Below are 55,396 nucleotides of genomic sequence, written 5' to 3'. Positions count from 1 at the left end.
TTGCCTACTGCAACTTGGTATTAGATATAGCTGAACTATTTTCTTGGTCATTTATCACGTGCGATTAGTCATCAAATGTGCTTGCTAGAAAAACCATTAATACCCATAAGCAGAATCCACCGCTCAAAGTTCAAGTTTTGTCTGTTTCTATCACCCCTAAACGTAAAACTAAGACTATGTGTGCTCAACCATGTAGAAACTTGGTCAATTATGAGCTAAATCTAGTAATGGTTTGCATCGGTACTAAAAGTACATGTATTTCTTCGTTTACAAATCATGCAACACAAGTCCTATTAGTACCTGGTGTACACCGTTAATACAAGACATGTTAGTGCCTCATAGGTATAATCAACAGATCAAACATGCTAACAATGTAGACTGGCCATTAAAAATCATCTGATCTGTTCAATCATATCAGATAAATCCTCATTGTATTTTGGTACAATTAGTCATTAAACAGTAATATCATATGGGGCATAAGGTGTCTCTCCTGTATTGAAATTGATTGGATATGTATAAACAAATCTTTTGCTATCATTTTCTCCCTGCCTTCTTCTTGTCAGGTTTTCGAAAGGATACCAATCAATAAAAAGGACAACTGTTTTGTCACGGTTTTTGATGAAGATTTCTCTACTTCATTTATAAGTTACCAACACATACACAGCTATCTTCCAGTATATGTCTATCTATCTATCTATCTATCTATCTATCTATCTATCTATCTATCTATCTATCTATCTATCTATCTATCTATCTGCAATGGAGTAATCAATCCTATCATCCATCCATCATTCCATCAATCCATTTGTTCGGTTTCTCTGTTTTGCAACTGACTTTAAGAAAGAACTTAAAGTGAACAAAGGAGGAAATGCATTTCTTAATGATAAAATTTAAATGAATTTTTGCATGATTTCACCAGCTGTTGTCAAATGCCAGGAAAATAAGATTGTACAATACACTAAGGCATAACCTTGCCTACTGCAACTTGGTATTAGATATAGCTGAACTATTTTCTTGGTCATTTATCACGTGCGATTAGTCATCAAATGTGCTTGCTAGAAAAACCATTAATACCCATAAGCAGAATCCACCGCTCAAAGTTCAAGTTTTGTCTGTTTCTATCACCCCTAAACGTAAAACTAAGACTATGTGTGCTCAACCATGTAGAAACTTGGTCAATTATGAGCTAAATCTAGTAATGGTTTGCATCGGTACTAAAAGTACATGTATTTCTTCGTTTACAAATCATGGAACAGAAGTCCTATTAGTACCTGGTGTACACCGTTAATACAAGACATGTTAGTGCCTCATAGGTATAATCAACAGATCAAACATGCTAACAATGTAGACTGGCCATTAAAAATCATCTGATCTGTTCAATCATATCAGATAAATCCTCATTGTATTTTGGTACAATTAGTCATTAAACAGTAATATCATATGGGGCATAAGGTGTCTCTCCTGTATTGAAATTGATTGGATATGTATAAACAAATCTTTTGCTATCATTTTCTCCCTGCATTCTTCTTGTCAGGTTTTCGAAAGGATACCAATCAATAAAAAGGACAACTGTTTTGTCACGGTTTTTGATGAAGATTTCTCTACTTCATTTATAAGTTACCAACACATACACAGCTATCTTCCAGTATCTGTCTATCTATCTATCTATCTATCTATCTATCTATCTATCTATCTATCTATCTATCTATCTATCTATCTATCTATCTATCTATCTATCTATCTATCTATCTATCTATCTATCTATCTATCTATCTATCTGCAATGGAGTAATCAATCCTATCATCCATCCATCATTCCATCAATCCATTTGTTCGGTTTCTCTGTTTTGCAACTGAGTTTAAGAAAGAACTTAAAGTGAACAAAGGAGGAAATGCATTTCTTAATGATAAAATTTAAATGAATTTTTGCATGATTTCACCAGCTGTTGTCAAATGCCAGGAAAATAAGATTGTACAATACACTAAGGCATAACCTTGCCTACTGCAACTTGGTATTAAATATAGCTGAACTATTTTCTTGGTCATTTATCACGTGCGATTAGTCATCAAATGTGCTTGCTAGAAAAACCATTAATACCCATAAGCAGAATCCACCGCTCAAAGTTCAAGTTTTGTCTGTTTCTATCACCCCTAAACGTAAAACTAAGACTATGTGTGCTCAACCATGTAGAAACTTGGTCAATAATGAGCTAAATCTAGTAATGGTTTGCATCGGTACTAAAAGTACATGTATTTCTTCGTTTACAAATCATGGAACAGAAGTCCTATTAGTACCTGGTGTACACCGTTAATACAAGACATGTTAGTGCCTCATAGGTATAATCAACAGATCAAACATGCTAACAATGTAGACTGGCCATTAAAAATCATCTGATCTGTTCAATCATATCAGACAAATCCTCATTGTATTTTGGTACAATTAGTCATTAAACAGTAATATCATATGGGGCATAAGGTGTCTCTCCTGTATTGAAATTGATGGGATATGTATAAACAAATCTTTTGCTATCATTTTCTCCCTGCCTTCTTCTTGTCAGGTTTGGGAAAGGATACCAATCAATAAAAAGGACAACTGTTTTGTCACGGTTTTTGATGAAGATTTCTCTACTTCATTTATAAGTTACCAACACATACACAGCTATCTTCCAGTATTTGTCTATCTATCTATCTATCTATCTATCTATCTATCTATCTATCTATCTATCTATCTATCTATCTATCTATCTATCTATCTATCTATCTATCCATCCATCTATCTATATATCTATCTATCTATCCATCTATCTATCTATCTATCTATCTATCTATCTATCTATCTATCTATCTATCTATCTATCTATCTATCTATCTATCTATCTATCTATCTATCTGTCTGCAATGGAGTAATCAATCCTATCATCCATCCATCATTCCATCAATCCATTTGTTCGGTTTCTCTGTTTTGCAACTGAGTTTAAGAAAGAACTTAAAGTGAACAAAGGATGAAAATGTATTTCTTAATGATAAAATTTAAATGAATTTTTGCATGATTTTACCAGCTGCTGTCAAATGCCAGGAAAATAAGATTGTACAATACACTAAATCATAACCTTTCTTACTGCAACTTGGTTTTAAATATAGCTGAACTATTTACTTGGTCATTTATCACGTGCGATTAGTTATGAAATGTGCCTGCTAGAAACACCGCTAGTACCCATAAGCAAAATCCACCGCTCAAAGTTCAAGTTTTGTTTGTTTCTATCACCCCTAAGCGTAAAATTAAGACTATGTGTGCTCAACCATGTAGAAACTTTGTCAATGCTGATCTAAATCTAGTAATGGTTTGCGTTGGTACTAAAAGTACATGTATTTCTTCGTTTACAAATCATGGAACAGAAGTCCTATTAGTACCTGGTGTGCGCCGTCAATACAAGACATGTTAGTGCCTCATAGGTATAATCAACAGATCAAACATGCTAACAATGTAGACTGGCCATTAAAAATCATCTGATCTGTTCAATCATATCAGACAAATCCTCATTGTATTTTGGTACAATTAGTCATTAAACAGTAATATCATATGGGACATAAGGTGTCTCTCCTGTATTGAAATTGATGGGATATGTATAAACAAATCTTTTGCTATCAATTGCTCCCTGCCTTTTTCTTGTCAGGTTTGGGTAAGAATACCAATCAATGAAAATGACAACTGTTTTTTCACGGTTTTTGATGAAAATTTCTCTAATTCATTTATAAGTTACCAACACATTAACAGCTATTTTCCAGTATCTATCTATCTATCTATCTATCTATCTATCTATCTATCTATCTATCTATCTATCTATCTATCTATCTATCTATCTATCTATCTATCTATCTGTCTGCAATGGAGTAATCAATCCTATCATCCATCCATCATTCCATCAATCCATTTGTTCGGTTTCTCTGTTTTGCAACTGACTTTAAGAAAGAACTTAAAGTGAACAAAGGAGGAAATGCATTTCTTAATGATAAAATTTAAATGAATTTTTGCATGATTTCACCAGCTGTTGTTAAATGCCAGGAAAATAAGATTGTACAATACACTTAGGCATAACCTTGCTTACTGCAACTTGGTTTTAAATATAGCTGAACTATTTTCTTGGTCATTTATCACGTGCGATTAGTCATCAAATGTGCCTGCTAGAAAAACCATTAATACCCATAAGCAGAATCCACCGCTCAAAGTTCAAGTTTTGTCTGTTTCTATTACAATTAATCGTAAAACTAAGACTATGTGTGCTCAACCATGTAGAAACTTTGTCAATAATGAGCTAAATCTAGTAATGGTTGGCATTGGTACTAAAAGTACATGTATTTCTTCGTTTACAAATCATGCAACAGAAGTCCTATTAGTACCTGGTGTACACCGTTAATACAAGACATGTTAGTGCCTCATAGGTCTAATCAACAGATCAAACATGCTAACAATGTAGACTGGCCATTAAAAATCATCTGATCTGTTCAATCATATCAGATAAATCATCATTGTATTTTGGTACAATTAGTCATTAAACAGTAATATCATATGGGGCATAAGGTGTCTCTCCTGTATTGAAATTGATGGGATATGTATAAACAAATCTTTTGCTATCATTTTCTCCCTGCCTTCTTCTTGTAAGGTTTGGGAAAGGAGACCAATCAATAAAAAGGACAACTGTTTTGTCACGGTTTTTGATGAAGATTTCTCTACTTCATTTATAAGTTACCAACACATACACAGCTATCTTCCAGTATCTATCTATCTATCTATCTATCTATCTATCTATCTATCTATTTATCTATTTATCTATCTATCTATCTATCTATCTATCTATCTATCTATATATCTATCTATCTATCTATCTATCTATCTATCTATCTATCTATCTATCTATCTATCTATCTATCTATCTGCAATGGAGTAATCAATCCTATCATCCATCCATCATTACATCAATCCATTTGTTCGGTTTCTCTGTTGTGCTACTGACTTTAAGAAAGAACTTAAAGTGAACAAATGTGCCTGCTATAAACACCATCACTACCCATAAGCAGAATCCACCCCTCAAAGTTCAAGTTTTGTTTGTTTCTATCACCCCTAAACCTAAAATTAAGATTGTGTGCTCAAGCATGTAGACACTTTGTCAATACTGATTTATATCTAGTAATGGTTTGCGTCGGAAGTAAAAGTACATGTATTTCTTCGTTTACAAATCATGGAACAGAAGTACTAATATTAGTGTGTGTACACCGTTATTACAAGATTTTTTAGAGTTTGGGAAAGGATACCAATCAATGAAAATGACAACTGTTTTGTCACGGTTTTTGATGAAGATTTCTCTACTATTATCAAATTTTACAAAGATTATATAACTCTGTCTTAGAATTAAAAAAATCACTCAAAAGTTTGATAAGATGTTAGAGTTTTATTCTAAATATGCAGTTAAATACATTTCATTGTCCCACATTTCATCACATAGAAATATCATATTAACATCTTTAAAATAGTATCTGAAAACTATATTTGAGGGAATTTTTATATCTCATACAACAAATTATATAATTACTTTTTAATAGTTTCTATATTTCATATTTTGATGTTCTTGTTTATTTCTAAAGTCATTTTCATTGATCCCAAAGACTACGATGATTAGTTTCTACGAAGATTTTCGTCATCAATACTATTCTTGTTGTCAATATATTCATTGTATAAAACCTACTGCTATGCTATGCAAAAAGTAATAAATATCTATTATTATTATTATTATTATTATTATTATCATAGTCATTGTAATGCTTACATATCATGTCTCACAAATCTTTGTTCTTATATAAAAAGTCTCAAAACCTTAGTTTTATTATATATCACACTTTTAATATAAAAAGTCAATGATGTAGATAGGAATGAAAACATCATAATTGGTCTTATGCCACCACACTATGACTCATAACCCTGTCTTACTGTGTGTGCACCTTATCATCCGTGTTTAGAGTCCTACATGTGAGATTTTAGAATAAAACACTACTTTTTTTGACATAAGAGTTTGTATACAGATTTGAATCGGTTACTATAGTTTCAAAATCCCATTCACTCACTCACTCACTCACTCACACACACACACACTCTCTCTCTCTCTCTCTCCTCTCTCTCTCTCTCTCTCTCTCTCTCTCTCTCTCTCTCTCGTGGATTTTTGTCGTAAATATTGAGTTGTGGAAGACTTTTGAATGATATAATCTACTTAATGCCAATTCCAAAAAAGATCGGTTTTACAATTGCCTTGCGTTGCAAATGGCATAACATGTAAGACAACAATTGCAAAGTAAAATTTATAATAATAAAGAGTGTATTTAAAAGCAGTTCTTTCATGACAAAGGAATGCATGGTTTTTGCCTCTTGTATACTTTATTGATCTCCTTGAGAAAAAGAGCTTTGTATTAAGGTAAATTATAATACTTGAATTAGATTAGCTTATATATATGACATGTTTGTTCCTTCGCAAAAAGTGTAAATGCCCTTAATAATTAATAAATATTTGACGGGTAATTTGTTATTCACCCAGTTGCCATAAAGTAAATATCGATAAATATCAGGAGAAGCTCGTGCTGGAATAATCCTGTTTTTCATAATTACGTTTTTCTTTTGAGTGATTCCAATAGCGAGTTTTGGATAGCGTACTCTCTCATTAAATGTAAAGTTGATAAAGCTTCGAAACATGTAATTGGATGATTTAATCAACTTATAAAATTAAGATAGGAGCACAAACAATTCGATAGAAGGATGAAGAATAACAAACAACAAGGACGGAAAGTGAAACAATTTTAAAGTATAGTCTAGTTTATTGTAAATGTTAAGCAATGACAGTTGATGATAAAAAATTTGGTTCATTGTGAATCGTTTTTCGTGTAGAATCCATAAATGGAATATTTTTGGATACTTTTGTAAACGTTTAAAAGTCTTTAAAAATGCAAGGATAACATTCCTTATATTTTCAAAGAAAACAAGTCATCAGTTTCTTAATATACACATGTTAATATATTTTGTTTGTATAAATAGAAATGTAAACCATTCGAAATATGAATAATCTTACAGGTGGTCGCCATATTGTTAACATTTTTTGTAACAAGGTAAAGAATGTCGTTCCGACTTACAGGATATATAGTTTTATAACCACGTATTGTATTTTTATTTGTTATACAAAAGCAAATTGTATTAAGACAAGTTTTTTTTTCAATTAAAACTTCATTGGAATATTATCAATAATTTAAACAATTTTTTTCATTTTTGTTCATGTTCACGTGATTTATACAGTGTATAAATGGAAAATTCCGGAAATGCTATGTCAAGGTCCTTTAAAAGCTATTCATCTCATTGGTTTCTGTCTGCTTGTGCGTCATTTATGTAGGCGTTTCTTCAGCTGCTATAAAAGAAATCGCGACGGTTTAGTTACGACACAAACATGATAGCTGTCGCTGAACTTGAACAAAATGAGAGAAAAATTATAAAATTATTTTATAATTTTGAGGAAGTGCCAGGCATTGACAGAGACGACGAGTTGCTATCCTTGGCCAGATACAAGGTAATCAAGAAAACATTTATTTGTAAAAACCTATTAAAAGTGTGGGTTTTTTTATCCTTCACTACATACAAATTTACTTATTGGTCTGTTATCATACTCAACGTAAACGAATATGATTTTTATAGGGTATAATGAATGGAAAGATACAAATTCCCTATGAGAAAGGAGAAAAGTTCCATACTCCAAAGATGTTATCATCCGTTATCGAGGGCTCCATTTCCAAATGGGATGGCAAAAGGAATATCTCGCCTTTTATGGAGGACCTACACAACAAAGTTATCATTGAGACGCTTATTATAATTTTTATAATTTTTGTAATAATTGTTGTGATTGCTGGAATGATCTATTATATACTAATTATTATAATAGTCATTATAATTTTTATAATTTTGATTATATAGTAAAAATAATATTAATTATAAATTTTATTTTCATTTATATAAGATATATGTCAAAATATATATAAAATATGTCATTTGGGTTGATTTTTATATAAAAAAAAAAGCTTTGTGTATACGAATTTAAGATAAATAAATTCTTGTTTCACCCCTTATCTTGCTTATTATTGTTGTTTGTTATGGATATCCTACTATCGTGATTTAAAAGAGGGAAGGTACCATTGTGTCAGTGTGCATATTATATGTATATATACAACATACGTCACTGATACAAAGTGAGAGTTTGTAATTGTGACCCATCAATGATATCTTTACATGGGTAGTAAAAGTACAAAAGGATAAATACAGTTATTTTATACAAAGAGTTTACACAAGATATAGAGAGATACAATCCTGTCCAAACATATACATGCATTGTATACTCCAGGAAATTCTTAACTATCTATATTCTTTATACAGTACCAAATGATTATTAAAAACTTATTTTAAAAATAAAATTTTGCGGTAAAGAAAAAAGTTGCAGACTGTTTTCTGTTCCCGAAGGTTTTAGCAAGCATTGCGCAATATTTTAAGTCACGTCAAATTAGTTTATGCACCGCTCAGCTTATATCTGTTTTTTTAAATACAAACACATTTCTATATCTATTTTTGCCAACAATGTTTGCTCAGTTTAGTGGGACTGAACTACAAATTCTTTGTATGTGTGAAATGTCATTTATTTCATAAAATGGAAAAGGACAATGGAAAATAAAATAAAATAAAAAATGAGAATACAAAATAAACACACATTAACTAATATACATGACCAACCAAAGATGAGAAATATCTCTTAACATCAATTCTCTGTAAATACCAAAATATTACTGCAGTGTCATGTGACACACCATCTGAGATTTTCATAAAACTTTCTTAGGTTATTGATACTTACAAAGTATGACATTACCCACAATCAAAATAACATCTATTACCTTGATTGTCATGGTAACCATCTTAATTTATTTTGGGCAAAAAACACACTAAAAGTCATAGAACAGTTATTTTTCATATTCAGGATATTTCACACATAATATAAATGGTACAAATATACATGTTAATGATGCAAGACATAAAAAGGATATCAATGTCCTTTTTTTTTTTTTTTATTAAATCTGGTGGCTCAAAAATATTTTTTACAATAAGTTTATCTTGAAACTCCTTAAAAAACACTGTTTCTTTTGAAGTAAATAGAACATTGATATTTAAGGAATGAAGCGGTTTATAAAAAAGCGTAAACTGTTTCAAACCATTTTATATCGTATAAAACAAATAAATATTGAATTCATTGCTTATAATTTAATTTTTTTAATCTTCATTGTAAATAAAAACGGTCATTTGACCTTTGAAATGACGTAAATTGTATAAAATTCAAACGTAACGTCAGGCGTATTGATACATTTTTGACGTTAGTCTTACTATGACGTAGGCAACATTCTTTATACGATATAAAATATTTTTTAGCCAATCAGAAAGCGCGTTACAACCAGAATTAAATTATATAATAATAAATAAATATTGAAAATATACTCCGAATAATGAAAATAAATTAAATGTACGCCACTAAGTGACAATTAATTAATGATGGATTGCTCAATATTTTAGCAACTTCAGCTGTTCATTATTTGTTCTTTTGGCATTGTATGTCTGACTGTTTTCCATGTCGTCTGTGTATTCAATGGACTGTTCTGGTCAATTTTTTAACTCTCTGAAAAGTTGAAAAAGTACAATATTTTATGTATGAATCATTTAATAAAACCATATACGTGTATGCATTTTCCATTGAATACAAAAATCAGACATATTAAAATGAGACTGAATGGATTTTTTTTTCAAATAAGAAACAAAAACCCTGGTGTTGTGATGTTTCCATGTTCAAAATTTCAAAGGTGATAAAGAAGAAATGACATTTAATTAAAATCTCAAGTAAAATTAATTAATGTTATTTTCATTTGGAATCTTAGTCTAAATCTGTATGAACTAATGAACAGCTGCAACTGAATTAGATGTAGAAAAACAGGGCTCAACATTAACTAAAATTTTAACCTGTTTTTCGGGCAAGTTGCTTCCCTGTCTGATTGTTATTATAACTTATATATATATTGAAAAGAAAGGACAATTATGAAATGTCTTGAATAAATTATAGAAATTTTGTGAGACTATACTGGTCTGCACATTTTTAATGTCAAGAAATATTTTATTAAAAATTATCTTTATTGTTTTGTTATCAAATACAGTGTATGTCAGCACTGGGTATTTGCCAGTATCAAACAACTTTTGAATATTAAAAAAAAATAATACACGTTTAAAAAATATTTTATTGTCGTATATGACATCACTTCAGAAAGAAAAATTCTACTCAATCTACTAGTGTGTATTAAAATATAGTGATACATGTATGACACTGACAAGTATATTAAGTACACTTTTCCTCGAACTTAACTATTATATAGCTTGGATATCAAGCTTATCTGAAATTTCAGATTTCTCTTATTTCTGATTAAAGGTTAGTATGATCGTCTTTCTGCTATGGGGAAACATTTTTTTCGTGATATTTTAGGAGGTCCATTATCTTATTATAAGTGTTTAATAAAAAAAAATTTGTCAATCAGACAATTAATACAGTGGGGAAACTTTTTTTTCGTGATATTTTAGGAGGTCCCTCATCATATTATAATTGTTTGAGAAAAAAGACTAGTCAATCAGACAAGTGTTTATGAAAATTGACTTGTCCAGGTACAAAATCAGCTGGGCACAGCAACTGGATTTCTTGTTGAATCCTGCATGATAGATAATATACTATCAGCTGATTTAAATATCTACATGTATGTGAAATCAGTATTTCATTAATTTTGTTTAATAAAATTATCAGCTCATATTTTCGGTTCTTTGTCCTCCATTTGACAGACTGTTGGGATGATAGGAGTCAAAGTCAATTTTTTTTCAGCGAGCACAGAATCCTACAATAGTTTATACATGTATTTGTAGGATATTTTTATTAAAAAAATGATATAAACATTCCTAAATTACCTTTGTTAGATCATTGTATCAACAGAATGGCATTACATTAAGACAATAACCATTATTCTTTTATACTTCAATACTGTTACTTACATGTACATAAATATTATATACTTTAAATGAAGTAGAATTTCAATAATTCCCTTTTTTATCACCCTTTGCTTAAATAAGATGGCTCAATATACTTTTAATTAAAAGATTCTAAAATCAGGAGAAAAACAACTTAAGTATGAAATATAAATTCATACAAAAAGAAGTACACTAATCAAAAACTATAAGGTGAAAAAAAAACAATTTTTAGGGAAAGTATATTCTATTGCTTAAAGTATTAATATACAGCTAGATTAAAATTAAAAAAATGAAACCACTGAGATATCGCATTGCAAATAATATGAAAGTACCTTGGTGATACTGTTAATAAATTTAGAGAGGGGTGTTTTGGGGAGCATTTTGTTTGCCTGGTGAATCTGATGCCTATATTTTGTAACTTTACTTTGTATATTTAGATCTGAGATTTATTTTTGAGAAAATCAACCAAGAGTGATTAAGCTAGAGTGGTTGTTTGACTTGGATGTGTATATACATACCTCTTCCTATTGGAATAAAGACTGCTATGGACTGCATGTTAACTCCATAAACTGCCTTTTAATGATCCTATTTTTACACTTGTTAATGTAGGAAACCTGGTTCTCAAAATAAGTAAATCCTACATAATGTGGATATAAATCTGGTATTTTAAGCATATATTTTAAGCATATATTCAAGAAAACTTGTGACAATTATTAATTAAACCACATCACTGACAGTAGTTCTGATTTTAACAATGGGTAAGAGATGTTAGTCGCATTGCATTCCTTTATAAGCATTGCAGGTTAGTAGCTCTTTAGCTTCATCAGTTGAGTGCTGGATTTGTTAGTCAGGTTGTCGAAACTCAAGTAGAGAAAGTATCTGACTGTTGCATGTGTACGAAACACTCAACACATGTTTACATGTTTAAATACAGCCCATGGTGGTAATTAAGCTGAAATTCGAAAGAGCATTGTTCATTTCAATTTCATCAATTCATTAGAGAGTTACTCTAAATTCACTAAAATTTAAATCACATGCTTTCTCCACCTCATTTGAGTCAACATTTTCCAACGTCTGCTTTTGCCAAGGTTTTGATGTCTTTTTTGTACTTTAATACAGAAAAGTCAATAAAGGGAAGTAACTTGAAGCTGAACTTTGTAGAAAAGGGAAAACTTTAAATAATTTTATATGAAATCCAAGAGATATACCCAATCACATTTTGGTTGTATATGTATTTCTTAGACCAAGGTCTCATCTTGATAAAAAGATGACGAATTAAGCTTTCAACTGCCTGCTGAAAATAAAATTGATAATATTCATAATGGCATAGTTATGTGTACATTTCACTGAAATCAATTTATGTGTACAAATACATTGATTACTCGCTTGTAAAATTAAATCAATGCCATGATCAAACCTTCATACATTTAGGGAGCATATTAGTTATTTATAAGATGGCACTCTACATTCCATTTTGGCATTGAGCAAAATGTTTCAATGTCTTTGCTATGGAAACTAAGCAAATACCATCAAAAATGTACCAAAAGAGGACCTTCATTTGGAACACTCTTTCAAGTCAGAGAGATTAAAATCAATTTTATGATAGTGCGTGGCCACATATTTTTGATCTTTACTGAGGATTGATGTTAAGATATGGCATATATATCGTAGAAATAACCTTCGATTTGCAATATTTAAAAAAGTAAGATGTTTGTGATGGCACGCTCATACACAACAACTTAGCTTATCATCAGATGGTCTGTTCGTCTTTCCAACTCTTGCAAATGCTTTTCACTTACTGTGGTCAAATATTAGAAACCCTTCGAGCTAATCTTTTAAGATGAACATGTTATACCTAGGAATAGAACGCAGAAGGGTTTCGGGACGAAAATCCCCATTCCCTCTGCAAGTGTAGTTGTAAATTAATGCAGTTCTTCTTTATATTTACATGTTTGAACACTTCACGGTTCTGATTTGGATTTTTAGATTGTTTTGTATTTAATTTTATGATACACAAGTGGATGATCTGGCAGTTGCAGATTACCGACCTATTTTTGCAAGTGTTTCTACCTGAAGAAAGGTATTGCTTAGACCAGGCGGAGCGGTAGCTTTTTATGCTCTTGGACTTACATATACCTGCCGTCCTGGGTACAGAGGAAAACGACCAATAGTCTAGAGATTGCCTATTTACATCATTCAGGTTAACATCTATGATACTAGGGATTGATAAATCTTGAAACTTTCTTTGCTACAGAGGATAGCTGTGTTATCTATCTGTTGTATGCAGAGCCATTATAACGTTACATTTTAAGGTTACCCTCCTTAAAAACAATTTTTGATAACGGTATTCAACTTATCTTGTATTAATTTCATAAAGTTTTATGTTGAAAAGATAAGGTATCAAAGAATAGCGAGTTGATATTGGGAGAAAATCACAGGATAAAGCTCTGCCACTAAGTTGACTGGAAGGTAACTGATAGTCATTGATATGTGACTGAAAGGCAGACCCATGCCAATCAGTCAACTTTTAGTTGACTGAATGGCAGAGCTGCATCCTGTGAATATTATCCATTTGAAGATTCCTACAGAAAAAAGCAATTTCTATTTACCTTATCAAAAAATCACTATGTCATTTAAAAATATTTCATCGGTAAATCAAAAATTTTTTTTTTTTTTTTTTACTTTTGTATTTCATAAAATGTATCAAATTGAATTTGTAGTATGCTTGGTCTTTCTTTTATGCTCATTATGTCCACAGAGATCAAAATTTGAAATTTGGAGTTCGAAAAGGGTAGTGTAAAATATTTTGAAAAGATGTCGATGTATACAGGGGAAGCATTTATTTGATAGAATTCAGTTCGTCATGTCAACAATTCTTTTATAAGATTTCCTTCTTTCATTTATATTCTTATTTAGATATAAAAAGTTGGCAATAAATTTTTCTTTTACTCGATAAATTTATACATAATTTTAATGTGGACTTGTATCGAGCAGTTAAAATTGATTGTAATTAAAAAGGAAAGAAACATAGCAAATCATGAGCTTTTACACCTCAGTTCAAGTCATTTTAGTCAAAATCTCAATTCTTATAGACTTTTTTAAATAAAATTATCATGAGGTTTTCAATCAGATATTGCAAAGGAATGTTTATCGCGCGATGTTCGATTAAAAGTTCAAAAACCTACAATATTACCAGATATGCAAGAAAAAAGATATTTTCCCTTTAATTTAAAATTTGATTAACCCTGATTTAGATTGTCTTTAGCAATGTGAGTTGAATTTCTTTTTAACTTCAATAACCAGTTTTACAATAGCACAAAGATTCTTGGTAGTATCATTTTGCTTCTAGTTCTACGCAGGAAATAAAACTGATTTAAGGAGAGAAATGTGGTGCTTATTGATTAAATTTAAATCAATCTTGGAATAATTCACTCAACTCTCCAGAGCCGGAAAAAAAATGTATACTAAACTAAGTCACAGACGTTGTCTTACCGCTACATATAACTACATTATTGCTGAGTAATTGCATCACGTTCAGTTAGTTATGAACGAGCAATGTGCGTGTAGAAATACTACCAATACCCGTTAGCAAAATCCACCACTCAAAGTTCCAGCTTTGTGTAGTTTTGTTTTGTAGTTTCTATCACCACTTCTTGTAAAATTTAAACGTTTTTCCTCAATAGCAAAATATATCATGTATTTGTGATTGTCGATACTCACATTACTTCTTATTTTACAAATCATGGAACATAAGTTCAAGTCAAACCGAGTGTACACCGTTCATACCAGAATTTGTTGTGCCTTATAAGTCAAATCTAGACTTGTCTTTTAAATTGTTTCAGATAAACCCTCAGTGTAGTTTGATACATCTAGTCATTGTAGAGTAGTATAATATGTGGCATAATGTTTTCTAAAGGTATTGAAATTGATTCCATTTGTATTAAAAGATCTTTTGCCATCATTTATTTTCTTCCCTCTTCTCGTTGAGTTTGGGGAAAAAACAATCGATGAAACAAAATGTTGAGTTTCTTCTATTCTACTATATAAAAATTATAGAGATTTTATATTGATATCAAAATCATATATTGCTATCCAAAAAGCCATAAAAAGGTCATTTCTATTAATGCCAAATTCTAAGGTAGTCGGTTATACGAAAACACGCGGCATGTTTCCTATTCATTGTGAAAATATGTTTATTGTAAAAATAAAACGAATACTATGCTACGCAAGGAGCTTTCAATATTCATTGATATTATTATCATAGTCGATGTGACTTAAATAGAATGAGTCATAAACCCTTTTCGCTACAGAAAATGTTGAATAAACCCTAGTCTTACATGTACTTTATATTTGTCTCTGCTATGCAAAGTCTATGAGTGACATATGAATGAAAATGTCATGGTTTGTGTGATGTCAACAGACTTTGATAAAAAACCTAATAAAAACTAGTAGACTAATTGTTCTCGAGCAATTAGAGGTCTTTCCTCCTCATTATTTTTTTATGTTTAAAATAAGATTGCTTCAATAGAATAAAGTATTTTTTCTGCGTTACTTTATAAAAAAAAAGTGTCAAACGATTAAGTTTGCAATTGTTTATTGCTTGACCTAGACCTTTGACCTTGGTGTCATGTTGATCTGACAAGGTAGACCCTTCAATACCAAGTGGTCCGATGTATCTATAATTATTGATTCAAAAGTTATTTGTGTATTTATTGAATCATCGAAACTTTCAGGGGCAATAACTGCTAGAAAGGGACTTTAGACCCTTTTGGTATGACAGATTGAAGGAGCGTCTAAGTGTACTGAATACATTAGTAAACGTTTCAAGTCTCTATCTCTGACGGTTAATGAGGAGTAGCGATAACAAGCATTTTGTACAATAGGGGCAGTAACTCTGTAATTGTTGCATGATAAGGGTCAGAGGGCTATATTTTAAAATGTCTTAGAATGTCCTACTACATCCATGAAAAAGTTTTTCTCTACAACCCTAAACAAAAGACATTTAAAAAGTCATTAATTAAGAGATTTCCAAATGACCTTTACCTTTGACCTTTATATCATTTTGTTCGGCCAAGGTATACGCTTCCATCCCAAGTGGTCCGAAGTCTCTATGACAAATAATAAAAAAGTTAGAAGTGATTTTATAGATATGTAAATACTTTCAGGGGCAATAACTACTAGAAGGGGGGCTCAGATCCTTTCGGTATGAATAGATTGAAGAGCCCTCTAAGTGTACTGAAGACATTGGTAAAAGTTCCAAGTTTCTATCTCTTATGGTTTCAGAGGAGTAGCGATAACAAGCTTTTCGTACAAAAGGGGCAATAACTCTGTAACTATTTAAAAGACGGAGCCAAGGGGATATATTTTAAAATGTCTTAAGATGTCCTATTACATTCATGAAAAAGTTTTTCTTTACTACACTAAACAAAAGAGATTTAAAAAGTCATTAATTAAGAGATTTTCAGATGACCTTGACCTTTGACCTTTATGTCATTTTGTTCGGCCAAGGTAGACGCTTCCATCCCAAGTGGTCCGAAGTCTCTATGACAAATAATAAAAAAGTTAGAAGTGATTTTATTGAAATTCAAATACTTTCAGGGCCAATAACTGATAGAAGGGGGTCTCGGATCCTTTCGGTATTGGTAGATTGAAGAGCCCTCTAAGTGTACTGAAGACATTGGTAAAAGTTCCAAGTCTCTATTTCTTATGGTTTCAGAGGAGTAGCGATAACAAGCTTTTCGTACACAAGGGCAATAACTTTGTAAGTTCTGGGAGTTTTCAAGCAAAGGGTCATTTGGTACCATAACTTTTCATGACCAATAACATTAAGAATAAATTGTTTCAATATCTCTTGAAATAAAAAAGCTGTCCCAAGGAAAATATAAAAGAAAACTTATAAGAATAATAAAAAACATAAAGAAAACAAAAGGTCTTTCACCTGAAAGGTGGAAAGACCTAACAAAAGGTCTTTCACCTGAAAGGTGAAAAGACCTAATAAAGTCTTACAGTGTTCGCCCTGATACCCTTTTATGGTGCACTATCTCGGATTTCAAAATAAACCACTGCTCTATTCTTAAAGATTCTTTAAAGTAAGTCTTGTTTTCTGATTTGAATCGGTTCATAAATTTTCAAAATATCTCCTCTTACAACTCTCACCTCTTTCCGTCTGTCCGTCCGTCCGTCCGTCCGTCCGTCCGTCCGTCCGTCCGTCCGTCCGTCCGTCCGTCCGTCCGTCTCTCTCTCTCTCTCTCTCTCTCTCTCTCTTTCACTCTCTGATTTTCTTTCTGTATCATTAGAGCTCAGTAAATCACATAAATAATTTTTTCCGCTCAATGGCATTTTTCAAGAAAGATTAGATTTTAACGTTGTCTTCGACTAGAAACAACCTTGATAAAGACTATACAAGTGCTTCATTTCTCTCTACTTCTCTTTCTTTTCTATCTATCTCTTGGATGTTTACAATAAATTGGGGACACATAAACAATTTTACTCTTTTTATCCAGAATACAGCTCACGAGTATCCCGACACCAATATGGAAAAACTGCGATGGCAACAGTCTGAGTCACACTGTGTTCAGGGGGTGACGCAGTGTATGTGTTCGAGAAAAATCAAGAAAAAGCACCGTGTTGTCGCCATGTACATATATGTAACCTCGTGGTCACCGTTTTACTCCGTGAATATCATTACCTGATTCGTTTATAGAGTATGTTCAGAAATAAACGAATTATGGCTAAACAAGGATTAAAATATGAATACCGTTTCTGAATGTAAAAAAAGTCAACTTAAGTTATACAGACCCAGAAAATTATCGGGCGTTCAATTGAAAGTTAAATTTTGATATCTTAAAATCCGTCGTAAATGGGTACATTTAAATTCATTTGTTCTTAAATGAATGAAAAAATACTAGGATGTTCTCTTCTCTAGAAGATGAAACTTCTGGATTTACATTTTTAATTTGATTAAAACAATGTGCACGATTTTTTTTATTTTAACTAAATAGAATCAACCAAATATATTCATGTTTGATATATGTGTATACATATCCAGGTATGACTGCTCGGTTAAATACACGGTTATATTTTGATAATAGCGTGATGATTTTTTGCTTACAACGCTACTCTTAACTATTTTAGTAATCATGAAATAATATAAAATGCCATAAGCTATCAACAAATGAGAGAGAGAGAGAGAGAGAGAGAGAGAGAGAGAGAGAGAGAGAGAGAGCCATGTCGAAGAAAGATTAGGTATTACAACTGTTTTCGACTAAAACTTACACCTTGTTAAGGACTAAATAAGTGCTTTATTTTTCTTTCATTCTCTTTCTATTTCATCTATCTTCTGATTGTTACTACTAAATTGGGGACACATAAACATTCTTTTATTCTATCCATCCACAGTATAGCTCACAAGTATCCCGGCATCAACCTTGAAAAAACAATCTGAGTCACACCGTGTACAGGATGGTGACGCAATGTATGTGTTCGAGACAATTCAAGAAAAAGCACCGTGTTGTCACCACTGAAACTCCGAGGTCACTGTGTCACTCCGTGAGGATCATTATCTGAGGATAATAAAATATGTTTAGACTAGAGTTTTACTAATAAACTGGGGACACATAAACATTTATTCTTTTTTTTTCCATCCACAGTATAGTATACATCAACCTTGAAAAAAATACAATAGAAACAGTCTGAGTCATACCGTGTACATGGGGGTGACGCAATATATGTGTTCTAGACAATTCAAGAAAAAGGACCGTGTTGTCTCAACTGAAACTCCGTGGTCCCTCTGTCACACCGTGAAGATCATCATCTGAGAGGATAATAGAGTATGTTTAGAAATAAACGATTTTTGGCTAATGAGGATTAAAATATATCTTTGTTCTTACATAAAACGTCCCCAAATCCTTAGTCTTACTTTATATCCGACGTTTGTTATGATAAGTCTATAAAGTAGATATGAATGAAAATTTCATGATCAGCTTATGCTAACAAACTATAATAGATAAACATAAGTCTTGCGCAATATTAGTGGTGTTTTTTTAGAGTCAGTAATCAGTTTTACAATAGTTCAAAGATGCTTGCAAGCATTATTTTGTTACTGGTTCAAGGCAGGAAATAAAACCAAACTAAGGAGAGAAATGTAGTGCTTATTGATGAAATTTATATCAAACTTGGTATAATTTACTAAGCTGTCAAGTGCCAGGAAGTCACAAACTTCTACTAAACCTTAACAAAGGAGAGAAATGTAGTGCTTATAAATGAAATTAAAATAACTTTTTGCATACTTTACATGATACGTTATTAGAGTATGTTTAGAATTAAACGAATTTTGGCTAAACAAGGATTAAAAAATATCCTTGTCTTCACATAGAATGTCTCAAAAACCTTAGTCTTTCTATAGATCCTTCTATTCTATTCTTTTATTCTGCTATGTATAGTTAACAAAGATTTTATATTTATTTCAAAATCAAATATTGCTACTCAAAGTTCATATTTAAGGTCATTTCCATTGAAACCGAATTGTATGGTGATCGGTAATTCGGAGAAACGCATCATGAATCCTATTCATGGTGTAAATATATTTAGGGTAAAGACATACCCTTAATACTATGCTATGCGAAGAGTTATAAATATTTATTGATAATATCATAGTCAATGTGACTAAAATATAATGACATCCTTGTCTCAACAGAAAATGTTTTATAAATCCTAGTCTAGTCTTACATGTACTACATACTCGACTTTTGCTATGCAAAGCCGATGAATGAGATATGAATGAAAATATGGTATGTGTGATGTCAACACACTTTGATTCAAAAACCACAGTCTTACTATGTTCGCCCTTTTATGCTGTCCTACATCTCAGGTTTCCAAATAAGACATTACTCTCTCTCTCTTTCTTTCTCCCTAAAAGATTTTCTTTTCCTAACATTTGAGTTCAGTACATGTATGTCACATAATTAATATTTTCCGCTGACTGCCATGTCGAAGAAAGATTAGATATTACAACTGTTTTTGACTAAAAATGACACCTTGATAATGACTAAATAAGTGCTTTATTTTCCATTCATTCTCTTTCTTTTTTATCTATCTCCTGAGTGTTACTAATAAATTGGGGACTCATAAACATTCATTTTATTCTATCCATCCACAGTATAGCTCACAAGTATCCCGGCATCAACCTTGAAAAAACAATCTGAGTCACACCGTGTACAGGATGGTGACGCAATGTATGTGTTCGAGACAATTCAAGAAAAAGCACCGTGTTGTCACCACTGAAACTCCGAGGTCACTGTGTCACTCCGTGAGGATCATTATCTGAGGATAATAAAATATGTTTAGACTAGAGTTTTACTAATAAACTGGGGACACATAAACATTTATTCTTTTTTTTTTTCATCCACAGTATAGTATACATCAACCTTGAAAAAAATACAATAGAAACAGTCTGAGTCATACCGTGTACATGGGGGTGACGCAATATATGTGTTCTAGACAATTCAAGAAAAAGGACCGTGTTGTCTCAACTGAAACTCCGTGGTCCCTCTGTCACACCGTGAAGATCATCATCTGAGAGGATAATAGAGTATGTTTAGAAATAAACGATTTTTGGCTAATGAGGATTAAAATATATCTTTGTTCTTACATAAAACGTCCCCAAATCCTTAGTCTTACTTTATATCCGACGTTTGTTATGATAAGTCTATAAAGTAGATATGAATGAAAATTTCATGATCAGCTTATGCTAACAAACTGTAATAGATAAACATAAGTCTTGCGCAATATTAGTGGTGTTTTTTTAGAGTCAGTAATCAGTTTTACAATAGTTCAAAGATGCTTGCAAGCATTATTTTGTTACTGGTTCAAGGCAGGAAATAAAACCAAACTAAGGAGAGAAATGTAGTGCTTATTGATGAAATTTATATCAACCTTGGTATAATTTACTAAGCTGTCAAGTGCCAGGAAGTCACAAACTTCTACTAAACCTAAACAAAGGAGAGAAATGTAGTGCTTATAAATGAAATTAAAATAACTTTTTGCATACTTTACATGATACGTTATTAGAGTATGTTTAGAATTAAACGAATTTTGGCTAAACAAGGATTAAAAAATATCCTTGTCTTCACATAGAATGTCTCAAAAACCTTAGTCTTACTATAGATCCTTCTATTCTATTCTTTTATTCTGCTATGTATAGTTAACAAAGATTTTATATTTATTTCAAAATCAAATATTGCTACTCAAAGTTCATATTTAAGGTCATTTCCATTGAAACCGAATTGTATGGTGATCGGTAATTCGGAGAAACGCATCATGAATCCTATTCATGGTGTAAATATATTTAGGGTAAAGACATACCCTTAATACTATGCTATGCGAAGAGTTATACATATTTATTGATAATATCATAGTCAATGTGACTAAAATATAATGACATCCTTGTCTCAACAGAAAATGTTTTATAAATCCTAGTCTAGTCTTACATGTACTACATACTCGACTTTTGCTATGCAAAGCCGATGAATGAGATATGAATGAAAATATGGTATGTGTGATGTCAACACACTTTGATTCAAAAACCACAGTCTTACTATGTTCGCCCTTTTATGCTGTCCTACATCTCAGGTTTCCAAATAAGACATTACTCTCTCTCTCTTTCTTTCTCTCTAAAAGATTTTCTTTTCCTAACATTTGAGTTCAGTATGTCACATAATTAATATTTTCCGCTGACTGCCATGTCGAAGAAAGATTAGATATTACAACTGTTTTTGACTAAAAATGACACCTTGATAATGACTAAATAAGTGCTTTATTTTCCATTCATTCTCTTTCTTTTTTATCTATCTCCTGAGTGTTACTAATAAATTGGGGACTCATAAACATTCATTTTATTCTATCCATCCACAGTATAGCTCACAAGTATCCCGGCATCAACCTTGAAAAAACAATCTGAGTCACACCGTGTACAGGATGGTGACGCAATGTATGTGTTCGAGACAATTCAAGAAAAAGCACCGTGTTGTCACCACTGAAACTCCGAGGTCACTGTGTCACTCCGTGAGGATCATTATCTGAGGATAATAAAATATGTTTAGACTAGAGTTTTACTAATAAACTGGGGACACATAAACATTTATTCTTTTTTTTTCCATCCACAGTATAGTATACATCAACCTTGAAAAAAATACAATAGAAACAGTCTGAGTCATACCGTGTACATGGGGGTGACGCAATATATGTGTTCTAGACAATTCAAGAAAAAGGACCGTGTTGTCTCAACTGAAACTCCGTGGTCCCTCTGTCACACCGTGAAGATCATCATCTGAGAGGATAATAGAGTATGTTTAGAAATAAACGATTTTTGGCTAATGAGGATTAAAATATATCTTTGTTCTTACATAAAACGTCCCCAAATCCTTAGTCTTACTTTATATCCGACGTTTGTTATGATAAGTCTATAAAGTAGATATGAATGAAAATTTCATGATCAGCTTATGCTAACAAACTGTAATAGATAAACATAAGTCTTGCGCAATATTAGTGGTGTTTTTTTAGAGTCAGTAATCAGTTTTACAATAGTTCAAAGATGCTTGCAAGCATTATTTTGTTACTGGTTCAAGGCAGGAAATAAAACCAAACTAAGGAGAGAAATGTAGTGCTTATTGATGAAATTTATATCAACCTTGGTATAATTTACTAAGCTGTCAAGTGCCAGGAAGTCACAAACTTCTACTAAACCTAAACAAAGGAGAGAAATGTAGTGCTTATAAATGAAATTAAAATAACTTTTTGCATACTTTACATGATACGTTATTAGAGTATGTTTAGAATTAAACGAATTTTGGCTAAACAAGGATTAAAAAATATCCTTGTCTTCACATAGAATGTCTCAAAAACCTTAGTCTTACTATAGATCCTTCTATTCTATTCTTTTATTCTGCTATGTATAGTTAACAAAGATTTTATATTTATTTCAAAATCAAATATTGCTACTCAAAGTTCATATTTAAGGTCATTTCCATTGAAACCGAATTGTATGGTGATCGGTAATTCGGAGAAACGCATCATGAATCCTATTCATGGTGTAAATATATTTAGGGTAAAGACATACCCTTAATACTATGCTATGCGAAGAGTTATACATATTTATTGATAATATCATAGTCAATGTGACTAAAATATAATGACATCCTTGTCTCAACAGAAAATGTTTTATAAATCCTAGTCTAGTCTTACATGTACTACATACTCGACTTTTGCTATGCAAAGCCGATGAATGAGATATGAATGAAAATATGGTATGTGTGATGTCAACACACTTTGATTCAAAAACCACAGTATTACTATGTTCGCCCTTTTATGCTGTCCTACATCTCAGGTTTCCAAATAAGACATTACTCTCTCTCTCTTTCTTTCTCTCTAAAAGATTTTCTTTTCCTAACATTTGAGTTCAGTATGTCACATAATTAATATTTTCCGCTGACTGCCATGTCGAAGAAAGATTAGATATTACAACTGTTTTTGACTAAAAATGACACCTTGATAATGACTAAATAAGTGCTTTATTTTCCATTCATTCTCTTTCTTTTTTATCTATCTCCTGAGTGTTACTAATAAATTGGGGACTCATAAACATTCATTTTATTCTATCCATCCACAGTATAGCTCACAAGTATCCCGGCATCAACCTTGAAAAACAGTCGGAGTCACACCGTGTACAGGGGAGTGACGGAATGTATGTGTTCGAGACAATTCAAGAAAAAGCACCGTGTTGTCGCCACCGAAACTCCGGGGTAACTGTGTCACTCCGTGAGGATCATTATCTGAGGATAATAGAGTATGTTTAGAAATAAACGATTTTTGGCTAATGAAGGATTAAAATATATCTTTGTTCTGACATAAAATGTCCCCAAAACCTTACTCTTGCTGTATATCCGACGTTTGTTATGATAAGTCTATAAAGTAGATATGAATGAAAATTTCACGATCAGTTTAATGCTAACAAACTGTAGTAGATTAACATACATCTTGCGCAATATGAATTGTGTTTCTTTTTAGAGTCATTATCAGTTTTACAATAGTCCAAAGATGCTTGCAAGCATTGTTTTGTTACTGGTTCAAGGCAGTAAATAAAACCAAACTAAGGAGAGAAATGTAGTGCTTATCGATGAAATTTATATCAACCTTGGTATAATTTACTAAGCTGTCAAGTGCCAGGAAGTCACAAACTTGTACTTAAACTAAACAAAGGAAAGAAATGTAGTGCTTATAAATGAAATTGAAATAAATTTTTGCATACTTTACCTGAGACGAGACGTTATTACATGTAGAGTATGTTTAGAATTAAACGAATTTTGGCTAAACAAGGATTAAAAAATATCCTTGTCTTCACATAGAATGTCTCAAAAACCTTAGTCTTACTATAGATCCTTCTAATCTATTCTTTTATTCTACTATGTATAGTTAACAAATATTTCATATTTATTTCAAAATCAAATATTGCTACTTAAAGTTCATATTTAAGGTCATTTCCATTGAAACCGAATCCTATGGTGATTGGTAATTCGGAGACACGCATCATGAATCCTATTCATGGTGTAAATATATTTAGTGTAAAGACATACCCTTAATACTATGCTATGCGAAGAGTTATAAATATTTATTGATAATAATATCATAGTCAATGTGACTAAAATATAATGACACCTTGTTTCAACAGAAAATGTTTTATAAACCCTATTTTTACATGTACTACATACTCGACTTTTGCTATGAAATGCCGATGAATGAGATATGAATGAAAATATGGTATGTGTGATTGTGATGTCAACACACTTTGATTCAAAAACCACAGTCTTACTGTGTTCGCCCTTTTATGCTGTCCTACATCTCAGGTTTCCAAATAAGACATTACTCTCTCTCTCTTTCTTTCTCTCTAAAAGATTTTCTTTTCCTAACATTTGAGTTCAGTATGTCACATAATTAATATTATCCGCTGACTGCCATGTCGAAGAAAGATTAGATATTACAACTGTTTTTGACTAAAAAGACACCTTGATAAAGACTAAATAAGTGCTTTATTTTCCATTCATTCTCTTTCTTTTTTATCTATCATCTGAGTGTTACTAATTAATTAGGGACTCATAAACATTTATTTTATTCTATCCATCCACAGTATAGCTCACAAGTATCCCGGCATCAACCTTAAAAAACAGTCTGAGTCACACCGTGTACAGGATGGTGACGCAATGTATGTGTGCGAGACAATTCAAGAAAAAGCACCCTGTTGTCGCCACCGAAACTCCGGGGTAACTGTGTCACTCCCTGAGGATCATTATCTGAGGATAATAGAGTATGTTTAGAAATAAACGATTTTTGGCTAATGAAGGATTAAAATATATCTTTGTTCTGACATAAAATGTCCCCAAAACCTTACTCTTGCTGTATATCCGACGTTTGTTATGATAAGTCTATAAAGTAGATATGAATGAAAATTTCATGATCAGTTTAATGCTAACAAACTGTAATAGATAAACATAAATCTTGCGCAATATGAGTTGTGTTTCTTTTTAGATCAGTAATCAGTTTTACAATAGTCCATAGATGCTTGCAAGCATTATTTTGTTACTGGTTCAAGGCAGGAAATAAAACCAAACTAAGGAGAGAAATGTAGTGCTTATCGATGAAATTTATATCAACCTTGGTATAATTTACTAAGCTGTCAAGTGCCAGGAAGTCACAAACTTCTACTAAACCTAAACAAAGGAGAGAAATGTACTGCTTATAAATGAAATTAAATTCACGTTTTGCTTACTTGTTTAGAATTAAACGAATTTTGGCTAAACAAGGATTAAAATATTTCTTTGTCTTCACATAAAATGTCTCAAAAACCTTAGTCTTACTATAGATCCTTCTATTCTAATCTTCTATTCTATTATGTATAGTTTGCAACGATTTCATATCTATTTCAAAATCAAATATTGCTACTCAAAGTTCATATTTAAGGTCTTTTCAGATGTAAAAATATATTGAATATTATAAGTGTAAAAGTTGAAGATATTGGACCCAAACGTTCATTTAATACCTTTGACAATGTTTACTTAATCCTGAATAATGTACAAATTCCATAGGAGAATATGTTGATGAAAAATGCACAGTTGAACAGGCTTAAAACTCACATAGTTAAACTTGTTAACACATGGGAGTTACTGCTTTTATGTGCTTGATAAATATATCCATCTAAATGAGATATCATAATGTTGTTGAAGAAAAAAGTATTATATGTGATTTTAGCACAAGTTGAAAATAATATCTATGTATTTGCTTGTCGAAAATAATTTACAGCAGTCTCTAAAACATTTATTGATTCATTTCCTCTGTCCTTTTTTCACCAAAATGATAATGGCCAGATTTAGTTTTGTACCATGCTTAATACTGAATCTGATTTTACACAAAAAAAATTTTTCACAAAAATTTATGTAACTGTATTCATATGTATATTCACAGTTGAAAAAAAATGCATTTAAACATGTTAAATATATATGGACCCATCTACATATATGTACAATACATACATGTACAAATTTATGTACCTATATTCACTTAATAAATACAGATATTAATTATTAATTAATATTATATTATAAGTGAAGGTTAGCAGAGAAGGCCATTTTACATCCAGAGGCCCTAGCAAGGCAAACTACTCTGCCATGATCTTGGTGAGGGTCACTATTGTAAACTGGTGCTTTGTGACTCTCAGTTATTCTTCTTCAATAACTGTTTGGTACTCTGCTGTTCGAAGACAGTCTACATTCGATTCAAGGTAAAGCATACATTTCTCATAATTCATCTTCAAGTACATTTAAGTATCTATAAATATTTTCGCATGAATCTCATGAAGATCTACTGAGGTCGTGAATCATAGTGCACATGAGCAGAGAGAGAGAGAGAGAGAGAGAGAGAGAGAGAGAGAGAGAGAGAGAGAGAGAGAGAGAGAGAGAGAGATCATTGCATATTTAGTCTTTAGATGTATTCATAGTACATAGGTAATAATTTGATTCTAAATGTTACAAATATGTGTCATAGCAGTGAAATGGAGAGCAAGATCTTGGACTACCAGACCCAGCAGTAAAAAGTCTTTCCTAGTCTTGCCACAGCCTACGCTTTATTCTTTGTCTCTAAAACCCTCTATGCTGAGATATCGAAGGGAAACTTTAAAAATCTTCCTGAGGTATAGTATTTTGTTAATGCATTGCTTTATTTACATGTATGGTGCTATACTTTTTAAAGTGATTTTGAATAATAAATCTAGTGATTCTTCTAGTAAAGTGAAGAATGTTTTTGCTTGATTGAGTTATGCCACCTAGTTTATTAGTTTAACAATAAAGCATGGTAAGGAAAATCTTTAAATGGCTGTGGTTATTTTGCAGATCCATTGTCAGTCGGCTGGCATGAAGGCCCTGTCAGCCGAGATGACGGTCGAGCTGTTGGAGATCAGCAAACAGGCCTGTGGGGGACAGAGTTACCTGGCCGCTTCAGCCTTGGGAGACGCAGTAGCATCGGCCAAGTCCCTGGTCACCGTGAAGGGGAGAACACTGTGCTCTACCTGTAGGTCGCCAGGTGTGTAATGTGAAAAAGAGGTGTTTTAAAAACACAGACTGTATAAATTATGTTATGGAAGGTATTTTGTACTAGTCTTAAAAATCTTAAAAGAAACGTAACACTGTAGAGCAATGAAGGGGTGGAGGATACTATGGAAAATAATTTAATTCTGGTTGTAAAACCTTTGTTGATTGGCAGAACAAGTTCATCTACAGTCGCAACAGCTGATACAGCCACCTTTAACCTGGGGCCACTCCCCATGAGTGTCCAGTTTCAATCCTGCCTGTTTAGTTTTTCACTATATTTTAACTCATTTAGGCGACCACCTGTTTAATGCTACTAACGGCCAGTGTTTTGAGTTCCTGTGCTTTTAAATTGCCTGTTTTCAATTGTCTGTTTTGTCACATGATTTCTACGGTGACATGTGACCTTGTGTCAAAAAAAGCCAACCTTAAACAGCAGAAAATGAGGTGATGACCAATAATTGTGTGTAATTTGAATTCTGCTAGGATTTAATAAGATAACCCAATTCAATACAACGATATCAAATGGTCAGTCTTGCGCTTTACATGTATGTTAGCCCTACTGCCAGTATTGTTCTTTTATGATGAATTCTGAGTAAAACTCTTGCATTGTGAATAAATTTATATGAATGGAAAGTAGGAAGAGCTCTTCCGAAGAGGTCTTCTCATATAAAAAGAAGGCCATGGTTATAGAGGTTAGTAAACAAGGTGTGTCCTCAGTACAATGATTTGAAACCTGGAATAAGAGGCCACCTTTTTAAGTGGCCAGTTTGTCATTCTCCCATCAGTAGTCTCTAAAAACAGGTGCGACTGTATTTCATGTAACATAACTCGCCTATGTAACAACTGTGTAACACAGATAGAAATTAAATTCCTTTATTACTTAGAATGGCAAGAAATATCCTCTAGGGGTTTTTAAATCTCTACAGTATTTTTCCAACAGTTGTGAACAATTACAAAATGAAATTATGTTGTGATTTTATACTTGAATTTGTATTAGTATTTGATACAAAGTGGCAGATATTTATAGGTGAATGAGGAACCCAAGGTAAATAAGAAATCAACCGTACCTGGTAATTGTGAGAGGAAATGCTATTTTTGAGACTTGTTCATGATCAATTTAATGGAGTGTTATTCAGAATTACTGTGAAAGATTCTTACTTGAGAGTTATTATAATCTGTAGTAGCCCATTTTGAAATTTACAGTTAATTTTAAGAATTTGATGTGCAAACTGAAATGAAATATGGAGAAGTCATATTATGTTTTGCATGGTAAATACATAATGGAAACATGATAATTACTTACTATGTATAGGTACTTGATGAAGAGGTTTGCTGCAGCTGTTAGTGGAGAGATTGTCTGGTTCCACAGAATACCTCTGTATGGATCCGATTAAATACACCTGTCCCATCAACTCACCTGGAGACTGTATGAATGTGTCTTTGTTATGCCAGGTGTACAGGTTCCGAGCCTACAGGTAAGTAGATAGGATTTCTATGATTTACATGTTACTAATTTCCCATGGAGAATTAAACTCGTAAGCCCTTGTTACCTCTCTACTGCTGAACAATAACTGAAATTTTTAGTATATTTTGTTTATAATTATCTTAATTACATGAGTCATGTAAAAAAAAATGATTGCTGTCAAATCATCTGACTCCTCTACATAGAAAGAAAATTTTTGTAAAAATTAAAACTCATTGAAATTCAGTGAAACAGTGTCATTGTGAACATCTTGCCTAATTTATTACTTAACATAATACACATAGAGGACTTTCAGGGACTTATCACGTCACACATTTATGTTGAATTTTTTAGGATGATTTCAAAAGTTGCCAGGATGCTCCAAAGAGATATAGAAGGGGGAAAGAAGCAACATAAGGCCATGAATGACAACCTGGTTTAACTTGTCCGAGCAGCAAGGGTCAGTTACAATAGAGAATATACGCTGATAGCCAGAAACAACTGTTTTGTTCATAAAATATCTTGACCTTACCTATTAAAGCTTGACAAAATACATAAGGACTTACATGTACATATAGAATTGCATCACCTTGTACCTAATCCTAAACTTATTGAGAAGTTCCATGATCACTTATGATTTGTCCGTCATAGTGTTGGTAACATAGTGTTTGTGACGGATCACATGCCAGTGGGAACCTCGCATTAGGTAAAGAGAAGTTAGTTTTCAGAGTGTTATTTTTTTTCAAAACTTGCAGACTTACATACACCTGTTATACTGAGTGATGAACAGTTAATTTTTTTTACCCTTAGTCTAGTGTTATTTTATGGTTTACACTTACAGGCTCACCTGTTATAGTGTATGGTGGTTGTTTATAATGACTGTTAATTTAAAACACTAGTGTTATTCTCTGGTACACACTTACAGGCTTACCTGTTATACTGTATGGTGGTTGATTACAAACAGCTGTTAATTTTATACAGTAGTGTTATTCTCTGGTACAAACTTGCAGGCCCACCTGTTATATTGTATGGTGATTGATTACAACAACTGTTAATTTAATACACTAGTGTTATTCTCTGGTACACACTTACAGGCTCACCTGTTATACTGTATGGTGGTTGGTTACAAACAACTGTTAATTTAATACACTAGTGTTATTCTCTGGTACACACTTACAGGCCCACCTGGTATACTATATGATAGTTGATTACAAGGAAGGCATGAATCAACTTCAGATCAGCGTTCCTGTTTCCAAAGCTTTAAACAATCTGCTTGTCTTCTTCACTGTGTTCAACATTGTTAAGAATGCTGGAGATGTTCTTGAGGTGAGACTAATGATATCCTTTTGATTCCTGTATAACTACATAGCTCTACACCATATTATACTCTGTGTATGAATTATGGAGACACAGTGAAGTCTGTTGGTTGTTTATGTATGTGTAATAGGGTTTTGCCAACTGACATTTAGATATGATGTTACATTGTTATATTATATAAAGAGTATTATAACAGCTGAATGTAAATAGATCAAGATAAGTCAAAAATGGATATTAAAAAAAGGCAAAAATAACATTGGATATACCCATATGAACTTTGGTCATAAATGTCAAAAAGTCTTTATTCAATTTCATCTGTATAAAGTTTGCTCATTTTGTATTTCTACCATTATTATGATAATGATGGATATTTTCTAACTTCTTTTTATCCAACCAAAGACTGAGTCTATTGGATTGCCACAGATGGAATGGCTGAAAGAAACAGAAGTCAAGATGCTGGCAAAAATCAGGTGAGATGAACCAATTACATGTACTAAATAATTCTTAAATATCTTCGACATGTTGCTTAGTAACTCTACATGTGTAAAACATATTTTGTTTGGTTTAGCAAATTTCTCCTTTTCTGAGCCCTGCTACTCACAGACACACACACTCTCTCTCTCTCTCTCTCTCTCTCTCTCTCTCTCTCTCTCTCTCTCTCTCTCTCTCTCTCTCTCTCTCTCGATATCTTTATTTTAGATTTAAGAGTACCTGTATTATTCAATAATTTCTTTACATTTCAGACCAGATGCAGTCTCCCTTGTAGATGCCTTTGATATCCATGACAACACACATGGTTCGGTGCTTGGCTGTTACGATGGAAATGTTTACGAGAGAATGCTAAAATCAACACAAAATGAACCTCTAAACCAATATGATGTAAGTACCGTATTTTCAGCAAAATTACCAATATAAACAGCCTCAATGAATAATTGTATTCTAATATTTCACTATATTGGTTTTTTTTTCAATCTTTACTGGATATTGTATATTTACATATAAATATTGCTCATTTACATGAACAGATATGATAAATATTGTATTTGTACAGTTTCTATAAGTGCTGATCCACATTGCAAAAACGATGAAAGAGTTACATTGCACATCTGGAAACAATGAAATTTTTTTACTAGTATTCTGAATAATTTTACTCTGCATTCTTAGATATATAAATTTTTGCAGGTTCATTATTCCTTCCACCAGCACCTGAAACCATTTCTACAAAGGAATAACACCTCAAAACTATAAAAAGTGCCTCCATAACAATATATTACAATTAACTCACTCTATTAATTGCTTGGAGCAATTGTGAGAACAACTGAAGCCACAAAATGTGAAATCATAGACTGCTAGAGGATGAATGTAATATTAATGCTGAGAATTATCTAATCAAGACCTGACCAAAGAATATCATTGTATTTTTTAATACACAATACATGTATATTATAATGTATATAATTTGATAATCATTTTTATGCAATTTGCTTATGAATTTTTTATTCCCTTCGTTTTGTTTTGTGATGAATCTGATTTAATTGCTTATTGTAGATAGTATAAAGATATTAATTGAAATACATGTATTTGATTAAAAAATTTCCTGTAATGCCATTCGAGACCTAACGAGAATGATCTTTATACATGTATCTTATATCTGTGATAACGACCACTGGTTGTGTTTTTATGAGTTTTTTTTCTGATTTTGTTTATGTGATTTATCATTTGTTTATCAAAGGTTGTTAAGCATTCACTATAAAATATTACACGATTATATATTTTTGATGTTAGTATGAAGTTTGTAGATTTACTGTATTTGAATGCCAAAATATAAGTAAAGTATAGATTACAATTCGTATGAGAATCATTTTAACACATAAATTGATGAATTGTTTCACTTTGTTTTGTTGTTGTAATTTTTTGAATAGCCAAAATATATTGGAAGCTAATAAAAGGATATTTGTAATAAAATAAAATAATTCTTGATTGAATTAATTCACAACTTTTGATGGTAAAATTGAAATTATTTGATGAGTTGTGAGCTTTTACACTTTGAATGCGCTATGCGCATTTAGGTGTTAAATAAACGCCATGCATGCATTCCAAACTTCAATGACGCAAAAGAAAGCAGTAAAGGAGTTGTCATAAGCTGGGAGAAGTTACACGTGTATATATAAGTTACTAATGTGTTTACAATACTTCATATTCTATTAAGTATAGAAATATCTGCACTTTTTCAAAGTATGGTTCCTATTAATTGATCTTCCATGCTTGAAGGAAAAAATCACACGTTTCTTGTCTAAAACATACTAACACGACGTTTTTACCCAAAAGCAGCACTTATCAATTGTAAGCATAATAATGAAAAAGGAATGTTGAAGCAGTTATACGGTAGATTTATCATTTAATTTGAGTTCTTAATTCTGCGATTCAAGCGTTTTGCTTCAAATCGCCGATTTTTTTTTATCATAGTTTCATTTAGTTTACATCCGTCCGAAAAATAAAAGAAAAATCTTAATACCCGCAGGATGCGCTACTCACGATTTTACGCACATATTAATTCCTCGCTTTTAATTAGGAATCGACAGTAAACACAATACAAGAAAAAAACTCTTTAATTTCTTCAATCATACGGGAATATATATATTTAAATTTTGTACCTTATCCAACTTATTGATTAATAATTGAAGACAACTTGTTGCATTTGAACATATCTTCAATTCTCGTAATGGTTTTAAATACTAATATTACAATTGCCTAATGCTTTCACAATAGTTACATGTATTTAGGGGAGGGTTTATTATAATGTATAGACTTTGCTTGTTGCCCAATCCTGTTTTGACATATCAATGAATGTGTTAAAATAAAATCCAATCTTTATACAGATGTATTTTCATTAGACCCAAAAATTGTTGAAATATATTATATAAGGAATAAGGAATCATTTTCTGAGTATTAGGAAGTGATAATTTTGGTCGGGGCGTGATCAAATCCAATAAAGCCCGAAGAGCTTTATGATAGATTTGATCACGCCCCGACCGAAATTATCACCTCATAATATTCAAAGAATGATTCCTTATTACTTATATTTATATAATTTTGAGCCATCGTACGATTAAATATTTTTATATAAATAAGCAAACCCCGCTGGCGCCTCAATTTGGCGTCATTTGTATTATGGGTTCAGGCACGTAGCATCAGGGGGGGGGCAGGGGGGGGCCTGCCCCCCCCCCCCCCACTTTTTCTCGGAACAACAATTTTTTTTTAAATTTACATATAAAAAAATGAATTATAATGGAGTTGGCCCCCCCACTTTTTTGGAAGTAAGTAAAAAATTGATATGAAGATAAGGAAATGAGGAGTCAAATTGAAGTTAGCCCCCCCCCCCCATCCCCCCCCCCCCCCCCCCCCCCCACGGATTAGGATTTTGAAGATTTTTGGAAACTTTGAATCTTCTTTTTTTTTATTTTTTTGCTTGTCAAGATTTTTTGGATGGGTCTGGCCCCCCCCCCCCCACACTTTCAAAAACGATGCTACGTGCCTGGGGTTATATAGTACAAAATCGATACGTAGTTTTATCACAGGCAAAGACACTGGAAAATGTAAATATATAGTTTTAGTACCGAGAGGTAAGAGCCCTCTCTCGAATTATAGGGTCAACATCAGAGGGATGAATTTTGACCTTGGCGACTTCGTGACCGCTTTCTGAAATCTCTTGATCACTTTCTTGTTGTTGTCTTTGGGCCTCTGAATGAAAATCTTTTCATCCTTTTTCATTTTTGCCTTCTCTATTTCTTGAACTCTTTGCACTCCTGAAACTTCCACAACCTCTGGTTTCCGGGGATGCTTTTTAGGAACATCAGGCCTTTGCTTGTCTCTAACGTTTTCCAATTCCAAATTTTTGTGGTTTTTATCAGGCTGTCCAATCCCTTTAATCGGTTTTCTTGGACCCATCGAAAGAAGCATATCGTCTTGCTTTCTGTTTCTATCCACTCCTTTTACATCTGGAGCTGTTGCTGCTCTCTGTCGTACTTTAGAGCGTTGTGGTCTGTCATCTTTGAGTTGTGTTTTAGGAACACCAGGCCTTTTTTGCTCGTCTCCATCGTTTTCCAATTCCGACTCTTGGTGGTTTCTATCAGGCTGTCTAATCCCTTTAATCGGTTTTCTTGGACCCATCGAAAGAAGCATATCGTCTTGCTTTCTGTTTCTATCCATTCCTTTTACATCTGGAGCTGTTGCTGCTCTCTGTCGTACTTTAGAGCGTTGTGGTCTGTCATCTTTGAGTTCTTCTTTCCCAACGTCTGGTGGAATTACATGAATACCCCCACCGGATTGTTTGCCTTTCACGTTTTGTCTTTGCTCATTTAAAACTGCTGTTTGATCATCTTCTTTAAGGTAGATTTCGTAAAATGTATTATTCGTTTCATCCGGGCTCTTGTCGATAAGTTTGCCCCTGTTTTTAGCATCTTTCTGTACTTTACTTTCCATTCTACCGTCTATCCTGACTGGACGTCCTGTGCTTTGAACGTTATGCTGCTTTGCTTGGTATTTGTCTGGCGCCTGACTACCACCATACGAGTCATCTGGCATCTGTCGGGCTTTATCATAACGTTTGACCCCCTTCCGGTTTCTTCTGTCCTCCTCCTTCTTCTGTTCCTCCTGTAACTTCCGGTCTCTTTCCTGTCGCTGTTTATTTCTGTTTTGTTGACATGCCTCTCTGAGCCTGCGCACTCTTGCGGTCTCTTCTCGTTGCTGTTGCCACACATCTCCCTGTTCCTCGATTCTCTTTTGCTTTTGATGTTCCTCATTCTCCCGTGTATATTTATCCCTGAAATTATTTCTAGTACGGATCTTGACGACTGTTTCTTCCGGGGAGGGAGAGGTACCGATTCCGGAGCTATAACACATGGAGAAATCATAGAGAGTTTATCATACATGTATAAATAAAAAAAATATCTTGCTTTTTTTTGGTTGTAGCACACCCCCCCCCCCCCCCGCCAAATCTAAATAGGTAGAGTTTTCCTTTTAGAGCATGCCATTTTTTGCAATTTCCGATATTTTTTATAGTTGTTAATTGTACTAAAAACAATTTGTGTGGTAAATTTTTTGCGACTTGAAAAAAACCCGTTTTTTATCATCGCGTAAAATCTCAGGAATTAAAGTTTGCTTCAATACAAATTACAATAGTACAACTCATTCCGTTTTATAATTTTGTTTTACAATTACTACATGGGCTTCCGTTTTACTTGTTAAGTCATCGCAACTTCAACTTACAAATTAGCTAAAACTGTTACAAAATTATAATTAAACGAGCTGTCGTTGAATGAAAAAACGATATTTTAATTTGTGTTGATGTTTATCATATATTTATAAATAAAAAATGGTGTCCAACCTGTGTCCAGCTTCTTTATCATTTTAACAAGCAAAGCATGCACCAAGAGTTGTGTGTATCTATTGTTACTAGTATACGTCATACGCAGGCGTTTACCCTACCCCTTCAGTTACTATCTTAATTAGGTTTTCACCCGCCATCAAACTTTCGATCTCGCCCCTTACTCAATACATTATCATAAAATATCTCAAAAGTATCGTATACACTTTTTGCCTGCATACCAGATACGTTGCTCCGATTTTGGGATAAAGGACCTACTCTAGATAGTTTTTAATTCCAATGTCAAAAAAAAAGAATTGAATAAAAAAGTAATATTTAAAGTTTACAATATTATCTTTACTGTTAATTTAATAATCAGCTCGTTCTAGATACCTTATTTATGGATATTATGGATATTTAAGGTAGAATAATATCAGATGATTATTTTAGATATGAGGACGTCACAAACGTTGAATGCTGTACAATGCAACATCACAAGCGAAAAGCAAAGTTCACGCTTGTGGCTGTTAAAATTGCTTTCATATTTATATGAACTTACCCTTACTTAAACTAGGATTTTTATGGTATAAATCACATTTGCAGACAATGCAAGAAGTTAAATTTTTTTAAAGATTTTGTCTCATAACTGCAGCGGTGTGCGCATACAAATTTTCATAACGCGTTACTTATGTTACTTAAAAAAAGATTCAATGCTTAATAATTGTATCATTAATGATTGAAGTACATTTTCAAATGCAATAAAATACCATTGAATGTCAACAATGGACTTACTTGATTTGATTTTTTCTTATATCAGAGGACATGAATTGTTAATGGTAAAATGATATCATTAATGGTCAGATGTCTCACCACTAATGCAACTTTATTCATTAGTGGATACTGTATCATTAGAGGTTGCTGCAAAGCATTATAAACAATAGAAATAGCAAAATGAAACTTGACCAAAATCATGACCATGTCCCTCTAAGAGTCTAACGCCTTTTTTAAAGAGAAAAATGTGAATATTCAATTGTAGATTTAACAGGAATATTCATTGGTTGCAGTCGTTATGTCACTAACCAAAAACGTGTCATTTTAACTAATGCTTAGGATCTTTGCTTGTAAAATTCTCTTTAATACACATTTTCAGGGGGAAAATCAATATCCCATAAGCTCTGATCTCAAATATATTTTAATGTGAAAATGATGATGGGTATTAACTTTGATCGTTTAAAGATAATTGCTAGATTTATTTGACTTTTAGCTAACAGATGAGTCGTATCTACATTATGTATGAAAGCATAATGCTTTGCAGCCTGATCATTCATGAAGATATATCCATATTTAAACGCTTGATTTGAATCATTTACGCTCAAATAAGTGGATGTCGCATGTAATTGACGCTGTTAGACAACGCATGCTTTCTTTGGAGCAGATGCCATCAATAGCCTTACGATCGGGAATACAATTCTCTCGGGAACGTAAGTTTGGGCTCGATCAATGCAACAAACTGACAAAAGCGGTAAGGATTAAAAGACCCATTACAGGAACAGGTTGGTTTCAAACAACGAACATGATTTGGACAAATAGTTAATATATTGATTAGCTACAATGATTTATTGAATACATAGATCATATAATTTATAGATTCCTTCATTAACAAGTTACGTTGTCTGTAGTCATTATAACTAATATATACAATTAATATTGAATAGTAGTTAAATTCAAAAATGTGTGAAAATATCACAATTTCCTGTACATGACTGGGGAGAAACCTAGCATAACAAAGGACACAGTCATATTTAAAGGTTAAGATGGTTCAGTACGTAAGTAAGCGCATGAAAGGAAGTGTGTTCTCTTAGTTTTCTGTAAATATTGAAATAAATGAGACAACCTAATGTATAAACATAATTTAGTCATAATAAGTGAGGTAATTAAAACCTATGTTGAAGCATATTAATGTTATATAGATTTAAAACTTACGAAAATCATGATCCCCAGGGGTAGGGTGGAGCCACAATGGGGGGGGGGGGGGGTGTCAAATTTTTACAGAGGAATTTAGAGAGAAATGTCTTCTTCTCAGAAACCAATTGGCCAAAAATCTGAAACTTGAGTGGAAGCATCCTCAGTTAGGGTAAATTCAGGTTTGTTCAAATCATGATCCCGGGGATAGGATGGGATCACAACTGGAGGGGGGGGGGGCAATTTTTTTAAATGTAGGAATGTATATAGAAACTAGATCTCGTTACGAGTAACGAGTAGGTCTTCCGTCCGATTTTGTTTTCATATGATACGATGAAATATCGATATTCTCTGCCAAATCTGCGATCTTGGTGAATCTAGGTTTTTTGTCTCGAGTCCGAAACGGACGAACAAAAGAGGTTTATGAAAATAAAAGCTAGGTTTTTTTTTTATACATTTGTTTAGTGTACACCACTTTTAATCATGGAAGATGAAACACCAAAGATAATCAGTTAAACTTGTAAAAAAAATGAATTGTTTGAAGTCTTCTGGTGAGTACCGGAAGTGACGGTTGACAAAAGAAAACCCCTTTAAAATATATCTTCAATCGATTGTCTATCATTTATAAAAGTTTGTGTCTCAATCACTTACAGTGACTAAAATCTCGCTGGTATCAATTTTGTAAAAAGGCTAGGTACCAAAGATATTTGAAATCTTGATTGTTTTCAAGTTATCTGTAATATAGTTTACGAGTGTCCTGGTCCCTCATTTAAGGGGCCAGCCCCTTTTTCTTGAGTTCAATCGAAGGTCTCACGAATACTAACATTTTTTGTTCTTACACCCATCTAAAATTGTTGTTCATTTTTGAGATACAAATGATTGAATATTTTAGGGGCCAGCCCTCTAGATCCTTAATGGGGACAGACTTTAGAGTTTTGATTAGTGGAATCGATTAGAATCATCAATGCAAACATTTTCTTTTCTACATTGCCTATCAAAATATGTCTCCTTCTCTAGATATATTGCATCAAAGTTTAAGTACTTTGGCCCCTTAAAATCCCTAATTACGTCATAAATGGATGTGAAAATGATTTTACCTGATAAATATTGCTACAATCAACAACTTTGCTTCTATATTGCATTTCAAAATTTTGATCGTTTTTAAGTTATTTGTAATAGAGTTTACGAGTGTCTTTGCCCCTAATTTAAGGGGCCAGCCCCTTTTTCTTTATTTTGTTGAAAGAACGTTTAATTATCTACCACTTTTGTTATATATGTCTTAACAAAATATCAACTGATAAAAAGATACAGATGAAAACGTATGAAAATTTTGAATGAAAATTCGTACTCAATTTTCGAGCCCATGCGAGCTCCAAGAAATGGCGCCACTGGCGTAAAACAACATAATAGTGCACAACTTCAAACTATAGACTACCTATCCTGAACATTTCATAGTCATATCTCTGATAGTTTCTGAGATCAGCTCTGCACAAAATAGGTCGTGAAAATGTGCAAAATGGCCGATAAATCGGTACCGGAAGTGACGACAGGAATAATCTCAAAAACGTATGAAGTTTACATTAAGTCCCATCTTCTGTGAAAAAATGATTGAAATCGGTCGAATAGTTTTCGAGAAATCGCGTGCACAAAATTTGTGGAAAAAAATAATAATAACTAGATACGATCTCGTTACGAGTAACGAGTAGGTCTTCCGTCCGATTTTTTTTAAGATAAAATGATACCATGAGATATCGATACAATTTCAAAATTACCCCCCCCCCCCCCAAAAAAAAAAAAATTGAAGATAAAGAATAAAAACCCTAATTACGTCAGACATGGGCCTGACGATAACTCTTTCAAACCGATAATGTAGAGATCAACAACTTTGATTTTTATAATGCATAACAAAATATTTATCGTTTTCAAGTTATTCGTAATAGAATTTACGAGTCTCTTGGTCCCCTTTTTCTTGATTTTATTGGATAGAACTTTTGATTCTCTACTACTTTTGTTCTATATGTCTTGTCAAAATATCAACTGATAAAAAGATACTGATCAAAACATATGGAAATTTGGATTCGAAATCTGTACCCCATTTTTGTGCCTAAGCGAGCTCCAAGGAATAGCTCCACTGGTGCAAAACAACTAAATAGTGCACAACTTCAAACCATGCTCTACTTATCCTGAAAATTTCAAAGTCATATCTCTTATAGTTTCTGAGATCAACTCTGCACAAAATTGGTCGTCAAAAATTACAAAATCGACCGTAAATCCGGACCGGAAGTGACGACGACAAAAAATTCAAAAATATATAAAATTCAGATAATTTCCCATCATCTGTGAAAAAATTGTTCAGATCGGTTGAGTAGTTTTCGAGAAATCGCGTGCACAAAATTTGGAGAAAAAAAAAATAATAAACAGTACGAAAACAATAAGGTCTTCCGTTGGAAACGGAAGACCTTAATAATAAGAAACAGTACAAAAACAATAAGGTCTTCCGTTGGAAACGGAAGACCTTAATAATAACTAGACACGATCTCGTTGCGAGAAACGAGGAGGTCTTCCGTCCGATTTTTAGAAGAGGAAATGACCTTGCCTTTTATCTTCATCAACGAAACATATCAAGAAATGCAGATGTGATCTAAAAGAGCGATGGATGAAGGATTATAGACCCCGTTGGATTCCTAATTTGAAGGACCAGCCCCATTTTATATCATATTAAATAAGAGACCTTTTGACCTAATAACGGGTCTAATGACCTGTAATAAAAAGAAACCAAAGAAAAAAAGAGCGTCTTCCTTTGTAAACGGAAGACCCTAATAACAATAAGAATAGAAGGGTGTTCCACTGAAGACGGAAGACCCTAATAATAAAAAACTGTTTTTGTCTAAATCTTAATTGAAGAGTGTTTTTCGACTTGTACTACAGTCCAACAACCCTTTTATGTTGAATATTTTAGTTAGAAAAAGAAACAAAAAGGAGAGAAAGTAATAGAGAGAAAGAGCAAAGCTTGGCTCCGGCGAGATTCGAACACACAACCTTTGCAGGTATCTCAAAACATGGCTGACGCGAAATAATTCCCGAATTTCTCTTTGAATTCGGGGCGTTTTCGTCCGGAAGAGGAGCTGAGTTTTTGTATGAAATGAAAAACAACGTGTAAGATGTCTGACTATTCAGGTTTGGTAACAGTGCGAGGTCATTTGAAATATTGATGCGTGTTTGTGTCTGGAGGGGGTTGAAAAGACCCGAGCTTGATTTTCGTCTTAAATAAATCGAAAATAGAATTTTGAGGTGTGGATCTCGGATGCGGTTAACAACAATTAGGGGAAGTCCTAAAACAATGACTGATGCATTTTACCCATGTATTTCAGTGTTGAGATTTTTTTTCGTGTCGTTTTCTATTATGTTTGACTGTTTGATTTGATTGATAAAATCTTTATAAATGTAGAAATAACGAAATCAGTAACAGGTAAATTTATTCGGCAAAAATTTGATGACAGTAATTTCCACAGTTCTAACATTCATAAGTAGTTCACACGCTATCGTAAATACAGACAAAATAGAAAACAAGAAATATACATGCAACAGAAATATAACGCGGCTGCTTACATGCCTTGTACTGTGTAAATTTTAAGTCTCCGTACAGGCTATACTCGCCGTTTGATCTCAGGAATTTCTTCTTAATTGTTCAATCCGCTGCATATTTGGCAGACAATCAGAATGGGGTCCAAGGTTTTTTTCTACAGTCATGTCAAGGACGCCAATCGAAACTCAAATGCCCAAAAATTTATAACTCTCTTAAAAATGAACGAATATGTCTGGTCATTAGTACAGTAATCTAGAATTGAATTAGATTGAAAATAAAGGCTCAAGATGAAAGATCCAGTAAAATAAGGCCAGAAAAACTAAATGATTTTGTGAATAGGAAGGGGGGGGGGGTCGGTGCGTGTACAGTGTGTAAATTTAATTTCCACGTATAGGCAACAAGCGCCGTTTAATCTCAGGAATTTCGTCTTAATTGTTCAATCCGCTGCATATTTGACAGACAATAAGAATGGGGTCAGAGGTTCATTTTCACGAATTTTCATTAGGAATGAGTGAAGGGCTTGGGAGTCAGAATTTTTTTTTACAGTACATGTCAAACACAACAAGTAAAACTCAAATGCCAAAAGCTTCATAACTCTGTTAATAATGAACGAATTGGTCTGGTAATTAGTACAGTAATCTATAATGGTAATTAGTTGAAATTAAAGGTCGAAGATCAAAGATCAAGTAAAATCGGGCCCTAAAAACTAAATGATTTTATGAATTTGGAGGGGGGAGGGGGTCGGTCGGTGACTTCTATATTAAACGTAGAAAATTAAATTCTAAATATCACATATTGCAATATGTGGTATTAAATAAAATACATATGTTAAAAACAATGTATAAGCGTTGTTTGAAAGATGTAATTTTTTTTTTTACATCTGTTTATTTTTAGGCTCAAACACTCATAAACGGGTGGTCACTTTTCAAATCTTGTCGCAGTCACCCGTTCGTTTGTATAGTTACGAGTATAAACTTCGGAGGTTTTTCTTAATCCCAGACAGGCAACAGATTTGTATCAGTATATAGACATGCACAAAAAGGAAAAAGTACACCATCATTAATAAAAATGACTTTTTAGCGTTGATTTCCAATCAGTAAGAAGACAATCATTAAACAATGAATTTCAAATTATTTGAATCCATAGACATTATCCCGTAACTTAAAATAAATACATGTATAATTTTTGGACGCCAATGTACATTTAGCCTCTATCCAATTTACTGCATGTTACCTGTACTTAGTTCTTATGTACTTTAGAGAGAGAGAGAGAGAGAGAGAGAGAGAGAGAGAGAGAGAGAGAGAGAGAGAGAGAGAGATTTTCTAGTTTTTTATAGTGTTTAGGGAATTAGTATATTAGCAACGTATGTCAATAAACGCATGCATACATGCAAGCGTGTATCTATATATGTGAACAAATACTAATCAGTCCTCCTTTTAAAGCCATGTAGAATAACGTTGATGCATTGCTAAATGTGTGCATACAGTCATTGAGATGGCGGCATTTCTTTGATGCCGGCAAAGCGACCCAGTGAACTCTAATGCGGTCGAACTGCAGGGGCGCTTCGGCGGCATGTCTTTGATGGCGGCGATGCGAACTGCTGACAAAAACGAGCTTTATATTTGTACTAAAAAAACTGTTATTATTTTTATTTATGATAAAAATAAAACGGAAAACAATAAAAACCATCATTTTAAAGGTAAACAAAACAAAATTAGTGAAGAACAAATAATCGGCACTCGGGGATGGAACCCGGGTCGCCTGGGCACAAGTCCAACACTCTAACGACTGAGCTACGCGGACTCTCGCTTCAGAACTTTTGAACTCAAAATCTCGGGAATGCCTGGATCGATTTTAACACGAATTTCATATTCTGAAGTGTTTTAAGCGTCTCTATCGAATTAAAACATAAAAAAAAATCAAATCTAAAAATTTGAAAAATTAAGGTTTTTCATTTCCTTCCGGTGACGACCGGAAGTGACGGCGGACGTTCGGATATGAGAAAGGCACTGCGGCCGTTCACTCTCTACCTTCTCTGAAAATTTGAAGGTTCTATCGTAAATACTTTTTGAGAAAAATCGTGAACAAGCAAAAACGTAAAATCTTTAATATCTCGGTACCGGAAGTGACGATCAAAAAAAGCCCGTGTATTTTTCTTACAAATTTTGTCATGAATAAGATCTGAAAATTTCATGAAAATTGGCTAAAGCATTTTTGAGAAAACGTGCGGAAAAAAAACAACAATAAAAACTAGACACGATCTCGTTGCGAGCAACGAGGAGGTCCTCCGTCCGCTGAATACGGAAGACCCTAATTATAAAAGACTGTTTTTGTCTAAATCTTTTAAAGAGTGTTTTTCAACTTTTACTATAGTCCAACACCCTTTTATGTTGAATATTTTAGTTAGAAAATTAGATAAAAAGGAGAGAAAGAACAAATCTTGGCTCCGGCGAGATTAGAACACACAGCCTTTGCAGGTGTCTCAAAACATGGCTGACGCGAAATAATTCCCGAATTTGTCTTTGAATTTTGGAAGATTCCGCCCGGGAGAGGAGCTGAGTTTTTGTATGAGATGAAAAACAACGTGTAAGATGTCTGACTATTCAGGTTTGGTAACAGTGTGAGGTCATTTGAAATATTGATGCGTGTTTGTGTCTGGAGGGGGGTGGGGGGTGAAAAGACCCGAGCTTGATTTTCGTCTTAAATAAATCGAAAATAGAATTTTGAGGTGTGGATCTCAGATTCGGTTAACAACAATTAGGGGAAGTTCTAAAACAATGACTGATGCATTTTACCCATGTATTTCAGTGTTGAGAATGTTTTTTCGTGTCGTTTACTATTATGTTTGACTGTTTTATTTCAGCAGGGTTGATAAAATCTTTATAAATGTAGAAATAACGAAATCAGTAACACGTAAATTTATTCGGTAAAAATTTGATGACAGTAATTTCCACAGTTCTAACATTCATAAGTAGTTCACACGCTATCGTAGATACAGACTAAACGGAAAACAAGAAATATACATGCAACAGAAATATTACGCGGCTGCTTACATCCCTTGTACTGTGTAAATATTAAGTTCCCGTACAGGCTATACTCGCGGTTTGATCTCAGGAATTTCTTCTTAATAGTTCAATCCGCTGCATATTTGGCAGACAATAAAAATGGGGTCCGAGGTATATTTACACGAGATTTCATTAGGATTGAGTAAGGTGCGCGGGAGTTAGAATTTTTTTCTACAGTACATGTCAAGCACGCCAATCGAAACTCGAATGCCCCAAAATTCATTACTCTCTTGAAAATGAACGAATAGGTCTGGTCATCAGAAAACAGTTATCTAGAATTGAACTAGGTTGAAAATAAAGGTTCAGTTTTCACACCGTATCGCAGTCACCCAGTCGTCAGGGTTAGAGAGAGAGAGAGAGAGAGAGAGAGAGAGAGAGAGAGAGAGAGAGAGAGAGAGAGAGAGAGAGAGATTACATAGTGTTTTATAACGTTCAGGAAATCAATATATAAGCAATGTCAATAAACGCATGTATACATGCATGTGTGTATCTATATATGTAATTAAATACTAAGCAGTCCTCCTTTTTAAGCCGAGTAGAATAACGTGGGTGCATTGCTAAATGTTGTGTGCATACAGTCATTGAGATGGCGGCATTTCTTTGATGCCGGCAAAGCGACCCAGCGAACTCTAATGCGGTCGAACTGCAGGGGCACTTCGGCGGCATGTCTTTGATGTCGGCGATGCGACGAGCGTCGGAATTTTGAGAGCTGCTGACAGAAAACAGCTCTATATTTGTACTGAAAAAAAGCCGCTATTATTTTTTATTTATGACAAAAATAAAACGGAAAACATTCAAATCCATCATTTTAAAGATAAAACCATTAATCAAAACACAAATAAGAGAGAAAAAAGATTCGGCACTCAGGGACTGAACCCGGGTCGCCTGGGCACAAGTCCACCACTCTAACGACTGAGATACGCGGACTGTCGCTTCAGAACTTTGGAGTCCAAAATCTCAAGAATGCGTGGATCGATTTTAAAACGAATTTCATATTCTGAAGTTTTGAGAGCGTCTCTATCGAATGAAAAAATAAAAAAAATTCAAATTCAAAAAATTGAAAAATTAAGGTTTTTCATTTCCTTCCGGTGACGACCGGAAGTGACGGCGGACGTTCGGATATGCGAAGGGCACTGCGGCCGTTCACTATCTACCTTCTCTGAAAATTTGAAAGTACTATCTTGAATACTTTTTGAGAAAAATTGTGAACAAGCAAAAACATAAAATCTTTAATAACTCGGTACCGGAAGTGACGACCAAAAAAATCTCGTGTAATTTTCTTACAAATTTTGTCATGAATAAGATCTGAAAGTTTCACGAAAATCGGCTGAAGCGTTTTTGAGAAAACGTGACAGAAAAAAAAATTAATAATAATAATAATAACTAGACACGATCTCGTTGCGAGCAACGAGGAGGTCTTCCGTCCGATTTTTAGAAGAGGAAATGACCTTGCCTTTTATCTTCATCAACGAAACATATCAAGAAATGCAGATGTGATCTAAAAGAGCGATGGATGAAGGATTATAGACCCCGTTGGATTCCTAATTTGAAGGACCAGCCCCATTTTATATCATATTAAATAAGAGATCTTTTGACCTAATAGCAGGTCTAATGACCTGTAATAAAAAGAAACCAAAGAAAAAAAAGAGGGTCTTCCGTTGTAAACGGAAGACCCTAATAACAATAAGAATAGAAGGGTGTTCCGCTGAAGACGGTAGACCCTAATAATAAAAAACTGTTTTTGTCTAAATCTTAATTGAAGAGTGTTTTTCGACTTGTACTATAGTCCAACAACCCTTTTATGTTGAATATTTTAGTTAGAAAAAGAAACAAAAAGGAGAGAAAGTAATAGAGAGAAAGAGCAAATCTTGGCTCCGGCGAGATTCGAACACACAACCTTTGCAGGTATCTCAAAACATGGCTGACGCGAAATAATTTCCGAATTTGTCTTTGAATTTGGGGCGTTTTCGCCCGGAAGAGGAGCTGAGTTTTTGTATGAAATGAAAAACAACGTGTAAGATGTCTGACTATTCAGGTTTGGTATCAGTGCGAGGTCATTTGAAATATTGATGCGTGTTTGTGTCTGGAGGGGGTTGAAAGACCCGAGCTTGATTTTCGTCTTAAATAAATTGAAAATAGAATTTTGAGGTGTGGATCTCGGATGCGGTTAACAACAATTAGGGGAAGTCCTAAAACAATGACTGATGCATTTTACCCATGTATTTCAGTGTTGAGATTTTTTTTCGTGTCGTTTTCTATTATGTTTGACTGTTTGATTCGATTGATAAAATCTTTATAAATGTAGAAATAACGAAATCAGTAACACGTAAATTTATTCGGTAAAAATTTGATGACAGTAATTTCCACAGTTCTAACATTCATAAGTAGTTCATACGCTATCGTAGATACAGATAAAATAGAAAACAAGATATATACATGCAACAGAAATATAACGCGGCTGCTTACATCCCTTGTACTGTGTAAATTTTAAGTCTCCGTACAGGCTATACTCGCCGTTTGATCTCAGGAATTTCTTCTTAATTGTTCAATCCGCTGCATATTTGGCAGACAATAAGAATGGGGTCCAAGGTTTTTTTTTCTACAGTCACGTCAAGCACGCCAATCGAAACTCAAATGCCCAAAATTTATAACTCTCTTAAATATGAACGAATATGTCTGGTCATTAGTACAGTAATCTAGAATTGAATTAGGTTGAAAATAAAGGCTCAAGATGAAAGATCCAGTAAAATAAGGCCAGAAAAACTAAATGATTTTGTGAATAGGAAGGGGGGGGGGGGTCGGTGCGTGTACAGTGTGTAAATTTAATTTCCACGTATAGGCAACAAGCGCCGTTTAATCTCAGGAATTTCGTCTTTATTGTTCAATCCGCTGCATATTTGAAAGACAATAAGAATGGGGTCAGAGGTTCATTTTCACGAATTTTCATTAGGATTGAGTGAAGGGCTTGGGAGTCAGAATTTTTTTTTTACAGTACATGTCAAACACAACAACTAAAACTCAAATGCCAAAAGCTTCATAACTCTGTTAATAATGAACGAATTGGTCTGGTAATTAGTACAGTAATCTAGAATGGTAATTAGTTGAAATTAAAGGTCGAAGATCAAAGATCAAGTAAAATCGGGCCCTAAAAACTAAATGATTTTATGAATTTGGAGGGGGGAGGGGGGAGGTCGGTAACTTCTATATTAAACGTAGAAAATTAAATTCTAAATTACACATATTGCAATATGTGGTATTAAATAAAATACATATGTTAAAAACAATGTATAAGCGTTGTTTGAAAGATGTAAATATTGATTTTTTTTTTACATCTGTTTATTTTTAGGCTCAAACACTCATAAACGGGTGGTCAGTTTTCAAATCTTGTCGCAGTCACCCGTTCGTTTGTATAGTTACGAGTATAAACTTCGGAGGTTTTTCTTAATCCCAGACAGGCAACAGATTTGTATCAGTATATAGACATGCACAAAAAAGGAAAAAGTACACCATCATTAATAAAAATGACTTTTTAGCGTTGATTTCCAATCAGTAAGAAGACAATCATTAAACAATGAATTTCAAATTATTTGAATCCATAGACATTATCCCGTAACTTGAAATAAATACATGTATAATTTTTGGACGCCAATGTACATTAAGCCTCTATCCAATTTACTGCATGTTACCTGTACTTAGTTCTTATGTACTTTTGAGAGAGAGAGAGAGAGAGAGAGAGAGAGAGAGAGAGAGAGAGAGAGAGAGAGAAAGATTTTCTAGTTTTTTATAGTGTTTAGGGAATCAGTATATCAGCAACGTATGTCAATAAACGCATGCATACATGCAAGCGTGTATTTATATATGTGAACAAATACTAATCAGTCCTCCTTTTAAAGCCATGTAGAATAACGTTGGTGCATTGCTAAATGTTGTGTGCATACAGTCATTGAGATGGCGGCATTTCTTTGATGCCGGCAAAGCGACCCAGTGAACTCTAATGCGGTCGTACTGCAGGGGCGCTTCGGCGGCATGTCTTTGATGGCGGCGATGCGAACTGCTGACAAAAACGAGCTCTATATTTGTACTAAAAAAGCTGTTATCATTTTTATTTATGATAAAAATAAAACGGAAAACAATAAAAACCATCATTTTAAAGGTAAAATCGTTAAACAAAACAAAATTGGGGAAGAACAAATAATCGGCACTCGGGGATGGAACCCGGGTCGCCTGGGCACAAGTCCAACACTCTAACGCCTGAGCTACGCGGACTCTCGCTTCAGAACTTTTGAACTCAAAATCTCGGGAATGCCTGGATCGATTTCAACACGAATTTCATATTCTGAAGTGTTTTAAGCGTCTCTATCGAATAAAAACATAAATAAAATTCAAATCTAAAAATTTGAAAAATTAAGGTTTTTCATTTTCTTCCGGTGACAACCGGAAGTGACGCCGGACGTTCGGATATGCGATGGGCACTGCGGCCGTTCACTCTCTACCTTCTCTGAAAATTTGAAGTTTCTATCGTAAATACTTTTTGAGAAAAATCGTGAACAAGCTAAAATGTAAAATCTTTAATATCTCGGTACCGGAAGTGACGATCAAAAAAAGCCCGTGTACTTTTCTTACAAATTTTGTCATGAATAAGATCTGAAAATTTCATGAAAATTGGCTGAAGCATTTTTGAGAAAACGTGACAGAAAAAAAAAAACAATAAAAATAATAGTGAAAAAGAAACAAAGCAATAACAATAAGGTCTTCCGTTGGAAACGGAAGACCTTAACTAGACACGATTTCGTTGCGAGCAACGAGGAGGTCTTCCGTCCGCTGAAGACGGAAGACCCTAATAATAAAACACTGTTTTTGTCTAAATCTTAATTAAAGAGTGTTTTTCAACTTGTTTTACAGTCAAACACCCTTTTATGTTGAATATTTTAGTTAGAAAATTAGACAAGAAGGAGAGAAAGAAATAGAGAGAAAGAACAAATCTTGGCTCTGGCGAGATTAGAACACACAGCCTTTGCAGGTGTCTCAAAACATTGCTGACGCGAAATAATTCCCATTTTAGTAAGAAAATTAGACAAAAAGGAGAGAAAGAAATAGAGAGAAAGAACAAATCTTGGCTCTGGCGAGATTAGAACACACAGCCTTTGCAGGTGTCTCAAAACATTGCTGACGCGAAATAATTCCCGAATTTGTCTTTGAATTTTGGGAGTTTTCGCCCGGGAGAGGAGTTGAGTTTTTGTATGAGATGAAAAACAACGTGTAAGATGTCTGACTATTCAGGTTTGGTAACAGTGCGAGGTCATTTGAAATATTGATGCGTGTTTGTGTCTGGAGGGGGGGGGGATGAAAAGACCCGAGCTTGATTTTTCGTCTTAAATAAATCGAAAATAGAATTTTTAGGTGTGGATCTCGGATTCGGTTAACAACAATTAGGGGAAGTCCTAAAACAATGACTGATGCATTTTACCCATGTATTTCAGTGTTGAGAACGTTTTTTCGTGTCGTTTACTATTATGCTTGACTGTTTTATTTCAACAGGATTGATAACATCTTTATAAATGTAGAAATAACGAAATCAGTAACACGTAAATTTATTCGGTAAAAATTTGATGACAGTAATTTCCACAGTTCTAACATTCATAAGTAGTTCACACGCTATCGTAGATACAGATTAAACGGTAAACAAGAAATATACATACAACAGAAATATTACGCGGCTGCTTACATCCCTTGTACTCTGTAAATTTTAAGTCCCCGTACAGGCTATACTCGCCGTTTGATCTCAGGAATTTCTTCTTAATTGTTCAATCCGCTGCATATTTGGCAGACAATAAGAATGGGGTCCGAGGTACATTTACATAAAATTTCATTAGGATTGAATGAGGGGCTCGGGAGTTAGAATTTTTTTCTACAGTACATGTCAAGCACGCCAATCGAAACTCAAATGCCCAAAAATTCATAACTCTCTTAAAAATGAACGAATAGGTCTGGTCATTAGTACAGTAATCTAAAATTGATCTAGGTTGAAAATTAAGGTTAAAGATGAAAGATCCAGTAAAATCAGGCCAGAAAAACTAAATAATTTTGTGAATAGGAAGGGGGGGGGGTCGGTACGTGTACTGTGTAAATTTGATTTCCACGTTTAGGCAATAAACGCCGTTTAATCTCAGGAATTTCCTCTTAATTGTTCAATCCGCTGCATATTTGACAGACAATAAGAATGTAGTCCGAGGTTCATTTTCACGAATTTTCATAAGGATTGAGTGAAGGGCTTGGGAGTTAGAATTTTTTTCACAGTGCATGTCAAACACGACAATTGAAACTCAAATGCCAAAAACTTCTTAACTCTGTTAAATAATAATGAACGAATTGGTCTGGTAATTAGTACAGTAATCTAGAATGGTACTTAGTTGAAATTAAAGGCCCAAGATCAAAGATCAAGTAAAATCGGGCCAGAAAAACTAAATGATTTTATGAATTGGGGGGGGGGGGGGTGTTGGTCGTTGACTTCTATATTAAACGTAGAATGTTAAATTCTAAATATCACATATTGCAATATGTGGTATTAAATAAAATACATATGTTAAAAACAATGTATAAGCGTTGTTTGAAAGATGTAACTATTGATTTTTTTTTTTACATCTGTTTATTTTTAGGCTCAAACACTCATAAACGGGTGGTCAGTTTTCAAATCTTGTCGCAGTCACCCGTTCGTTTGTATAGTTACGAGTATAAACTTCGGAGGTTTTTCTTAATCCCAAACAGGCAATAGATTTGTATCAGTATACATGTATAGACATGCACAAAAAAGGAAAAAGTACACCATCTTTAATAAAAATGACTTTTTAGCGTTGACTTCCAATCAGTAAGAAGACAATCATTAAACAATGAATTTCAAATATCCTGTAACTTGAAATAAATACATGTATGATTTTTGGACGCCAATGTACATTTAGCCTTTATCCAATTTACTGCATGTTACCTGTACTTAGTTCTTATGTACTTTAGAGAGAGAGAGAGAGAGAGAGAGAGAGAGAGAGAGAGAGAGAGAGAGAGAGAGATTTTCTAGTTTTTTGTAGTGTTTAGGGAATCAGTATATCAGCAACGTATGTCAATAAACGCATGCATACATGCAAGCGTGTATCTATATATGTGAACAAATACTAATCAGTCCTCCTTTTAAAGCCATGTAGAATAACGTTGGTGCATTGCTAAATGTTGTGTGCATACAGTCATTGAGATGGCGGCATTTCTTTGATGCCGGCAAAGCGACCCAGTGAACTCTAATGCGGTCGTACTGCAGGGGCGCTTCGGCGGCATGTCTTTGATGGCGGCGATGCGAACTGCTGACAAAAACGAGCTCTATATTTGTACTAAAAAAGCTGTTATTATTTTTATTTATGATAAAAATAAAACGGAAAACAATAAAAACCATCATTTTAAAGGTAAAATCGTTAAACAAAACAAAATTAGGGAAGAAAAAATAATCGGCACTCGGGGATGGAACCCGGGTCGCCTGGGTACAAGTCCAACACTCTAACGACTGAGCTACGCGGACTCTCGCTTCAGAACTTTTGAACTCAAAATCTCGGGAATGCCTGGATCGATTTTAACACGAATTTCATATTCTGAAGTGTTTTAAGCGTCTCTATCGAATAAAAACATAGATAAAATTCAAATCTAAAAATTTGAAAAATTAAGGTTTTTCATTTCCTTCCGGTGACGCCCGGAAGTGACGGCGGACGTTCGGATATGCAAAGGGCACTGCGGCCGTTCACTCTCTACCTTCTCTGAAAATTTGAAGGTTCTGTCGTAAATACTTTTTGAGAAAAATCGTGAACAAGCAAAAACGTAAAATCTTTAATATCTCGGTACCGGAAGTGACGACCGAAAAAAGCCCGTGTATTTTTCTTACAAATTTTGTCATGAATAAGATCTGAAAATTTCATGAAAATTGGCTGAAGCATTTTTGAGAAAACGTGACAGAAAAAAAAAACCCAATAAAAATAATAGTGAAAAAGAAACAAAGCAATAACAATAAGGTCTTCCGTTGGAAACGGAAGACCTTAACTAGGCACGATCTCCTTGCGAGCAACGAGGAGGTCTTCTGTCCGATTTTTAGAAGAGGAAATGACCTTGCCTTTTATCTTACTCAACGAAACATATCAGGAAATGCAGATTTGATCTAAAAGAGGGATGGATGAAGGATTATACACCCCGTTGGATCCCTAATTTAAAGGACCATCCCCATATTTTATTTCATATTAAATAAGAGGTCTTTTGACCTAATAACAGGTCTAATGACCTGTGATAAAAAGATGTCGAAGAAAAAAATAGGGTCTGCCTTTGTGAACGGAAGACCCTAATAACAATAAGAATAGAAGGGTCTTCCGCTGAAGACGGAAGACCCTAATGATAAAAAACTGTTTTCTAAATCTTAATTGAAGAGTGTTTTTCAACTTGTACTACAGTCCAACAACCCTTTTATGTTGAATATTTCAGTTAGAAAATTAAATAAGAAGGAGAGAAAGAAATAGAGAGAAAGAACAAATCTTGGCTCCGGCGAGATTAGAACACATGTCTCAATTTCAAACATGGCTGACGCGAAATAATTCCCGAATTTGTCTTTGAATTTGGGGCGTTTCCGCCCGGGAGAGGAACTGAGTTTTTGTATGAGATGAATAACAACGTGTAAGATGTCTGACTATTCAGGTTTGGTAACAGTGCGAGGTCATTTGAAATATTGATGCTTGTTTGTGTATGGAGGGGGGTGAAACGACCCGAGCTTGATTTTCGTCGTAAATAAATCGAAAATAGAATTTTGAGGTGTGAATCTCGGATTCGGTTAACAACAATTAGGGCAAATCCTAAAACAATGACTGATGCATTTTACCCATGTATTTCAGTATTGAGAATTTTTTTTGGTGACGTTTACTATTATGTTTGACTGTTTTATTTCAACAGGATTGAGAAAATCTTTATAAATGTAGAAATAACGAAATCAGTAACACGTAAATTTTTTCGGTAAAAATTTGATGACAGTAATTTCCACAGTTCTAACATTCATAAGTAGTTCACACGCTATCGTAGATACAGACAATATGGAAAACAAGAAATATACATCGGCTGCTTACATCCCTTGTACTGTGTAAATTTTAAGTCCCCGTACAGGCTATACTCGCCGTTTGATCTCAGGAATTTCTTCTTAATTGTTCAATCCGCTGCATATTTGGCAGACAATAAGAATGGGGTCCGAGATACATTTACACAAAATTTCATTAGGATTGAGTAAGGGGCTCGGGAGTTAGAATTTTTTTCTACAGTACATTTCAACTACGCCAATCGAAACTCAAATGCCCAAAAAATCATAACTCTCTTAAAAATGAACGATATGGTCTGGTCATTAGAACAGTTATCTAGAATTGAACTAGGTTGAAAATAAAGGTTCAAGATGAAAGATCCAGTAAAATCAGGCCAGAAAAACTAAATGATTTTGTGAATAGGAAGGAGGGGGGGGGGGTCAATGCGTGTACTGTGTAAATTTAATTTCCACGTATAGGCAATAGGCGTCGTTTAATCTCAGGAATTTCGTCTTAATTCTTCAATCCGCTGCATATTTAACAGACGATAAGAATGTGGTCCGAGGTTCATTTTCACGAATTTTCATTAGGATTGAGTGAAGGGCTTGGGAGTTAGATTTTTTTTACAGTACATGTCAAACACGACAATTGAAACGCAAATGCCAAAAGCTTCATAACTCTGTTATTAATACAAGTAAAATCGGGCCAGAAAAACTAAATGATTCTATGAATTGGGGGGGGGGGGGGGGTCGGTCGGTCGGTGACTTCTATATTAAACGTAGATTATTAAATTCTAAATATCACATATTACACATGTACAATTTCTAAATAAAATAAATATGTTAGAACAATGTATAAGCGTTGTTTGAAAGATGTAACTATTGATTTTTTTTTTTACATCTGTTTATTCTTAGGCTCAAACACTCATAAACAAGTGGTCAATTTTCAAACCTTGTCGCAGTCACCCGTTCGTTTGTATAGTTACGTGTATAAACTTCGGAGGTTTTTTTTAATCCCAGACAGGCAACAGATTTGTATCAGTATATAGACATGCACAAAAAAAGAAAAAAAAAGTACACCATCTGTAATAAAAATGACTTCTTAGCCTTGACTTCCAATCAGTAAGAAGACAATCATTAAACAATGAATTTCAAATTATTTGAATCCATAGACTTTATCCCGTAACTCAAAATAAATACATCTATAATTTTTGTACGCAATGTACATTTAGCCTCTATCCAATTTACTGCATGTTACTTGTATTAGTTCTTATTCAAATGCTAAAACAGTTGTACTTTAGAGAGAGAGAGAGAGAGAGAGAGAGAGAGAGAGAGAGAGAGAGAGAGAGAGATTTCATAGTGTTTTATAGTGTTCAGGAAATCAATATATAAGCAACCTATGTCAATAAACGCATGTATTCATGCATGCGTTTATCTATACATGTATAATTATGTAAATAAATACTAATCAGTCCTCATTTTAAAGCCATGTAGAATAACGTTTGTGCATTGTTAAGTAAATGTTGTGTGCATACAGTCAAGGAGATGGCGGCATTTCTTTGATGCCGGTGTAATGAAGAATAATGACCCCCGTAGAATAATGACCGGGGGTCATTTTTCTACGTAGAAAAATGACCCCCCGGTCATTATTCTACACAGAAAAATGACCCCCCGGTCATTATTCTACGTAGAAAAATGACCCCTTTGCCTGAAGAATAAGTGTCATTTTCATAAAAATGAGCACACTCCACATGAAGAAAAGTGACCCCTGTAGAATAATGACCCCCTTGTAGATATTATATATATATATA

At 33.6% G+C, this 55,396-nt stretch overlaps 1 long non-coding RNA gene and 2 pseudogenes across 1 annotated transcript; 2 read left to right on the top strand and 1 right to left on the bottom strand.

Moving 5' to 3' along the window:
• The first annotated feature begins 7,490 nt into the window (after positions 1–7,490).
• Positions 7,491–8,150, top strand: LOC128157854 (uncharacterized). Its single transcript, XR_008239867.1, has 2 exons — positions 7,491–7,597; positions 7,723–8,150. It is a non-coding gene; the product is annotated as an uncharacterized LOC128157854 (long non-coding RNA).
• Positions 8,151–27,196: 19,046 nt separating this feature from the next.
• Positions 27,197–32,598, top strand: LOC128159313 (peroxisomal acyl-coenzyme A oxidase 1-like; annotated as a pseudogene).
• Positions 32,599–34,138: 1,540 nt separating this feature from the next.
• On the bottom strand, positions 34,139–35,469 carry LOC128157838 (intersectin-1-like; annotated as a pseudogene).
• Between the last annotated feature and the right edge of the window lie 19,927 nt (positions 35,470–55,396).

This window comes from Crassostrea angulata, chromosome 8 (genome assembly GCF_025612915.1).
Source record: "Crassostrea angulata isolate pt1a10 chromosome 8, ASM2561291v2, whole genome shotgun sequence".
Lineage (NCBI taxonomy): Eukaryota > Metazoa > Mollusca > Bivalvia > Ostreida > Ostreidae > Magallana > Magallana angulata.
Note: the sequence above shows the minus strand (reverse complement) of the source record. Positions and strands in the feature narration are given on the sequence as shown.